Genomic DNA, 72,089 nt, shown 5'->3' with positions numbered 1-72,089 from the left:
ATCACATGATCACACTGACAGAACCACAGGCACATAGACACAGGCAACAGAGCATGCACAATGTCGGCACTAGTACAGTGTGTATCCACCTTTCGCAGCAATGCAGGCTGCTATTCTCCCATGGAGACGATCGTAGAGACGCTGGATGTAGTCCTGTGGAACGGCTTGCCATGCCATTTCCACCTGGCGCCTCAGTTGGACCAGCGTTCGTGCTGGACGTGCAGACCGCGTGAGACGACGCTTCATCCAGTCCCAAACATGCTCAATGGGGGACAGATCCGGAGATCTTGCTGGCCAGGGTAGTTGACTTACACCTTCTAGAGCACGTTGGGTGGCACGGGATACACGCGGACGTGCATTGTCCTATTCAGTGTCCCCTCAACGATCACCAGAGGTGTACGGCCAGTGTAGGAGATCGCTCCCCACACCATGATGCCGGGTGTTGGCCCTGTGTGCCTCGGTCGTATGCAGTCCTGATTGTGGCGCTCACTTGCACGGCGCCAAACACGCATACGACCATCATTGGCACCCAGGCAGAAGCGACTCTCATCGCTGAAGACGACAGGTCTCCTTTCGTCCCTCCATTCATGCCTGTCGCGACACCACTGGAGGCGGGCTGCACGATGTTGGGGCGTGAGCGGAAGACGGCCTAACGGTGTGCGGGACCGTAGCCCAGCTTCATGGAGACGGTTGCGAATGGTCCTCGCCGATACCCCAGGAGCAACAGTGTCCCTAATTTGCTGGGAAGTGGCGGTGCGGTCCCCTACGGCACTGCGTAGGATCCTACGGTCTTGGCGTGCATCCGTGCGTCGCTGCGGTCCAGTCCCAGGTCGACGGGCACGTGCACCTTCCGCCGACCACTGGCGACAACATCGATGTACTGTGGAGACCTCACGCCCCACGTGTTGAGCAATTCACCGGTACGTCCACCCGGCCTCCAGCATGCCCACTATACGCCCTCGCTCAAAGTCCGTCAACTGCACATACGGTTCACGTCCACGCTGTCGCGGCATGCTACTAGAGTTAAAGACTGCGATGGAGCTCCGTATGCCACGGCAAACTGGCTGACACTGACGGCGGCGGTGCACAAATGCTGCGCAACTAGCGCCATTCGACGGCCAACACCGCGGTTCCTGGTGTGTCCGCTGTGCCGTGTGTGTGATCATTGCTTGTACAGCCCTCTCGCAGTGTCCGGAGCAAGTATGGTGGGTCTGACACACCGGTGTCAATGTGTTCTTTTTTCCATTTCCTGGAGTGTATTTTCTGGCTGGGCTGTGTGTGGCGGTCGGTCGGTTGGGGGAGAGCAGCGAGGAAGTCTCCGTTCACGCGCGGTTGGAGTTGTGAGGCGCTTCTTGCGAGAGTTACGATGTTCGTCGCCCACCGATCCTGGATAATAAAGTTGAGTGCTCACTTAGCCTACTATCAAGTCTCAACTACTATCACATCTCTTCGTTTGATCTTGGTTGTCGCTTTCTGGGAGATTCCCGCGAGCAACAACGTGTGTGTGTTGAAGTCGGCTAGAATTGCAGCCACCTTCCTGTGTCGTTTTTAACTTGATCTAATTCATTCCTTCATTAATGAAGTGTACCTGTGGTATCTTCTGCCTTGTGGCCGTTGACGTTCCGATGACCTGCCCTGGTCGTTGATGTAGTTTTCGGCAGTGTATTTTCCTCGGCGTGTTGATGCTGTCCAGCACGGCGTGTAGTTCGACAGCTGAGGGGTTGTTGGTAGCTTTGGGCGCTTATTCTGACTTGGCTGGATTGGGTACCAGTGTCCAGAATGTTGTGCTATTGGCATCTTGTTGTCGTTTTGTTGGACGGGTGGAGCAGAACTGATCTTATTGGTTGGTTCGTCGGCTGCCTTGTCGGTCTGGCTGACTGTCTCACCTAAACGTGCATTAGTGTTACCTTCCTAGGCCGATCCTTGGAACCTTCTCAGTGCCACTCCTTGTGTTTACATAGTGATTTCCCTTTTAGTCATAAGTACTCCGTGTGGACTTCAGCCGAGTTTCAGCTGATTAAAATTACAAGGCTTTTCTTCTGTGGCCTTAAGCCGTAAAAAAATTGTTTCTTGTTTGGTATGTGGCCTTCAGCACAGTTTTAGCCTTTCAAAATTAAAACTGGAAATTCCTTTTGCCTAGGCCTTAAGCTGTAGATTTGTTTCAAGTTGGTATGTGGCCTTCAGCCAAGTTTTCAGCCTTTTCAAATCGAAAGTTGAAAAATTTTGTCTAGAACTTAAGCCGTATGAAATATTTTCCCTTTTGTATGTGGCCTTCAGCCGAGTTTTCCAGCTTAAATTAAAAATTGGAAATTTCTTTGCCTGGGCTTTAAGCCGTGAGATTGTTTGGGTTTCGTATGAGGCCTTCAGCCGAGTTTTATGTGAAGCATTTTAGAATAAAGCCTTTAGCCTATTTTAGTTAAAATTTAGAAGCTCTCTCCTTTAGGCCTTAAGCCATAATATTGTTTTCTGCAACTTGTGTGGCATTAGGCCGAGTTTTAATCTCTCTTAAATTAAAAATTAAAAATCTTGCCTTGCCCTTAAGTCATGAGATTGTTGTTCTTTAGTATGGGGCCTTCAGCCAAGTTTTACGTGAAATGTTTTAAGATAAGGCCTTCAGCATTTTCAAATTAAAAGCCCTTCTTCCTAGGCCTTAAGCGGTTAAATTGCTTTGCTGATATGCGCCCTTGCCGAGTTTTCAGCCTATTTAAACTGTGAAAATCATTGTCTCGGCTTTAAGCTAAGGTTTTCAACCTATTTGTAGTGAAGATAGAAAATTTTTTTCTATAGAAGCGAAACCTGCAGAAGAACTCCTGTACCTCAGTTCCTTGCTCAGGCATTGTGCCTTGGATTTTCGATGTGGCCTTCAGCCGATCAAAATTATATCAAAAGAGGTATTTCGTTTAAACCTTGAGAGTTGTTATTCTTGCTTGTCTGATTGTGTGTTTTAAGAAATAAAGTTTATATGTTGAGTACATAAAAGAAATTATTCAGATAATGAAGGGAGTTGAAAATTTAATAGTCATGGGTGACTGGAATTCGGTAGTCGGGAAAGGGAGAGAAGGAAACGTAGTAGGTGAATATGGACTGGGGCAAAGAAATGAAAGAGGAAGCCGCCTGGTAGAATTTTGCACAGAGCACAACTTAATCATAGGTAACACTTGGTTCAAGAATCATAAAAGAAGGCTGTATACATGAAAGAACCCTGGAGATACTAAAAGGTATCAGATAGACTATATAATGGTAAGACAGAGATTTAGGAGCCAGGTTTTAAATTGTAAGACATTTCCAGGGGCAGATGTGGACTCTGACCACAATCTATTGGTTATGACCTGTAGATTAAAACTGAAGAAACTGCAAAAAGGTGGGAATTTAAGGAGATGGGACCTGGATAAACTGAAAGAACCAGAGGTTGTACAGAGTTTCAGGGAGAGCATAAGGGAGCAATTGACAGCAATGGGGGAAAGAAATACAGTAGAAGAAGATTGGATAGCTTTGAGGGATGAAGTAGTGAAGGCAGCCGAGGATCAAGTAGGTAAAAAGATGAGGGCTAGTAGAAACCCTTGGGTGACAGAAGAAATATTGAATTTAATTGATGAAAGGAGAAAATATAATAATGCAGTAAATGAAGCAGGCAAAAAGCAATACAGACGTCCCAAAAATGAGATCGACAGGAAGTGCAAAATGGCTAAGCAGGGATGGCTAGAGGACAAATGTAAGGATGTAGAGGCTTATCTCACTAGGGGTAAGATAGATACTGCCTACAGAAAAATTAAAGAGACCTTTGGAGATAAGAGAACCACTTGTATGAACATCAAGAGCTCAGATGGAAACCCAGTTCTAGGCAAGGAAGGGAAAGCGGAAAGGAGTATATAGAGGGTCTATACAAGGGCGATGTACTTGAGGACAATATTATGGAATTGGAAGAGGATGTAGATGAAGATGAAATGGGAGATACGATACTGCGTGAAGAGTGACAGAGCACTGAAAGACCTGAGTCGAAACAAGGCCCCCGGAGTAGACAACATTCCATTGGAACTACTGACGGCCTCGGGAGAGCCAGTCCTTACAAAACTCTACCATCTGGTGAGCAAGATGTATGAGACAGGCGAAATACCCTCAGACTTCAAGAAGAATATAATAATTCCAATCCCAAAGAAAGCAGGTGCTGACACATGTGAAAGTTACCGAACAATCAGTTTAATAAATCACGGATGAAAAATACAAACGCGAATTATTTACAGACGAATGGAAAAACTGGTAGAAGCCGACCTCGGGGAAGATCAGTTTGGCTTCCGTAGAAACGTTGGAACACGTGAGGCAATACTGACCCTACGACTTATCTTAGAAGAAAGATTAAGGAATGGCAAACCTACGTTTCTAGCATTTGTAGACTTAGAGAAAGCTTTTGACAATGTTGACTGGAATACTCTCTTTCAGATTCTGAAGGTGGCAGGAGTAAAACACAGGTAGCGAAAAGCTATTTACAATATGTACAGAAACCAGATGGCAGTTATAAGAGTCGAGGGGCATGAAAGGGAAGTAGTGGTTGGGAAGGGAGTGAGACAGGGTTGTAGTCTCTCCCCGATGTTATTCAATCTGTATATTGAGCAAGCAGTAAAGGAAACAAAAGAAAAATTTGGAGTAGGTATTAAAATCCATGGAGAAGAAATAAAAACTTTGAGGTTCGCCGATGACATCGTAATTCTGTCAGAGACAGCAAAGAACTTGGAAGAGCAGTTGAACGGAATGGATAGTGTCTTGAAAGGAGGATATAGGATGGAGATCAACAAAAGCAAAACGAGGATAATGGAATGTAGTCGAATTAAGTTGGGTGATGCTGAAGGAATTAGATTAGGAAATGAAACACTTAAAGGAGTAAAGGAGTTTTGCTGTTTGTGGAGCAAAATAACTGATGATGGTCGAAGTAGAGAGGATATAAAATGTAGACTGGCAATGGCAAGGAAAGCGTTACTGAAAAAGAGAAATTTGTTAACATCGAGTATAGATTTAAGTGTCAGGAAGTCATTTCTTAAAGTATTTGTATGGAGTGTAGCCATGTATGGAAGTGAAACATGGACGATAAATAGTTTCGACAAGAAGAGAATAGAAGCTTTCGAAATGTGGTGTTACAGAAGAATGCTGAAGATTAAATGGGTAGATCACATAACTAATGAGGAAGTATTGAATAGGATTGGGGAGAAGAGAAGTTTGTGGCACAACTTGACCAGAAGAAGGGATCGGTTGGTAGGACATGTTCTGAGGCATCAAGGGATCACCAATTTAGTATTGGAGGGCACCGTGGAGGGTAAAAATCGTAGAAGGAGACCAAGAGCTGAATATAGTAAGCAGATTCAGAACGACGTAGGTTGCAGTAGGTACTGGGATATGAAGAAGCTTGCACAGGATAGAGTAGCTTGGAGAGCTGCATCAAACCAGTCTCAGGACTGAAAACCACAACAACAACAACATGTTGAGTACAACTGACACTAACTTCTTTTGGCCCCTTTCCACAAATATAACCGAATCCGCTCTGTCCCGCTAGCCCAGGTATTTCAACATTGTTTGGTGTGTTTATATTAACGGTTCGTGTTTCGGTGTGAAAACTCAAGTCAAAAATGTTCATTTTTGACGAACTTCAGGGTTTTCTACCCTGGAACAGATTGTAAGTAAGTCCATCACCATTTCAAATGTATAATCTTGGTGCCATATGACGATAACAAGTGCCTGTTTACTATTTGTAGTGATATGAGACAAAAACAGATAGATAGCTTTATCCAGATGGTTCACATGTGACAAGATATCGCTGTTTTCCATCCGATTATGAGGGTATAAACTCTCTAAACGCATCATGGGAGAAAATGAAAACTGACTGACACAGATAAATTGTTTTATTTGTGCTTTTATTCTCAAAACAGTCGCAGTTTCCTTAAAAACCATTGGACGACATAAGATTACGCGGGGTTATATCCAACTATAATATTTCCCATTCCTTTTCCCAAGGATCTGGCTTCCATTTTAACTTGATTTATGAAGTCGGCTAAGGTAACAGGACATCTGAGAAGGTTCCGGTTATAGCAGTTTCCTTGGCCAACATGTTACAATTTCGTTACACCAGACGCCTGCGTGGGCTTTAATCCAAAGTCGACAGATATATTTATTTCTTCGAGAGCGTTCAATTGTTTCGTGAGCCATGTGGATAACACATGTACTGCTGTTATTATCCAATTCCCGTTCGCTATGGCGCTAAGAATGCTTTTAAAGTCAGAAACAATCAAAGTCCTTTCGTCATTCTGGGTTAAGGAGTAATTAACGGCCTTCATGACTGTTAACTACTTCCAGCGTATAAAAGAGCATATATTGTTCAAAGTGATCCGTTCTTGGACATAAAATAGCACACCCTACGGTACCTTCTGACGTTATTCTTTATCCGTGCATGTAAATACGAAGAGCTCCACTCGACTTTTCAGGGAAATACGTGCTCGCTATTACGTTAAGGTTATAGCCAGTCCATGCACTAAATTCCAAGTAAAAATCTGGAGGATGTGGAAAGGTGACAAGGCCCACTTATACATATGAATTCTTCCTGTTGCCGTAATACTTTTACATATATGTCTCAACGACAAAAAACTTCTGAAAATACATCTGGAGTTCGATGTAATATACTGTCATCCAAGAGAGTATGCAGCAGTTCACATTTCTTAATTACTGGATGATTCGTTAGCGTACTCTGTCCAGTGTGTATCTGCTGGCGAACCATTGGCGTCTGGAATGAAGAGCAGCTATAGTGCCTCAACAGAGAGCGCACTGTTACAAGCAGATCTCATCGCCGCAAGACGAGTCCTTGACACATCTGTACCCATACACCGTGCAACCATACTCACCCCGGCCTCTAGGCAAGGCCCTATAAACGGTCAGCAGAACATTGGGCATGCACCTCACCAAACTCTGGTTGAAGATCTGATGACTGGGAGGCAAGCATTTATTATGGACTTGATATGAGAATCCCACTGATTCTGCAATCAGACCATATTCCCAAGAGATTGACTGATAATTTTACTTCGAATGTATAATTCCTTACGTGAAGTTAAGTATGATGCACAAATCGTCTCGAGCAAATAAGTATTGAAGACTTCTAAGAAGAAATTTCAAGGTGTTTTGTAGATAACCAACCTGCAGCATTCGCTATTGCCCCTATTTGCCACTATAAGCTTGTTCTTTGGAGAATCCTCAGCAGAACCAGATGAGTATAAGCATGTGACATCAGCATATGAACCTCTAGAGGAATAATGTCTTCGAGATCACTAGTGCAAATTATGTGTAACAACGACCAAGAATTTCTCCCTGGGGTAAGCCTCATAACAGAACCAGAGGTCCTACAATTTTTTTCTGTTATCTCTCATATACCATTCTCTGCATATGGAAAGCGCTAAGTCCATATATTCAACTGGTAGGAACACCAATTCGCTTCAGCTTTTCTAAAAGGATGGAAAAATTGGACATTATAATAAGTTAATGTCACGTATAAGAACAGTGCCGTTGAGAACTTCTTTTCTTGGAAAGATTATGGAATTTCATCACACAAAATTCTTTATATTGTTCAATGTTGTTTTATCTTTAAGAAAGCCAAATTTGGATCAAGGTAGTAATTAATTAGTTTCCAGCCATCTTTCGAGAGTTTGCCCCACACAAGAGGACAAGGCAATCGGTTTATATGAGGTATGAATTTTGGGTTCTTTGATAGTTTTCAATGCAGGCGTGATAATTGGCGTAGTCCATTCCTCCATAAGTTCCCCTCTTCCCCTCGCGAAACAACTTAGCGCGCGCGTCACTGCCTTCCAATTAGCGTGCTGCATCCGCAGCCCCCTCTCAATTCAATTGTAAGCTAAAGCTAATAAATGTATAATTCACTAATGCCGCCCCGTTAGCGCCCACCAAGCCTGACGGTATCTGACCACTGTGCTCCATTCTTCGTCATCCTGAAGCCCACGGGCCCTTACACCACCCTTGTAAAGCGTAATTGGATTAGGAATGCACATTTGTTTTATTATTCTATAAATAAGAAGATAAAACAAACCAGTTTGTAAAATCTGAACTCTTCCTCAGGACGTGAGAATTTATTATTACGAAAAGCATAAAATTCTGCCAAAGAAATGAGGAAGGCATTATTATCCCTGATGACGGCCAAGCTTTTACTCTTGTTGTTCTGTTTGTGAACACCTTTTCTATGAACGAAAATGTGCAATAGGCAGATCCAGTAGACAACATCGAGATAGTGTTGAGGTGCATATCTTGTCATTTCCCGTGTCTGTGAACGCCTTTTATGTAGGACGAAGTATACGGCAGACAGACTCAACTGGAGTGTTAGAGTGAGATCATCTTTTGGTGCGTTCAGCAACACATTAAATGCTTGTGTTAACACAATGACAAATTATGGAAGATGACAATAATTAGCACTTCTGCATTAATAAGTCATCTCATGCTAATCATAGCCGTGGATGCAAGACTTTTCCAGGCTAAAATATGGTGTTGGAAGAATTACACCACCCTATTTGAAGAATTTTTCTGAACGGTAGAAATTATGGAGTCTAGTCTACCTAATTTGGAAAAGAAGCGAAACACTCTAGGAGGTATTTTTGGATTTCTCAGCTCCACTGCCTTTTTTTTTTTTAAACGTGCTTCTGTTAAAATATAGGCAAAGTTAATTTAAATTAGTTTACTATCTGATTTTAAATACTTGTCATTACGTTACTTGAATCCTATTTTAAGATTAGTAGTTACTATGTGAGAAAGTAACGAAACTATACCATGTTTGTGTGGCTTATTAAAATGAGAATCGGAGACAACTTTGTTCGGTCGCTTTGTTACCGTATTTCTTTAAAATCCATTTGTTGAAATTCATTTACTTACGTTCTTGAGAGTAACGTAACTTCAGTCTAATGACAATTGATAAATTCGTTATTTTTTGTTACTTTCGTAAATTATTGTTTCAAAAGGTTATCATTGAAGATCTTTGTAGTTTCATGTTGTTATACAAAGCAATAATTACCTTCCTGTAATTATAAATTTATTTACGTGTTTTAAGTCGAATGAACAGGCTTACTTTCAATATTCGTTTTGCAGGACCGCTATAAGCAAGTGTAATAATTGATTTTCAGGGGGGAAAATTCTCAAGGTGAGGTAGCGTTGGATACTGACCGTGTGGTGAATGCTGCCACTGTGCTTTAGTGGGAAACATTAATCATCACAACGACAATTACAGATAATACTGAAGTGTCTATTTCGTTTCTGGAAACAACGACCGGCCACTAAACGCAATATCCTTATTAATGGTTCAAATGGCTCTGGGCACTATGGGACCTGAGGTCATCAGTCCCCTAGAACTCAGAACTACTTAAACCTAACTAACCTAAGGACAGCACACACATCCATGCCCGAGGGAGGATTCGAACCTACGACTGTAGCAGCAGAGCGGTTCCGGACTGAAGTGCCTAGAACCAGCTTCTGATTAATATTCAGACATGTAAAAACGCGATTAGAATTAGAAAGAGCACTCAATTTAATCTAGAAGAGCGTTCAAATTGATAATAATATTGTTTTTAGTATCGAGTCCGAGGCTAGACGTTAGGATAAACAGTTAAGGTTCTAGCAAGGTCATTCAGCTTAACAGGGACTACCTCACAATCCCAATTAAAGACAATAATAGAACACTGTGACTGTGAAAGAAATGGCGGGTATAGGGTCCTTATATGGTCAGTACTACAGTCACGTTCAGAAAAAAGACATAACACCTTGAACCGCTAGAAATAGGCCATTCGTATTCACAGGACATGTACATTAGTATGTTCTGCGGAAATGACTAGCATTTGAACCATGTCGACCCGCTGGTTAAAGGTCAACACCGATATCGTGGCGCACCTCCACCTACCGGTAAATTGGGCCTGTGGCTCTCGTTGTTGCTATAAACCAACGGTAACGGATCGGTGTGACTTGAGAAGACGTGTAAGGTGCGCGACCCGTGCTGTCAAACCAGTCAGTTTGAAAGAGGGCGCATTTTTTTCCATCCATCAAGGGAAATTGCTGCTCGTGTGACACAAAGCGTTTCGGCAGTCCAACGGATGTGTGGAAAAAGTGTTCACGGAAGGCTACTGAATACAGATGGGTCAGATCCCACTATCCAGACCAAGCCCCGAGAAGATCGAAATCTGATCCAAATGACCTTGCAGGACAGATCTACGCCTTTGTCTACTCTGGCGCAGCAGTGAAACAGTGTAACACATCGTTCACTATCAGGGGTGACAGTCCGTCGCCGTTTATTGCGGCATTGGTTAGGTGCGCGTCGTCCTCTCGTCCGCCTACCTTTGACGAATGTGCAGAAACATGGTAGACTGCAAGCAGTGGCGCACGGAACGACGTCATCGGCCACAGGAATGGCATCAGATAAGGTTTTCTCACGAATTCAGGTACCGTTTGAATGAAAATGATGGCTGCATTTTTATTCGATGCAGATAGGGGGAGATGCATCACAGTAACCTTATTCGCACAAGGCAAACAGCGCCAACTCCAGGCCTTATGGTGCACGGTGCTATTGGGTGCAACCACAAATCACAGTTGGTACATGACCAGGGCACTGTGACTAGTGTGACCCATGTTAGTGACAGATTGCGACCCATCGCCACATCCCTTCTGTAAAACTCCCCAGACGCTATTTTTCAGCAAGATAATGCACAATCACATAAGGCTGCACGAATACGTGCCTTTTTGTTGTCACAGGATGTCAGTCTTTTGACCTGGCCCGCCAATCACCAGACTCGTCTCCAATCGAAGATGTGTGTGATGTGGTGAAACAACTGTTGCTGCGCTGTGACCCAGTTCCAATCAACTCATACGACCGTTGAAATCAGGTGAATGCAGTATGGATGGCTATACCACAGGACGGAATCCGCGCCTTACACACGTCGATGCCATCACTCAGGGAGAAGTTGTCAGGACCCATGGCGGACCCTGTGTTTACTAGGCAACAGGACACTTGCCCAACCCAGGTGACTGAAATGCTAAGTACATGTCCTGTCCGTGCCCTGTGACTATGAACATCCTGTCTCTAGTCGTTCAACATGTTCTGTTTTTTTTTCTGAACATGAATATAATGTAAATGTACGGAAAACTGCCACGTGCAGTCTATCTTTCCTAGTGCATCGGTCTTGGACCTATTACGGAATGTCCACGGACAAACTAATGGAAAGTATAGGAAAGACGACAGGTTTTATCAGATCGATCACCGATGTTAAAGACACGCAACGCGACAAAGTTTCCTAGATAAGAGGCAAATGGCATTAGAATACATCGACTAAGAAGTCCAATGAACTCCATCGGCTCCCGTCTAGGAAGACCCAATGCTAACTTACGAGATGAGGAGCCATCTATCACTCAACTACTTCCACACGGGGAAGGTGTCACTCACTACTGTGTGGAAAATAATACGGAAACAGCATTTAAACCATTAATATTCGCATAAAATGCAGTTTTTAGATCCTGCTTACCTTTAAAATCGCGTCGTGATGAGGTAAAAGGAGCTGCAGTGCTATGTGAATCATCCTCACTTTCCTGTGTATTTACTTCTGTTGGATGAAGTCCGTTTAACCAGAGAAGGAATGTTACAGTTTCAAAGAGCCATTAACAAAGATTTCACACCGAACTTGTCGACATGCATAGTCAATGGCTGGTAACAAACGTGTATCTCCTTCCACCCAACTTACCTGTTCGATTGCACACTCGGTTATATCGGCGCAAGATCACTGCAGGTTTGTGTCAACGGCTAGATGCTCGCTTCTGCATGCTGGCCGTGTGGCACGCATTGCATGGTGTTATCTTCCGTTGTATAGAAACCACGAATTTCCCTAGTTGAATGGACGTTTAAAGTAGTGTCTTTGCATGAGTGCTGGTTCAACATGTTACACAATAATGGCCACATACGTCACAAACAATTACGTGATCATCTGATTCGAAAAATGATACCAAGGCGTGATGAAAAGTAATGCCTCCGTATTTCTATATGAAAACTCTTAAAGCTTTTTAAATAAAACAAATGTTATTAACATTCTAGAGCTTTATTTTTTATGCCTACATACACATTTCTCCCAACGAAAGACCAGTATGTTGATACCGTCACTGTAGAGTATTCGACTGTTGACTCACCTCTGCCTGTACCCCTTCATCACTATCAATGTGAAGTCGTCGAACGTGTTCTTTAAGTTTGAAAACAGATGAAAATCGCATGGGAATCAATTAGGACTGGAAGGAAGAGTCCTTAGCGTCAGATTGATACAGATGACGCAGTGTTCGTGTGTCGCCCACCGCTGTTCTTAACGATCACACCCCACGTTGTCCCCCCCCCCCCCCATGCAATGACAACACTTAAGAAATAGGGCTGTACTGTACAGAGATCTGTACACACTGTACAGATGAATCAAATGGCATAACGTGAATGATTGGAAGTCAATAAAGAGTAAATCAACAGGAAACGCCCCTCGTTGGTTGGACGAGAGCTGTGCAATTACCATCACCAGCTCACTAAACAGATTTTTAGAGTACGCTGAATCATTGTTTTTACTTATCACTCTAGTGGCCCTTTCCTGTTATTTTAAAATTATACCAATATTTGACCATTTTAGCCCCAAAAAACGATTCCTTAGCTGAGGGTAGAGTGTAAATAGGAGTAGTATGTAACTATGAGGATGTTGCACACTGATCAGTGCTTATTTAAGGAATCTAGTACATATTTTACGTTTTTAACGAAAATACCAACCATAACTAGCTTCACAATTTTATCTATCTTCTTTAAAATCCTTGTAGCTTATTTTCTTTGTTCTCAATGTTAGTTTACTTGAAGTTGATAAACTGCAAATTTCATTTTCTTTCTCTAGCAGGTGTTCTGGTGTTTATGTAGGCTTACAGTGTTACTAACATCAACAAACAAGATATTTTCAAATGCCTAAAAGTGTCTAAAACATCGATGGTCTTGGTGTACCAAAGTTCACGCGTGCAGGTTGTGTTTGCCATGTCTGGACCACACCTCGATCTGAATCACCTTTGCTCGGTCCTTCTCGGAAATGCCTGTAACTGTACGACATTTAATTGACTACTGAGGTGTGGCATTTTTCGGTCGGCATAACTCTCTTCGGTTCGGCACAATCGTGGTATCAGCGTTGTTTACCTTAGCTATTTGTTCGGGGTGTGAAGGACGTTCACAGCTACAGTGGCTGTTTCCACAAAAAGAGCAGTCTAGCTAGCTTTCGTCACAAAACTATAAAATTTAAGTGGCAATGACAGAAGAGAGGGATGAGAATTATCGGTGTATAATACTGTCTCATAAGCGACGGATACTGCAAATTTGCTATAAAGCGATATTATAGTACCACACAGAAAGAATTTAAAGAGTTAGTTGACAATGAAAGAGCAAAAACTTGCAATGAATCTACAGATGGGATTCACTGTTTTGTACATAAATAAGCAGCGTTAAAGAAAGCGCGAGGGCTGAAGAATTCATTATGCCCTTTAAAGAACTACAAGGCTAGTTTCCTTAAAGTTTTAAGGACATTGTCAGTCCTACGTCTATTTCTGGGCTGTTTTCCCTTTCATTTCAAAGCGCCCCTGTGCATGTATAGATGTAACTGACTGGTATGCAAGGTAATTCCCGTTTAATTAAAACTGTCAAGCACATCTATAGTGCTTCCATAAGGTAGAGTTATCAAGTCTCTAAAGCGAGGTTGCAAATTTGCTGCAACATTTTTTTGTGAAAGACCTCTTTTCGATTATGATACTACATAAGTAACGATTTCATGGCAAGTGACTGCAAAAATCTGTGACTTGTCTGCGTTTGCCAATATGCCTATAGTTTGTACCGATTGAAAATCATATAATGTCTTCAGTCCGCCAAAATAATGAAATAATACTGAAAATTTGTTTTGTTTGTGATGTGATATGTGAAATATAAAATTAACTTGCATGCAGCACGACTGCATTGCCATTTAAATATGAGAAGTTCCTAGTTTCCCCCTCTTCTCCTTCACCACGCTCAGACAGCGTGACATTGTGGCGGGAGTAATGTGCCAGCCAGGTCGAGCGCTTTAGTAGACGTGCAAGGGAATGGCTCGCATGCCCTAATTTAAAAGCTCTTCGATCTGCATGATGAACAGTAATAGTCTTAAGATGCTGCTGTGAGAAACAATACTGTGAGAAACATTATTTTGTTTTGCATTACATAAATCCTTCATAAAAACCTTTGCTTCCTTCTACACATGCACTACACTTACGTTCTGTATAAAGTCTTGATAAGCGTTTACAGCAGGTCATTTGCTACTTATCTTACTCCTAATGATTCTAGGTTCTTTAGTAAAATTTTAATGTTGACATTACAAAACGATGTGGATGAACAAAATAAAGTTCTGCTACAAAATGTATTGTTAGTGTAGAAGTAGTTTCCGAAATGCCACTGCAGTGGCAAGAATGACCAGTAGAACAGCGAGGAGAAATGTCCATTTATGTTCAAGGGGAGTTTAATATTTAAAGAGGAAATAAATATTAATATTAATATTAATAAATCTTTAGCGAAAATCAAAATTGGTCAGATACTGCCTAGAAACGACATGGTTACAGCGCTGAAGTATTTCTAAATCGACGAATAAACTAAAACACATGAAAGGATTCGAATTAAACGCTATTTGCGATCATTAGGCAGATCACGCAATGTATACCATTACTGTGTTATCGAATGTATCATCAATTACGTTCACTAAATAACGAGGTAACGCAATAAACGGATCAGCATTCCTGTAGAATTGATACTTCATTGACCTACAAATCCATGCAAATTTGGTATGTTACATGTAACAGATGTCTCCCGTATTTGATCGTCCTATTTATTGATTTTCTTTCTTCTAGATGCACCTGACATACGAGAGTATTTTAATCTTCTCGTAAAACAAAGTATTTAATCGTCGTTATTTGGGAGAGGTACTCGAATACATCTCATATTTCAATGTAACTATCATTGGACACCAGTTTATTATTCTAGGGTCATATGTTCTGAATTTTTAGAGGTTCCCTGTATTTACAGAATTAAAGTTTTCCATTTGCAACGAAAACAGTCCCTGTTTCTGATAGTACTGAAAAATGCATTAAGTTATTTTAACGGTAATAAGAAACCACCACAGCTCTATTGATAAACATTTATTATGTCACGACCAGTTTCGTCCAAAAGAACATCATCAGGATCCAGTGCCAACATTCTTCATAAGAAATTCTTCATATGAAATCCCCACAGAGTTGTCGCAACATCATAATTTAAGAAGTCTCTCTTATGTTATGTTAAAGGCAAATTCTGAACCATGACGATTATGTAAACACACCGTCAGACAAAATCACGATAGCGGTGAATGTGGACAACCTGGCACGCTGTGTACACTATTATTATTGAGGTTTTCTTCTTCTCTTCTTCTTCTTTCTTTGTCTATTAGACACTTGCGTTTTACGACCTCCTGACAGAATTTATTGATTAATGCACTTTTTTTCTCGTCTTCCTAAATACCTTCTGCCCAGTGGGTAATCAGTTATCAAAAAAAGTTTTGCATCACCCCGGTTCCCAGAACTCCTGAAGATAGACGTTAATTGTTGATATCGTACCACAGGCACAGTCCCTTTGACTGTTCAGAGATGTCACTAAACCCGCCCAAACATGTAAATAACCCTGCATGAGTAGCGCCTATTAGACGGAGGGGGTCCGACAGCCGATCAGTTCCAGTCATTCCAGGAGGAAGGTGGTACACGGCTCATGTTGTCTGTAGTTCAACCATGCCTAGACCTCAATACCGCGGTTCTACCGCGTTCTCATAGTTACTTTGTGCCAGGAAGGGCTCTCAACAGGGTAAGTGTCCAGGAGTCTCGTAGAGAGCCAAAGCGATGTTGTTCGGACATGGAGGAAACACAGAGAGACAGGAACTGTCCATGACATGCCTGGCTCAGGCTGCCCAAGAGCTTCTACTGCAGTGGATGACCGCTACCTACGGATTATGGCTCGGAGGAACCCTGAAGTAACGCCACCATGTTGAATAAGCTTTTTGTGCAGCCACAGGACATCGTGTTACGACTCAAATTGTGCGCAATAGGCTCCATGGTGCGCAACTTCACTCCCGAAGTCCACGGCGAGATCCATATTTGCAACCACGACACCATGCAGCGCGGTACAAATGAGCCCAACAACATGCCGAATGGACCGCTCATAAATGGCATCACATTCTCTTCACCGATTACTGCCGCCTATACCGACAATCGTCGGAGACGTGTTTGGACGCAACCCTGTCAGGCTGAACCCCTTAGATACACTGTCCAGGGTGTGCAGCAAGATGGAGGTTCCCTGCTGTTTTCGGGTGGCTTTGTGGGGCTGACGTACGTTGCAGGTGGTCATGGAAGGCGCCGTAACGGCTGTACGATACGTGACCGCTATCTTCCGACCGATAGTGCAACGATATCGGCATGATATTGGTGAGGCACTCGTCTTCGTGGACGACAATTCGCACCCCCAAGCTGCACATCTTGTGAATTACTACCTTCAGGATAACGGCATCGCTCGACTAGAGTAGCCAGCATGTTCTCTGGAGATGAACCCTATCGAACATGCCTGGGATAGATTGGAAAGGGCTGTTTATGGACGACGTGACCCAACAACCACTCTGATTAATCTACGCCGAATCGCAATTGAGGAGTGGGACAACCTGGACCAACAGTGCCTCGATGAACTTGTGGATAGTATGCCACGACGTATACAGGCATGCATCAATGCAAGAGGACGTGCTGCTGGTTACTAAAGGTACCGGTGTGTACAGCAATCTGGATCACCACCTCTGAAGGTCTCGCTGTAGGTGGTACAACAAGCAGTGTGTGGTTTTCATGAGCAATAAAAAGGGCGGAAATTATGTTTATGTTGATGTCTATTCCACTTTTCTGTACATGTCGCGGAACTCTTGGAACTGAGGTGATGCAAAACTTTTTTTGATGTGTGTACTTCAACATTTATTTTGATTTTCTGTCGTCTTCTTGTGGCACTGTCCTTCGAGTTGTTCCCGTAATCGTTAATCTAAACTTTTCACTCCAAGTTCCTCTCTGATGTCAGCACACCTCCGTCAGCCAGATAGTGTGCATCCAGCTACTCTTCTTAGGAGTCACATCTCCAGCCCTTGTATTCTTCATCAATGTCTTTTTGTTACAAACCACGATCCACCTCCATATCTCATGTAGATTCTCTCATCATCTGTAGCATTCGAGTAGAGTTTCCTTTCTTACTGTACTTATGAAGTTCGTAAAGATTGTTCATTTAATGTAATGAAATCTTTGTAATTTTGATTTCTATCACGAGCTGGATAGTATTTTCTAAGAAATTGAAAGAGTTAGTCTATTTCTAGTCATGGACATAACATGAAGAAATGAACGATGGACATACCACTAGAGATGGGATTCCTAAGAAGAGTAGCTGGGTGAACACTATCCGACAGACGGAGGTATGCTGACATCATAGAAGAACTTAAAGTGAAAATTTCAAACGTACAACTTAATGAATACAGGAACAACAGGAAGGACTATATCACAAGAATGTAAGACGGCATAATATCAAAATGAATGTTGAATTATTACCCAGGAGACAGGAAGGTCTTTCGGAAGACGAGAAAATTGTATCGAGCAATAAATTCGAGCAAGAGAACCTAACAGAAAACGTCTAATTCACGAAGAAATCAGATGAAGACGAAGAAGAACAATGTAATAATAATAGGCACACAGCATGCCAAGTTCACTGCACTCGCTGCTCGCAGTGATTTTACCTGGCAGTCTACACTCCTTTAAATCCTTTATTTTTCCTATGAATTTTCTCCTGGTCACTACTTTCGATTTGTTGGAAGATACTAATAGATTATAGATCTTAACTGTTGTGAATAAAATCTAGGCAGTTGTCCGATACGTTTAAAGGGTTTCTATAATCTGTTTCATTTGCTGTACAGTTTCCGAGAGACTCTTATTTAACTGATACCTAAGATCCTGCCCGCTGTTTGTACTAGGGTAAACGAGTCGTGAAGTCACATCGATCTCTCTGTGGTATTTATGGAATTTCTGTCTTTGAGACCGGAGACTGCCAAATAATTATTCTTCACGCCGAAATAATAATTATATACCAGACACTCTTCCAACACGACAATCTCGTCATTGTTACGATTTATCGTCAGCAATAGCATTCTATTCTGTCAGTTCTTGTACAGAATAGTAAAAGCATTTCACCCAGCACAAATGCTATACCTAGCATTACATCTGTGCACTGAAATGGCAGCCACTGCACACTGTTTTAAGTTGTTATTTCCTATTTTCTTCGTGATTATAGATTTACTTGTGCTTAACTAACGACTCTTAATTGCAATTACAGTCAGTTTGTTTTACTACACATACACTATCTGATCAAAAATATCCAGACACCCCCCAAAACATACGTTTTTAATATTACGTGCATTGGGCTGCCATATACTGCCAGGTACTCCATATCAGCAACCTCAGTAGCCGTTAGACATCGTGAGAGAGCAAAATGTGGCGCTCCGCGGAACTCATGGATTTTGAACATGGTCACGTGATTTGGTGTCACTTGCATCATACGTCTGTACGCGAGATTTCCACACTCCTAAACATACCTAGTTCCACTGTTTGCAATGTGATAGTGAAGTGGAAACGTGAAGGGACACGTACAGCACAAAAGCACACAGACAGACTGTTGACTTACAGAGACCGCCGACAGTTGAAGAGGGTCGAAATGTGTAATAGGCAGACATCTATACAGTCCATCACACAGGAATTCCAAACTGCATCAGGATCCACTCTAAGTACTATGACAGTTAGACGGGAGATGAGAAAACTTGGATTTAAGCCACACATCACGCAGATAAATGCCAAACGACGCCTCGCGTGGTAGAAGGAAGGTAAACATTGGATAACTAAACAGTGGAAAAACGTTCTGTGGAGCGACGAATCACGGTACACAATGTGGCGATCCGATAGCAGGGTGTGGGTATGGAGAATGCATGGTGAACCCCATCCGCCAGTGTGTGTAGTGCCTACAGTAAAATTCAGAGTCGGTGGTGTTATGGTGTGGTCGTTTTTTTCATTGAGGGGTTTGTAACCCTTTTTGCTTTCGGAGCCCTATCAGAACACAGGCCTACATTGATGTTTTAAGCCCCTTCTTGCTTCCCACTGTTGAAGAGCAGTTCAGGAATGGCGACTGCATCTTTCAACACGATCGAACACCTAATGTTCATAATGCACAGCCTTTGGCGGAATGGTTCCATGACAATAACACCCCTGTAACGGACTGGCCTGCACAGAGTCCTGACCTGAATCCTATAGAATAACTTTGGGATGTGTCTGAACGCTGACTTCATGCGAGGCCTCACAGACCGACATCAATATCTCTCCTCAGTGCAGCACTCCGTCAAGAATGGGCTGCCATTCCCCAAGAAACCTGACTGAACTTATGTCTGCGGGAGTGGAAGCTGTCATCAAGGATAAGGTGGGCCAACACCATATTGAATTCCAGCATTACCAATGGAGGGTGCCACGAACTTGAAAGTCATTTTCAGCCAGGTTCCCTGATACTTTTGATCACATAGTGTATTATTCGATTGTTCACAAGATATTAAATTTTATGTATACCTACATCAGGATCTCCTACTATATTTTAAATTCGGCTTACTACGGCGGCTTATAGAATACCTTAAGAAAGGTTGATAGATCTCCTGTAAACGCGGCAACCAACTGTCTGTGAGGCGTCGCTTGCTGTCTTTCATGCACTCGACTCATGAAATATCCGGTGTTATACGCCTTTACACTCACACATTGCTGATTGCACGCTTCTACACGCACACGTAAGTGTCAGAAGGTTATACAACTCAAATAAAATAAGAGGTAAGATCTACAGACTATCGTAACTCGTGTACAGCATTTCACAAAGGATGTTACAAGGGTTAGAAATATGTAATTCCATAACATCGGATAGAAAAGTTAGACTAAAATGAGCAAAAGTACGATCTTTTCAGAGCTTTCAAGAACAACTGAGGCGAAATTTTGAAGTTAAGTTGCTAATTCAGTAAAAATCTGTGCTCTGAATATCAAATATTACTAGATTCTTAGCCGGCTGGGTGGCCGAGCGATTCTAGGCGCTACAGTACGGAACCGCACGACCGCTACGGTCGCAGGTTCGAGTCCTGCCTCGGGCATGGATGAGTGTGATGTCCTTAGGTTAGTTAGGTTTAAGTAGTTCTAAGTTCTAGGGGACTGATGACCGTAGCAGTTAAGTCCCATAGTGCTCAGAGCCATTTGAACCAACTAGATTCTTATTTTAGACATTTTTTGAAATTTCTACAATTTTTCATATTTCTTTCAAAAAACGGTTCAAATGGCTCTGAGCGCTATGGTACTCAACTGCTGTGGTCATTAGTCCCCTAGAACTTTGAACTACTTAAACCTAACTAACCTAAGGACATCACACACATCCATGCCCGAGGCAGGATTCGAACCTGCGACCGTAGCAGTCGCACGGTTCCGGACTGCGCGCCTAGAACCGCGAGACCACCGCTGCCGGCATATTTCTTTCAAATAAATATTCTAGATAAAGTACTAGACATTCCGAAGGCACAGTACGGATTTTTAGGAAAGAGCTACGGCTATTCAGATTTAAGTAAAAACTTTGCAAGGGAAATACTCCAGGCGCAGATACCTTTTTCATGATTTTCTCCTAGAATCATGGCGGAAATAGATGTCTTTTAAAATCACTACACATATAATTTTGAAGCTGGTATGAGATATTGTCTCCAACTTCACTGGGAAAGTGATCGTCTATTCCTGAAAAATTTCAGCATAAGGGTAGATAGACTGATTGGATCGCTGTATGTAATTTCATGTGAGTTAAAGAAGCTTTTTGCGAACGCTTGAAGTGGCAAAAGAGAAGCGATTTACCCACACTCAGACTGATTGACCAGCTGAGTGCCGAGTGGAACTGAAGTAGTCTCCTAAATTTCGGATCTCAGAAGTGTTCTCATTCGGTGTGGCCACAAAACTGCAGGATATCAGAGCCAAGAAGGCAGCTTCGCTGTATCAGAGCGTGTGGCCTGTGTTACTAGACACGCTACTTCAGTAAATGCTGCTGTAGTCTGGGATTATAATGGACCTCGTTCTTCGTGAGTGTTTGAAAAGCCGTATTTTAATTGCTCATGCGATCAAGGCCAATAAGATTTGGAGCTACTGTCGTGTTATGAACTTAAATTTTATGTTATCTGGTATTGTCTTCCAGGACTTCAAACATCGCACTATTATTGTATTTTCACTTTCAAGCAACAAAAGGAACTTTACCGACGTAAACTTCAATTTGTTTTAATTTCATAGAGTTGACGTTTATGGGTCATGTGCAAAGAACTTTCAAGAGAAACTTTATCAATTGTTTGGATTTACTTGTGACTTTACTGTTCTTTAAGTTCATGTTTGAGATTGTAGAATATAGCTTACTGTGTCTGTAGTTTTATTGTAATTCTTCTGTGATAGAATCTTTCGAACTTCATATTGTCTATCTCTAGGTAACTGAATTGACAATATTCAACAAGATAACCAGCCAATGGGAATGATAGGTAATTGAAGATAGCACAGCACTCGGATTGCACAATGTTTAGGAAGGATAGGACTGATGTTATGGGAGTTGTCGTGTTCATTGCAGTTAAAAGCCGTTTAAACGCATTTGAGATCGATACTTGGTCGGACTGTGAAATAGTCTGCATAAAGCTGTCAATCAGACAAGGATTGACCATTGTATTAGGATGTTATTATAGATCACCAACATCCGCAAGAAACGTCGCAGAACGTTTCAGATAAAGTCTTGAGTACATAGGAAGTAAATATCCAAATTATCCATTAGTTACAGGTGGAGACTTTAATTTGACATCCATTGACTTGGAAAATTATACGTTTATCACACGGGGCAGAAACAAATATTCGTGTGAGGTTATTCTAGGAGCGCTCTCACCATACAATCTTGAGCAATTGGTTAGAAAACCAACTCAAGATGGGGACATATTAGATATCTTGGCGACAAATAGACCTGATCTTTTTGAGGAAGTTAATCTACATCTACATCTACATGACTACTCTGCAATTCACATTTAAATGCTTGGCAGAGGGTTCATCGAACCACAATCATACTATATCTCTAATAGTCCACTCCCGAACAGCGCGCGGGAAAAACAAATACCTAAACCTTTCTGTTCGAGCTCTGATTTCTCGTATTTTATTTCGATGATCATTCCTACCTATGTAGGTTGGGCTCAACAAAATATTTTCGCATTCGGAAGAGATAGTTGGTGACTGAAATTTCGTTAAAAGGTCTCGCCGCGACGAAAAACGTCTTTGCTGTAATGACTTCCATCCCAACTCGTGTATCATATCTGCCACACTCTCTCCCCTATTACGTGATAATACAAAACGAGCTGCCCTTTTTTGCACCCTTTCGATGTCTTCCGTCAATCCCACCTGGTAAGGATCCCACACCGCGCAGCAGTATTCTATCAGAGGACGAACGAGTGAAGTGTAAGCTGTCTCTTTAGTGGACTTGTTGCATCTTCTAAGTGTCCTGCCAATGAAACGCAACCTTTGGCTCGCCTTCCCCACAATATTATCTATGTGGTCCTTCCAACTGAAGTTGTTAGTAATTTTAGCACCCAGGTACTTAGTTGAATTGACAGCCTTGAGAATTGTACTATTTATCGAGTAATCGAATTCCAACGGATTTCTTTTGGAACTCATGTGGATCATCTCACAGTTTTCGTTATTTAGCGCCAACTGCCACCTGACACGCCATACAGCAATCTTTTCTAAATCGCTTTGCAACTGATACTGGTCTTCGGATGACCTTACTAGACGGTAAATTACAGCATCATCTGCGAACAATCTAAGAGAACTGCTCAGATTGTTACCCAGATCATTTATATAGATCAGGAACAGCAGAGGTCCCAGGACGCTTCCCTGGGGAACACCTGATATCACTTCAGTTTTATTCGATGATTTGCCGTCTATTACTACGAACTGCGACCTTCCTGACAGGAAATCACGAGTCCAATCGCACAACTGAGACGATACCCCATAAGTCCGCAGCTTGATTAATAGTCGCTTGTGAGGAACGGTGTCAAAAGCTTTCCAGAAATCTAGAAATACGGAATCAACTGTCGATAGCGGCCATTACTTCGTGCAAATAAAGAGCTAGCTGCGTTGCACAAGAGCGATGTTTTCTGAAGCCATGCTGATTACGTGTCAATAGATCGTTCCCTTCGAGGTGATTCATAATGTTTGAATACAGTATATGCTCCAAAACCCTACTGCAAACCGACGTCAATGATATAGGTCTGTAGTTAAATGGATTACTCCTACTACCCTTCTTAAACACTGGTGCGACATGCGCAATTTTCCAATCTGCATTTACAGATCTATCGGTGAGCGAGCGGTTGTATATGAGTGCTAAGTAGGGAGCTATAGTATCAGCGTAATCTGAAAGGAACCTAATCGGTATACAATCTGGACCTGAAGACTTGCCCGTATCAAGCGATTTTAGTTGCTTCGCAACCCCTAAGGTATCTACTTCTAAGAAACTCATGCTAGCAGCTGTTCATGTTTCAAATTCTGGAATATTACATTCGTCTTCCCTGGTGAAGGAATTTCGGAAAACTGCGTTCAATAACTCCGCTTTAGCGGCACAGTCGTCGGTAACAGTACCATCGGCACTGCGCAGCGAAGGTATTGACTGCGTCTTGCCGCTTGTGTACTTTACATACGACCAGAATTTCTTCGGACTTTCTACCAAATTTCGAGACAATGTTTCGTTGTGGGACCTATTAAAGGCATCTCGCATCGAAGTCCGTGCCAAATTTCACGCTTCTGTAAATTTTAGCCCATCTACGGGATTTCGAGTTCTTCTGAACTTCGCATGCTTTTTCCGTTGCCTCTGCAACAGCGTTCGGACCTTTTTTGTGTACCACGGGGGACCCGTTCCATCTCTTACCAATTTATGAGGTATGAATATCTCAATTGCTGTTGCTACTATATCTTTGAATTTGAGCCACATCTCGTCTACATTTGCATAGTCAGTTCGGAAGGAATGGAAATTGTCTTTTAGGAAGGCTTCTAGTGACACTTTATCCGCTTTTCTAAATAAAATTATTCTGCTTTTGTTTCTGATGGATTTAGAAAAAACTGTATTGAACCTAGCTACAACGACCTTGTGATCACTAATCCCTGTATCAGTCATGATGCTCTCTATCAGCTCTGGATTGTTTGTGGCTAAGAGGTCAAGTGTGTTTTCTAGAAGGATATATTAGCGACAATAATGCCATCGTGGCTTCTATGTCAGTGGAAGTTGCAAAAAAACCAAAGAAACAGGGTAGAGTTTTTTATTTGGGAAAGCAAATAAAAGTGTCATTAATGAATATCTCCATAGTCAGCTCCAAGCATTCACCTCGGGACACAAAGATATTGTGCTTCTTTGGTCGGAATTTAAAGGTATTCCCCGCCATGTGCTAGAGAAGTATGTGCCTAGCAAAAATATAGGGGAGGAGAAGGATTAACCTTGGTACAACAAACATACACTCCTGGAAATGGAAAAAAGAACACATTGACACCGGTGTGTCAGACCCACCATACTTGCTCCGGACACTGCGAGAGGGCTGTACAAGCAATGATCACACGCACGGCACAGCGGACACACCAGGAACCGCGGTATTGGTCGTCGAATGGCGCTAGCTGCGCAGCATTTGTGCACCGCTGCCGTCAGTGTAAGCCAGTTTGCCGTGGCATACGGAGCTCCATCGCAGTCTTTAACACTGGTAGCATGCCGCGACAGCGTGGACGTGAACCGTATGTGCAGTTGACGGACTTTGAGCGAGGGCGTATAGTGGGCATGCGAGAGGCCGGGTGGACGTACCGCCGAATTGCTCAACACGTGAGGCGTGAGGTCTCCACAGTACATCGATGTTGTCGCCAGTGGTCGGCGGAAGGTGCACGTGCCCGTCGACCTGGGACCGGACCGCAGCGACGCACGGATTCACGCCAAGACCGTAGGATCCTACGCAGTGCCGTAGGGGACCGCACCACCACTTCCCAGCAAATTAGGGACACTGTTGCTCCTGGGGTATCGGCGAGGACCATTCGCAACCGTCTCCATGAAGCTGGGCTACGGTCCCGCACACCGTTAGGCCGTCTTCCGCTCACGCCCCAACATCGTGCAGCCCGCCTCCAGTGGTGTCGCGACAGGCGTGAATGGAGGGACGAATGGAGACGTGTCGTCTTCAGCGATGAGAGTCGCTTCTGCCTTGGTGCCAATGATGGTCGTATGCGTGTTTGGCGCCGTGCAGGTGAGCGCCACAATCAGGACTGCATACGACCGAGGCACACAGGGCCAACACCCGGCATCGTGGTGTGGGGAGCGATCTCCTACACTGGCCGTACACCTCTGGTGATCGTCGAGGGGACACTGAATAGTGCACGGTACATCCAAACCGTCATAGAACCCATCGTTCTACCATTCCTAGACCGGCAAGGGAACTTGCTGTTCCAACAGGACAATGCACGTCCGCATGTATCCTGTGCTACCCAACGTGCTCTTGAAGGTGTAAGTCAACTACCCTGGCCAGCAAGATCTCCGGATCTGTCCCCCATTGAGCATGTTTGGGACTGGATGAAGCGTCGTCTCACGCGTTCTGCACGTCCAGCACGAACGCTGGTCCAACTGAGGCGCCAGGTGGAAATGGCATGGCAAGCCGTTCCACAGGACTACATCCAGCATCTCTACGATCGTCTCCATGGGAGGATAGCAGCCTGCATTGCTGCGAAAGGTGGCTATACACTGTACTAGTGCCGACATTGTGCATGCTCTGTTGCCTGTGTCTATGTGCCTGTGGTTCTGTCAGTGTGATCATGTGATGTATCTGTCCCAAGGAATGTGTCAATAAAGTTTCCCCTTCTGGGGACAATGAATTCACGGTGTTCTTATTTCAATTTCCAGGAGTGTATTAATAAGCTGCTGAGAAAGCAGAGAATTTTGCACAGTCGTTTTAAACGTAGTCACTGCCCCGCTGACATACAGAAATTATGCGAAATGAAAGCAGCAGTCAGAACGACAATGAGAGATTCTTTTAACGAATTTGAAAGCAGTATTTTATCTGCAGATTCTAAAAATAATCCCAAAAAATTTTGGTCGTGCATAAAATATATGAACGCTACAAATAATTCAATACCTTCTCTTGCTGACAGTATGGGTAATTTAACTGATGATGATAAACAAAAGGCCAAAATTCTAAACCTAGCTTTCAAAAACTCGTTTACGCTAGAGGACTGCAGCACCATTCCCCGTTTCAATTATCGAACAAACGCAAGGATGGCTGACTTAGTGTTTAGTGTATCTTGGATTGTAAAACAGTTAGGTTTCTTAGATGTCAGGAAGGCATCTGGCCCAGACGGTATCCCCATAAGATTGTATGTTGACTGTGCTACAAATATAGCACCATTCTTATCCATCATCTATCAGAGATAATTGGAACAGCGGAAAGTTCCACGGGACTGGAAGAAGGCCCAGGTCATAGCAAGCAATAAAAAGGTTTAGAAAATCCAATGCACATAATTACCGGCCAATTTCACTGACATCGATTTGTTGTAGAATCGTGGAACATATTTTGTGTTTAGACATAATGGTCTTTCTAGACTCTCAGAAGCTCATCAGCAGAGACCAGCACGGTTTTAGGAAACAGCGGTCATGCGAAACACAGTTGGCCCTCTTTGTGAATAAAATACAACAGGCTCTAGATACCGGCTCCCAGGTTGATGCCATATTTCTCGACTTTCGAAAGGCGTTCGACTCAGTTCCGCACTGTCGCGTGCTCCAAAAATAGCGCGCTTACGGTCTTTCCGATGACATATGCGGTTGAATAGAAAGTTTTCTAACAGGCAGGGAGCAGTATGTCGTACTGAACTTGGTGACTTCAACAGAAACAAGCGTTACTTCAGGTTTGCCCAGGGCAGCGTAATAAGTCCGCTGCTTTTTACGATTTACATGAACGATCTGGTTGATGGTATTGACAGCGGCCTTAGACTGTTTGCTGATGATGCTGTAGTCTACAGGACAGTAGTATCACACGAAAGTTATGAACTGATCAATGAGGATTTGCAGAAAATGAATGCGTGATGTAATGACTGGCAGTTATCTCTCAATATTAGTAAGTGTAACCTACTGCGTATAACAAAGCGAAAATCCCCATTAATGCACGAGTACAAAACAAGTGCCCAGTCTTTGGAAGCGGTGACTATTCCAAATGATCTGAAATGGAATGATCAGATTACACAAGTAACGGGTAAGGTGAACTCTAGATTGCGGTTTATTGGTAGAATCCTGAAGCGATGCAGTCCTTCAACAAAGGAAACAGCTTACAATACCTTAGTTCGTCCAGTCTTAGAGTATTGCTCGTCTATGGGACCCTTACCAGTTGCGTCTGATTCAAGAGATTGAGAAGGTCCAAACAAGAGCGGCAAGATTCCTGACATACATTTAGCCGTAGCGAGGGTGTTGTAAACCTCATAGAAAGTTTGAAGTGGGACACACTTGCAGATAGACGGCGCGCTAAACGGAAGGGACTGCTCACCAAATTCCGAAGTCCGATTTTCACCGAGGATGTAGGGTATATATTATTCTCACCAACTTTCAAATCGCGCAATAATAACCATTCAGAGATAAGGGAAATTAGAGCTCTTACTGAGGCGTTGAGACAGTCGTTTTTCCCTCCCCCGAACCGCGAGTGGAACAGAGGGGTGGAAATATGACTTTGGTGCGAATTGTGTCCTCCGCCACACAACACTTGGTGGCTAGCGGAGTATATATGCAGATGTAGATGTACATTAGCTACCCTTGGAGTATGAGTAGTAACTAAGAGATACCTAATAAGGTAAGAGAAAATTATCTCACAAGCTGGGTGTTTATAAAATAACACAATACGAGATTACGAGATGTGGCAGTCGGTATGTCAACTTACTGCGCTCACTCATTCCGAAGTTAATAACTTTGCAGATTACAAGAATGATTAAAATAAGGAAGCAGGTCGATATGATTTTTTAAGTGAAATTTGTGAAAACCACATCGTGATCTGAACTTAGGATCATGAGATATTTTAATTTTGATTGAGCATAATAACCAGTATTGACAGTAGCTGGCAGAGACCACGTAAAGTCATTGTCACACAGTAGGGAGAAGGCGCGCTCAAAAAACACGAGGCATCATGGCGGGAGTTCCGATTGCAGAGTCAGGAAGCCCCGAGGGCTAGTGTAACAATACCAGCAAGTGCAAAAATATAAACACAGCATCGTCTGCAGCGGCAGATACTGTGCGACGACCAGACGGAATAATCCAAAGCAGTGCAGCACAGAAACGGAAAATAGTCGATCATGAAACTACGTTTCGTCGGAGTTAGGAGGTAGGGGAAATTACTTCGCATACCATTCTGAGATTGTCTCCACTAGAGCAATCGAGATACAAAATTATATTATGAGAACAATTAATATTTCTAATGTGGATTGTATTGCTACCGACGGCGGGTTTAGGTCATTTTGTGTGTTAAGAATATTGTGTTACCTATTACCAGCAGATACAAAACCATCCTGGCTGTGTGGGGTTGTGTGACACAGAGTATAATCGTACGCCACACTATGTAACAGTGTTGTGGTTGCTTAGAATTATAAATTCCTTCTTCGAGTAACTGTTAAGCTGATTGGAAGTAGTTGTGGTCGTGAGAGCTCTGTGACTTCTGATAAACGCATTTGTATCTCTGCTTAATTGCTGTAACGAATGTACACCAACCAAATCGGGGAAATGGGCGACAACAATATGTTAAGATGTCGAAATCACTTGTAGATGGAAACATGTCTGAAGACAGTGACGGGGTTGTTTGCTATTTGAGCAAAAAAGTAGCTGCGGAAACCATGCGTACTGTGGCTGGTATTCAGGTATTCATACACATGTAGCACGGTGTCACGGAAGCATGTGATCATTCGCCTACATGATTTTTCACGCCAAAAACCCAGCTCTCTGCGTCATCTACTCAGCTGATGTGGATTTGCTGTGACTCAAATATTTGGATTCTGTGCGTTTAAATATACATCGAGCTGAAACCCATGTCCCATCAGACTATCCAGCGTCACACATGCCATAAGCCACTGACAGAAAGCTACAAGTTTTCTGTTCTGTTCCAGTAACAACTCATCAAAACCATAAATTCGGTATGCATTCATCTTTTAACACATGTGCAGTGCCGTCTGAGCACTACCAACAGAGGGACCAGGCTGATTAGAAAGGCGTCACACAGATTTATTTAGACTCAAAGAATATCAGATTGCCTGTTGGTGAAAGTTTCTAGTGTTACCAGTTTTGGTCAATCACTTGTAGATGCATCAGCCATATTTCCTGCCTTCAGGGATTTATCATACAGGCGCTTAATGGTGGTCTTGTTTGTTGCTTCTGTACCATACTTTACTATAAAGGCATTCTGAGCTTCGGAATAACTCACACATATAAAGTTCTGACTGATGATGAGGACTCTCTGTTGTAATTTGTAACCTATTTCTCCTTCAATTAAACAAGAATCATTACTGCAACAGAAACGAACATCGTCTTGTATGATTTTGCCATTTTTGAATACTCTAGTCAGCTGTTGTTACACCCACCACATCAAAACTGCTTCAACATGAAGATTCTCTGTCATTAGAGTAAGCATAATTTCAAGGTTAACGTTGTTCGCACAAGTGGTCACCAAAATAGGAACACAATGTGCTCTCATGTGTAGACTGCGGCAAGGCACACACCGCCAGCTATCGCAGCTGAGAATGTTTGAAGCACGCTGCCGCAAGAAACAGAGGCAGACCGCCAGCAACAGCAACTATGTTTCCCGCAAACATTCACTCGGGGTGAGTTTTAAGATCGCCACTAAGACCCAGATTTGCAAAGTAGAAGAATCGGATGACATAGTACATCCTGGAGGACCGCCGGTTCCCAAGAATATGAAGAGGGAGATCAGCCGCAGAACGCCGTAACGTAGCAGGACGTGTCAGCGGGCGTGGATCAAACACTGCACGCTCAGACCAGCGCGCCAACAGCTCTCGCTAAAACAACACAACAAACGACGCAAATAGATCTGGTTCCAGCTCCCAGGAAAACGCTACCAGTGAGAGCAAGGTGCAATATGCGGAGGTCCATCCCCAAAAGCCACGATTTAGCAATAACGTCTCTTTCCAGAACGAAGTCTCACTCACTACTCAAGAACTCATCAGAGAAATCCCACAGCAATTTTTATCTGCACTAACGGCAGCCGTCTAGGCCATCTTCAACGGACAATGAATGCGTCAACATAGTCTGTAGTCACCGAGGCATTGCCGTGTGAGTGACGAATGCCAGTGGTCTCTACACGCAAGATGGTGAATTCCGTCACGTCCTCTGCGATAAGGCTGTCGACGTCTGCTCAGTGTGAGAGACGCATCTCAAGTTTAGTCTCAATTTACGTGCGCCAAACTGTATCTCTTCCGTAATTACAGACCCACAGCCATCGGCTGCTTGTATATGTTTACACAACCCTCACACATTATCCTGTATAGTAATAGTCACTAAATGCATGGAGGCCGTGACGTCGAGACCTCTCATCATGGACGTATCAATTTCGGTTCGCCTGTCGTCACCCCCCCCCCCCCCCCCCCCGTCCCCAAAGTGAGGCCTGGTAGAGACGGAATACATCGTTCGTTGCTTTTGTTCTCTGGCAGAGTCTTTGTGGGGTACGATTTCAGCTCCAGGCATCAAGCATGACACTCCCGCCAAATGAGCAATTGTGGCAGGCGGCTTCTCCGTGCTGCAGAACAGGTAGTCTCCATTGTCGCTGGTCCTGCCGAGTGAACGAGGTACCCTAGTAATGGACGAACGCGTTCTTGATGTGGTGCTGGTGAAAGACGCACCTACATTGTCACAGCTCCATTGTCTAACCATTTACCTGTCATTCTCAACTTGGTCCTTGATGGGACGCAAGTTCAGCGGCGAGGTACGCCACCACAATAATAGCTACCATTTCCGAAACTTGTGGAAATTTAGGCAATTACGTACAAAAAATATGTTAATGCTCAAAAATATTATATACTTATACAGTGTTGTATCACTAACGCCTGTTGGATCATTATGGATTAGTTACCAAACTAATATTCAGATTCGGCAACAAAACCACAGAACTGTGGATACTTTGATGTTGGTACTATGGTTACAACAACCACGTATGTAACGTAGTAAATTTTTCAACATTACTTATTTATTTCATGCTAAAGCAAATACAATGTGGAGAAGTAACATCAAAAATGTGTTCAACCCATTTCCACATTACGCAACGTTCTTACAATCATTATGTATCTTCAAAATCGACTACACAATACAAAACTTCGATGTCATCGACGAATTGATCGTCTCCAATTAGAGAATGATGAAATTGCTAGGTATATCTGGGTGTAAGGGCACACAGGTTTCAAACCCTTAACTTCACGTCAAAATACGGCTTTCCCTTGAGGAAACAGTGGTTCAAAGCGTCCTCAAAAGTTGAGGATACGTCTCCCCGCTGTTTCATCTGTAGGTCCACAGTGACAGAGGCATCATCGTTCTGGTCTTCTTTAATGCACTTTTTGTATGGATCAATGGATCTCCCTTTTTCAACATTATTTCGCGTATTTGCATCCATTTAAATTTGTTTCCTGTAGTGTCAACCTTACGGTTCACATTGCCGATCTCAATTTCAGAACGTCCAACGAAGTTGCTGGTCTCCATTCAAGTTACAAAAATAGTATATCTTATCCTACAAGTTCTCATAATATTTAGATAGTCACATGGTAGGTAAATGCGTTGTTGAATTTTAAAAGCTCTTTCAGCACCACTGAGATCGGCATCATTTGGTAGAAATGTGTGTCCAGGAATTAGGATCTTTTGAGAAACTGAATTGGACAATTCTCCTCAGTAGCCGTCAACGTCAAGGTTATTTTGACTTTTCGGTTTTGGCTACTGCATGAACCTACACAGAAAATTTGGTCAGTATCCTTTTCCTTCAAATCGTTTTCAATATACTTTCTGGGCACATCGACCTCGGTACTTTCAAAACTACCAAAACAAAATCCTTTCCCAGCTGTACCAGAATCAATTACAGAGCTTTACACTCACAACTGTCTTTTACAGAACGTAATGCTGGTTCTGACTCTCGGCAACGGCAGAGTCTTGCCAAGGTCATTTCGAATCCTTCATCCTCTTTGCGTATCTTGCTTCATCTTTCTTTGATCATCTCTTGCTACCATTAAGTGGCCTTTATGTTCTAAACGCAATGCTCCTTTTTGAGTAGGATTATTCTCTGACTTCATTTTTGAATTAAGCAAATCGCAACGGCTACAAGTTTCTTCTTACAGTGCTTTTCTGTTTATGCTGAAGTACTTGTAGACTATAGCTTTATACCTCAACATGCTCACTTAATTGTTAACTTCCAGTTTGTACTGTTCATAAGTGAACCCCACTGTTATGTGGCTTATAAAAAATATCCTTATCATTTACAGTACGACAATAATGCGATATGTATGTAGGAATTTTATTATTTTGTTTACCGCTTCCTAAACCCTCTCATAATCTTATTATGACCACGTTTCATCCTCTTGTGTCAGAAATATTATAAGAGGTAACCTTTTCTAATGCTATGTTTACTTGTTTTGACGAGAAGTACTAAATGTCTGCACAATTGGTATCCCGACGAACCTCAACACGAACAGCTGTGTATACCCATGAGAATTTCTTCCTTTCAGATAGTTGATTTCTTTTCCGTTTATTTGGAACATGTTTTACCATCGAATTTGGTAACAAAGTGTTAGCACCGTGCTGTAGTCCACTAAACTTCCTAAATTCTTTACGCCGTGTTTCCTCAGTCACAACATAGGACACTTTTTTTCACATATTTGCAGACTAAGAAACTAAATTCCTTTGGCGGCTTCCTCGCCTATCATTGTAGTAACATTCGTTTTTTTCCTTTTAAATTGCATTATTTTCTCATTTTGTTTTGGTTACTCTATTCTTTGACCCTTCCTTGGCCGTTTCTGGTATATGCATATCTTCAGCTCGAGCCATATTTCCATAATGTAGGACAAATAGGTATATTAACTCAATAACCTTATTTTTTAAAATTGTACTGCGAATGATTTTAAAGTATATAAAACCTAACTTCATTAATCAAGTGAATGGTAAAGTAGGCTTATACAATAGATCTATGCATTCAGATATCTTTAACACAAATATTAATGAGAATATAATTTATTTGCAGTTATTATAAGGCATATCTATTAATTAAACAACCTGTAACTCACAATGTACAGCACAAATTGCTAACGGAATCGTACATGCATGTCTTACACTGAAATAAAATATGTTAGAATAGTTTAACGCTCATTACTTCCCTCATTATGAAATTCTTGTTTCGATTACTCTATATCATCTAACGGTCTAAAATAAAGTAGAACTAAATATGTACAATTTAATATTTACAATAAGTAGAAAAAAAACAAAATTGTAATAAATGTAGAATTTACCCAAGTACTTATATCAGCAGCCGGTCTTACCTGTGCAGAACCATACATCACAGTACTGTGTTTTACAACTGCGCTCCATGTCTTAAATAGGTATATGTTTGAGGTAGACGGGAGAGGGGCGGAAGGGGAAATGGAGTGAGGCTGGAAACAGAGAGGGGTGGCTGGGATATTATGAGTTTAATAAGAGAGGTTTTGATAAAATTATAGAACGTATAATTATGTAAAGATTCTCGTTGAAATATTAAGAGTGTAGAATAATTAGTATGTAAAATGTAAACAGCATAAATTAGTAAAATTAGGAAATTGAGCTGGCAAAGAAGGCAAAGAAGGGGACGAGGGTGGGGGGAAGGATGGATAATGGCAGGGATTCTATGTGTTTAACAAGAGAGGGTCTTATACTAAAATAGTAAAAAGTCAGTAATGTAAGAAACCTTCATAAGATACCAGAATGGATGCGTAAAACGGTAAAAGGGGGATAAAACAGCAGATTATAAAAGTGGAAATAAAGTAACGAAAGCTGAAATAGTATCTGAAGATATTCAAAGTGTGAAACTTTGAAAGCACGAAGTCATAAATTCTTGTTCTGAAAGTATAAAATTACTTTTTCTATTTGTTTCCTTAATGTATTGAAATTATAGGCCTTGAACAAGGTATGCATGAATAGTGAAAGACATAAAGACCGTAAACTTACGGATTTGAAATTCTGTTGAGGGCCTACAAGTGCATGAAGTGTCATTAACTATTATGAATTTTTTTAAGTTGAACATATAAAACCGCAAAAATATAAACAAATTATTACAGTGAAACTATGTGCAGCAAATAAAGTTATAGTGAAAAGGTGTGACGGTTATGGCTAACTGCATTTGCTTGTGGTTTGTGGAGCTGTATGACGCACAGTTTTGCCTTATGTGCAGAAGCTATTCTACATGCCGGCCTGCTGCTAGGACGGTTTGTGAGCCGATGCGCCGCCGCTCTCTTCTCGGTGAGTGGAATTATTGATCGCACGTGCGCTACGATGGGACAGACGGTTGGAAGAGGGTTTCAAAGTATGTAAGAAATGCACTGTTCATAAAATAGTTCTGATAATGTAATATGTTGCTTAATGCTTGAATTTCTTGCTAGGCCCATTTTTAAAGTTGTCTGAGGTTTTACAACACTAGAAAGAACAAAACCGTGTGTTGTTACGGTCAGTGATGTCAACTGAATGACTTGGATCACTATTGTAAAACAGATGGCGCTTCGTTCATTTCCGCTAAATTGGAAATTTGGTAGCACATTGGAGATGTTGCTCGAAATTTTTTGTCAAACTAGAATGGTCTTGTGATTCTTGAGTTTCTCCCGGCGTATTTGATAATCAAAATATCCGCGGGTGTACTGCCGGTCTATAGTGTCCAGCGGGCACAATATTTCGGCGATCAAACATGTCGCCATCATCAGGTGAACTGACGGACTGAGCTCCTGTGAACGCGCCGGCACGGAGATCCGTACGCTATGGCTGCTCAGAGGGAACTGGGTTCGGTCGCGGCGGCGGCCGATTTAAATACCCTCCGCCCGCGGCGCGCTCTCTCCGCCGTCCACGCCCCGCGCCACGGTAGCGCGGTGGAACAGATTGCGACGGCGTCTGAGATGACGTCGGTGTGATGGCTCTGTCCGCCGTGGTCGTCACAACTATGCGTTTGCTCGATTTACTCTTGATTAACCCAATCGCTGGTTCCCAAGCCTTGCTAAGATTATAGCCACAGTCACGGTTTATGAGGTCGTCATTGGTGCGAATTTCGATGACCTCTCTAACAACGCTGTCCCAGTATCTCGACGTCTGTACCAGAATCCTCGTGCGGTCATACTCCATAGCGTGAATTCCGACAAACAATGTTCAGCGACCGCCGACTTGCTCGGATACATCAGTCGAGTGTGCCTCTGGTGTTCACGGCATCGATCCTCGACGGTACGCATCGTCTGACCAATATACGACTTGCCACATTGACACGGAATCTGGTACACGCAGGCCTTCCTCAAACCGAGGTCATCTTTGGCGCTCCCCACCAGTGCACGAGTTTTATTCGGAGTACAAAACACTGTTCCGACCCGGTATTTGTACAGAATGCGGGCGATTTTCCCCGAGAGTGCGCCTGTGTATGGAATAAATGCAGTGCCTACCTCCTCCCTCGTGACTTCATCCATCTCAACAGGTTGTGATGCAGTGGTTGGGCGGAGAGCACGTTGGATCTGCCACTCTGAGTACCCATTTTTTTTAAATACAGTTCTCAGATGTTCCAATTCCTGGGGTAGACTCTCTGTGTCAGAGATAGTGCGCGCCCTATGTACAAGAGTTTTAAGTACCCCATTCCTCTGTGAAGGGTGGTGGCAGCTGTCTGCATGCAAATACAGATCAGTGTGTGTTGTCTTTCGATACACCCCATGACCTAGGGTGCCGTCAGCGCTTCTGCTGACCAAGACGTCAAGGAAATGTAATTTACCCTCCGTTTCAGTCTCCATAGTGAATTTGATGTTGGGGTGTATGGAGTTTAGATGTGTAAGGAAGTCAAGGAGTTTATTCATACCATGTGGCCAGATGACGAACGTTTCGTCCACGTAACGGAAAAAGCAAGTATGTTTCCATTCGGATGACGACAGGGCTTCCTCCTCGAAGTTCTCCATGTACAAATTCGCTACCACCGGTGAGAGTGGGCTACCCATGGCGACTCCTTCCGTTTGTTCGTAGTATTCTCCATTAAAAAGAAAATACGTGAAAGTCAAGACATGCCTAAAAAGTTCAGCGGTATTCTCGTCAAACCTCTGACCAATCAACTCTAGCGACTCTCGCAGGGGTACCCTCGTAAACAAGGAAACGATGTCAAAACTCACCATGATATCTGACTCATCCAACCTGAAGCTATCAAGGCGTTTTACAAAATCCACGGAATTACGGATGTGATGAGGGCATTTACCCACATAAGGACTTAATATTCCTGTCAAGTATTTGGCCAACAAATATGTAGGTGCCCTGATGTTTCTGACAATTGGGCGTAATGGTACCCCCTCTTTGTGAACCTTCGGGAGTCCATATAGTCTAGGCGGTACCGGACCTTGGGGTAACAATTTCTTAGCGTCACCCTCCGGTAAATCTGCGTCCTTGAGAAGAACCCTCGTCTTGTTCTCCACCTTCTTTGTAGGGTCAACGCTGATCTTCCGGTAGGAATCGTCATTTAGCAGGCTCTGCATCTTATCAGTGTAGTCCTTATGGGAGACAACAACTGTAGCATTGCCTTTGTCAGCCGGTAAGACAACAATTTCAGAGCGTTCCCTCAGATCACGAATGGCCGCCCTCTCTTTACTGCTGATATTTGACTTCATCGGTTTGGATTTCGTCAACGCACGACAGGTTTCGCGACGTATTTCCTAAGCTGATTCTGGCGGAAGTCGAGCTGCAACCTGTTCAACAGCACTAACAATTTCTGCGACCGGAGTGAACTTGGGGGTGGGAGCGAAGTTGAGACCTTTCTGCAAAACCGAGACCGCATCATCACTCAACACCATGCCACTCAAATTGATGACAGTCTTGCACGGAACCTGCAGAGATGGTTTGTCAAGGAGACGTGAGAACTTAGCTGTTTGACGTCCCGTAGCCTTCTTATGGGCGGAATCAGCTGACACCCAGGTGACACCATCAATCCAATCCCAGGAAAAAGAAGTGAACTTAGTAGCCAGTTGCAAATGTAATTTGAGTAAGTCCTGTGAGATAAACTCAAGGCTCTGGCGGGTGAATTGCACTCTCTCACGTACCAATGCGATTCTGGCTCGTTTCTTGATTCTCTTAGCTGCTGCAGAATCGATGCGATGCATAACCTTAGCAAAATTTGGAACAACATTCTCGGAACATCTCTTTAGAAAGGCAAGAGTACTTAGCAAACGACATCTACAGTGGTGCAACTTTTCAAATTTCTTCATGCTGCGATATATCTCCTCCCCGTAAAGGTGTATGATGTGATTCTTGAGTTCACCTGATGATGGCGACATGTTTGAAAGCCGAAATATTGTGCCCGTTGGACACTATAGACCGGCAGTACACCCGTAGATATTTTGATTATCAAATACGCCGGGAGAAATTACTCAGCCCATCCAGGTCGACCAAGCCACGGTCAGTGAGAAAGCCAATGCTGTGGCCAGTGTGAGGCGAACTTCAGTCCTGTCCAATCCCAGGTACCTAGTGCTTCTCCAAATCGTCGAAGAAGGCCTGCCAGTGTTCCTGGATGCCATCCACGACAGGGGAGATGTTCTCATCGACGCAGTGGCCGCAGAAGGGCTTACCACTCTCACCTACTCACTCTTGTGCTAGATGCCAGTAGCCGCCACAGATAACCTCAAGGCTGTTTCCAACCTGATTCTCCGCACAGAGGTGTGGAAACATACAGATGTCTTTGCTGGCCACGAGACGTGCGAAGACCCGGTAAGGCCGATAAGTTTGCTCCCCGCTCTGAGCAAAGTCTTTGAGCGACGATGCGCGTCCGCCTTCTACAGTACGTAGTCGGAACACCTGCTGTCTGAGGAACGGCTTGAATTCCAGAAAGGAGGAGTGGCGACGTCTCGTGGAGGAGGCACTCAAGGGGTCGTGTCCTGGATCTTGCGGCACGGTTGTGTTGCCTACCACGAAAGAGTTGTGCTTGGTGGTGTGTTGCGCAGGAGACACGAGAAGGCAGTTCGTACACACACATGAGTGCCGCAAGCACCACTGGGGCCAAGGTGGAGCAGTGATGGATGGAGTGGCTGTCAGATGGTGCATGGTGAAGAACACCAAGCCGTCTCTGAGATGGTATGCCAAGGAGCTGTCTACGACACCTCATTAACGGTCAGCATGAGGCATGGCCGCCTTGTGGACATGAATAATCTGGTGAAATGTTTGGTGACTTTTCCAGGGACCAGAGGACAGCGATTCCAGTGGAGACGGAGAGAGGCGCTTCTGCGTTTCAAGAGCAGCACTGCATACGTGCTTTAGTAGTCAACGCCTGCATCTTGTTGGTTAAGTGGTTCAGTGTAATGTACACTGCAGAGTACAAGCAAAGCATTAAGGGCGTGACCGAATCATCACGATTTTACTAAACAGACGAGAAACTACACATAATCGCTTAAAGTTTCTGTTGAGGAAATTATTATTAAATGTCATCTCAGGTACTTAAGGTTGCCAGACTCTGAATGAGCTAATTTGGTCTTAATTAATTCTGATATGTACTATGAATTTAAAAGCAAAGTTGTTAAATGTGCTTTTTATTCAAAATTCTTAGATGAAAAAGACGCAAACTAATTCTAATGCCATGTAGTGGCAGCTATCTTTAAACTATTCTGCGCCGCGCTGGATTAGCCGAGCGGTCTAGGACCCTGCAGTAATGGACTATGAGACTGGTCCCGGCGGAGGTTCGAGTCCTCCCTCGGGCATCTCTCTGTGTGTGTGTGTGTGTGTGTGTGTGTGTGTGTGTGTGTGTGTGTTTGTCCTTAGGATAATTTAGATTAAGTAATGTCTACGCTTAGGGACTGATGACCTTAGCAGTTAAGTCCCATAAGATTTCACACACATTTGAACATTTTTTGAAACTTTTCTGCGTAATTAATTCTTCAAATTTGTTAACTGGATTGTTAACTTTCAGTTAGCAAAATTACCGCCAGAAAACGAAAAATCATAGATACTTGCCGATTAAATGAACCGCACTGTTAACATTGTACTCTGAAATACTATAGTCTCCGAAAGCATTATTACAGTTCCTAATGCATAGACGGAAGCGTGATTGTGGCTGCGCATCGAAGCGGTGACGGACGAGTATTTTCCAGAGCTCAGTCACGTCCTGATAAATTAATACATGCCAAGCAACATGACACTTCCCAGTCCCATTGTTCCAGTGGACGACGCCGCAGATGAACAGCATTTAGGCTCCTGGAAATGAGCACCGTATAAGAAGCATACAGGAGATGTGCACTCGGTCTGTCCTCGGCTCGTCCGTGGTGTTCAGGATACACAGGAGGGGACCGAGTACGGAACCCTGACGTATTGCTGATCGGATGAAACCGTTCGCCGTGGTTACCTCTGGTCTGAGGTGGAAGCTTCTCCTTTCCAGGTACGTTCTGCTAAAATGGACATGGCAAACCCTACGACCAGGAGTTTGTGAAGCAGCCTCTCATGCTATACAGAACCAAAAGCCTTAGAAACAGTAGGATAACAGCTCCGTTTGTAGCGCCTGATTTAGATAAAGTGGGATTCGGGTAGGTGTTGAGCAGCATGGCCTCAGTTTCACAACTAATTTACTGAACAAAAAAAAAAAAAATCTTTTCTCAAGAGGACAGTTAAACAGAACGTATGTTGTGCAGTCCAAAATAGTTCCACAAAGTAGGGCTTAAACAGTAAATGAACAACTGAAATGTATTCAGCACACTAAATCAGAATTCAGTGAAAGTGAAACTTCCCCTTTGAATGTAAATAATGATTGTGCTGGTAAAACTTCTACTTTACTTGCTTTTCAAACTCCATTGTGAAAATGAACTTCCAGAGACTGTTTTCTCTATATTTATTCTGATCATTTCTAAACTGACACAATATTTTAGCGCAACGCAAGCTGACTTTCAATAATACCTACATGAATCACCACATGGCCAACGGCCTTGCCTCTGTGGTAACACCGGTTCCAGTCAGATCACCGAAGTCCGCCTCGGCGAGCGAAGACCTCAATCAAAGAGCCATGAAGTAACGCCTTCGCCTTAACAGAGCTAAAACAGAGGACATCGCCATCTTAGTAGCGCAGATGCCGTCCAGGAAACAGTTTCGTCCTGCAGATGCACAGCCAAGTGCCCGATGGCACCTATCGGCAAGCAAAACAGTACGTGCACCTTAAAGGGAAAAGCAAAAGGTAGATTCGATCTGCTTCATCCAATTCTCAGTCCACGTACAACACTGCCACCATCTCGCTGGGAAACATTGTCACCTCACTCTGCCACGCACGCTCTTCGAAGATGCCACACTGGTGGCGGGTAACGTCCTTGAGAGATACAGCCAGGCGGGTAGACAGTTTTATACACGGTCAGCGTAGTCCACAGACTCATTCCTCAGACACATTTAAGCACGCGGCCGAAGGGGAGGGGAAGCTGCAGTGTTAAACTCCAATACGCAAGGAAATACGACAGTTATAGCTTAATCTTAAGTATAACCAAACAATAAGACCCCTAATCAGCTACAAAGAGTTTAGAGATATAACTTTTGAGTCTAAACTGCACCGACATTCGGAGAATCATTTACTACACCATCTGTGGTATTGAGTTAATGCCCCACCTCCACGTCGCTGGGTTCGTAAGTTAACGTTATACATGTTACTTTCTTAAACTACGGATGAATTGCTGTAAAACATTATTTCATTTTACTATGCTCTCTTGTTCCGATGGTGTTTGTTGCCACTTTGTTTCATATGACCTATTCGATATGTAGCTTTTTTTCTTCAAATTTTTCAAATAACCACTTCCAAATGATGTAACTCTTCAGGCTTTCCCGACGATCTAATGACATCTTGGGTTGTCGGGTGTTCTGCCGGATATCAGCGTCGTACTTGCACGATATTTCGGTCACGTAGCTCGTAACCTTCATCAGGTGCGACCTGAGACTGCTCCTCGAGTGGACCTGGTCCAGTATTTATGCCTATCGCCTTCCCCCTCCACCAACGGCTGCAGGAGTTTCCTCTGTGGCCCGCGCCCATTCCCTGCTGCTCCGTTTTCCGTCCGCTGCGGTTCTAGGTGTTCCCTCTATACCACAAGTTCCTGAAGAAGACCAAGATGAAGCAAAGAAGGAGGCATATCTGCCCTATGCTGGCTCTATTTCTGCCAGAATCAGTAGGATCCTCCGCAAACACAACATCAAGTGTGTTTTCTGTCCATCCAACAAGATTGGGGGACTGCTGGGGAGTGTCAAAGACGACCTGGGGTTACGAAAACCAGGGATTTACAATATACCTTGTCAATGTGGCATGTCGTACATTGGCCAGACGACAAGAACTGTGGAGATCAGGTGCAAAGAACATCAGAGACACACTAGATTAAGACAGGTGACTAAGTCAGCCATTGCTGAACACTGCCTAGAACTAGATGATATCATGAAGTATGAGGATACCAAGATTCTAGCACAAACACCCAGATTTTTAACTGTAACCATAGTGGTTTGGTGCCTTATTACACGTTCTTATGCGTCTTTTCAACATAACGAAAACAAAGTGTTGTTGTAGGAAGCGATGTTTCCATCGATATCAGCATACATCTGAATCACAGGAACATCATAAGAACACACCGACTAGTGCTTTGAAGAGGAAACTTGGTAACCATAAGGATTCCTTTACTGACAAAGAAGATCATGTAAATAGTGTAAACTATGTTTTACTTGCTGTGTGTGTGTTGAGACAAGCTCTACAAGATGCTGCCTCATGAAAGGTTTTTGGTAGGCAAATTAGCATCTGCGAAGACACGTCTGCAAGGACTAGACTTGATAACAAACTTGTTATTCAGTGCAAAGTTATCAGGCTCTGTACATAATTTTGGACTCCTCAGAATTGCATGAATGACTTGTTTGAGGGGAATGTTAGATTCTTGTATGGAATGAGGTGCATAGGTGAGGGATTGACTAGAGCCCAAGTATTATGTGCGACGCTAAACTTGCCAAACCCACCAACCAGAAAAATTAAATGCACCGAAGTAATGGTGAATGTGTCAGACCTGTTGCTGTTGGGTCTATGACAGCTACTGCTAAAGAAGCAGAAGAATTAAATAACACAACAGACTTATCTGTGGCAGTTGATGGTACATGGCAGAAGAGAGGCCACAAAGGTAAAATTTTAGACATCGAAGTGCTAACTAAACATTTCCATCAGTGTAAATCATGTGACAATGGAGCAAGTGAAAGTCATAAATCAAATTTTGCCACGTCCAAAAATAGATGGGAATACGCCTTTGAAAACTGAAGCAGACAAAAGGAAAAGAGAAGTTATCAAATGGAAAGACTCTAAATGATAATGGAAGACTTACAAGCGAAAACGTTGATGAACTCCACAATACTATGGAATGGTAATAGAAAACGATACACATGACCTACAAGGGATGAAAATAACAGTGTGGGCTACATTATTCCACAAATTATCCGCTGATGATACACCTATACATGGTCTTTGCCTAACTGATGCTCGTTTATGGTGCATGTGCCGCAAAGCTCAGGCAGTGGGCGCAGAAGAACAATTTAGGCACAAAAACAGCATACCATCGGTAGTGATGGAAGCTATTAAACCAATATAGAGAGTTAACTCATCCTGACCTTCTTTCCAAATGTCTCCATGGTCGAACATAAAACAGGAATTAGTCTTTAAATAATGTCACTTGGAGCCACATACCAAAAAATTTCTTTGTAGGAATGAAAACTCTATGCTTGTGTGTTTGTTGCACTGTGACAACATTTAATGATGGCAATAAGAGAAGAACTAGGATAGTAAAGCAACATGGTATCACACCAGGAGCCAACACGCCGCAAGCCTTCCAGTGAATGGATGGACTTAGGATCATGAAAGCCCTGCATGCAGTAGAGGAAATGACTAAATAAACAAGAGGTAGGAAAAGAAATAAGCTTTTAGGTTTGCAGGATGATCAGCAACAGGATCCAGATAATGCTCATTATAGGCCTGATTGTTTCTAGGCTCTGGCTTGCCTCCATATGAGAGTTAATATCAAATGAAAAGTTTATATTTGATATATTGAAAACGACATTTTTATAATATTTGACCCACTGTCTCAGGAACTACTACAGATACATATAACTAATTTTACACTATGTTACTTCTTAGTATACTGCTGCTGGTGCTGCTGAAGCACAAAAACATTTCTACATATAATGATTTTTTACTTATATAAGCAAAAGTGAATTAAAAAAATTATCATAAATTTTAAACGATAATTATTTGTCTGTATTTTATGATTCTGGTTCAGTAATTGGAAAAGGAGTGAAACTATGCTCCCCAAAAAGTTCAGGTCTCTATCTGTCGAAGGTTCTGAGATAATGGGTCATCAATATTGCAAATTTAACACTGTAGGTACAGAATGTACGTACTCACCTTAATAAAATTAAGAAGAAGACAGTACTGACAATTATATATGGATTAACATTACTTGGAACTTCAACGGACTTAATCCTATTTGCTGCTTGAATGAAATTTAAGTCACTATTAGCAGTCACTACACTTTCTTGGATATCCATAAGTAAATAATTTTCCTTGGGGAAAGTGGACAGGGAATGGTTTGCATACGTTACTATGTGTGATTCATTATAGTAAATTGGTAACATTGTTGTTAATGAAAGTTTCCTAGCTACATGACAAGCAGACCACATGATAAATCACTCTGGTTAGCATTTAAAATTAACCCATTACCATTTAATTTGAGTGTGAGAGGTAGTTCACTCGTACGAAACATAAATTATAAGAATTAACAGTGTAGATCGTAGTAGGTGTTGTATTTAACTATCTTCAATTAGTAGTAGAAGCAGTAAGAATTTTTGGGGATGCAATGGTACACTGCATAAACAGTCATCTGAACTACATTCTAGAGCTGTTCTTAAAGTGAGAGCACCAATTATAGCGTTTGACAGACTGTCAGTAATTGTTAAAAACAGTGTGTTTAAATATAAGGGAGCACTTACAGCGTGAAATCCTTGAATACTCTCATCGCAGATGGTTACTTTCATCTCACCACAAATTATGTTAATATGTGTTATGAGTTTCTTTACACACTGCTCAATAATAACTATATGGTTGGTGTATGTCTCTCTGTAAATTCCTTAACACAATTATTTCATTAGAGCAATTAGGTGCATTATTACTAAATTGTTGTTAAATAGCTAACATTTTGTCTTTAACGTCTCCGTTGGTTAAAATAACAGACATAGTACAAAGGATACTTCCTCCAAAATCAAAGTAGACACATTTGTTTCTAATCAAAGTTTTGTGTAGAAAAAGGTTAAAAAAAACAGTTACTGTGGTGTGTGGCTGCTTAGACACAGTGTAGCATAGTTTAAAACCTATGATTTGGTCATCTGTTTTGTTCCACAACTATATCAAACATGCTAATTGCCAGTTAATTGGCCTATTACATAAATGTTCTCGCATTTACCTTTGACAAAATTGGTTTATATAAGATACGTGTGTTGACGACTCAAAGCCTACTGTACGTCAAATGGCGGCTTTATCTTTCAGAAAGTTAATCTCTTATTCGTAATTAGCAAATGTGGGCTCTACGTGCATTTTAGCGATCCTGCAATTGTTATATTAATACGTTCTCATTTGCTAAACTGTCTCGTTATCTTTGAATGAATGAATTAAATCAATATGCTCCTTAAAAGAATTGAATTGTTCTTGAATCTAATTCCGATTGTATTCAAGTACAAGTTCATCATTATTTGTTGAAATGCCACGTCTGGTCATGGTTCAGACAGGTCACTTGTTGTCTGTGGTACTGTTGCTATAACATTAATGGAATACATTGTTATATCAAAAACTAGAACTACATGAAATATGATTAAATAACTCTAAGCATCAGATTTAAACAGTGAGTATTATACAGATTCGTATCTTGTCGTAACCTGTGGAACAGATTTATGTACTCTTGCACACCTTACCTAATAACTGCAGTCTGCATTTGCACGGCAAATTCACACATGCACATGATTGAGATACAATCACATCCTTTGCACTCACTCACACTGCACATGTCTACAATGATTGTGGGGTTGTCTGGGATTCAATCTCTCTGTATATGGCGACGATTCGGCTTCCAAGTCTGGACATCGACTTCGCACTGCTCGTCTCCTAGGTTTAGGAACAGTTGGTTGGCACCTCGTTCTGTCCTCGATGTCCTCTCGCAATGCTACAGGAAGTCTACTCTGAAATGACTTTACAAGATTGACATGAACGACAATCGAACGAAAAGCACTTGGAGCTCAATAGTGACTGGTGACAACACCTACAAGCTCGGATACGAGCATTAATAAAATGTCTTAAATTTTTTGACCTGGCTCTTCTTCAACTATACTTTGCTGAGCTAGGCAACTACTTCTCGATACTGTGATGCGACTGTTTGGCGATCGTGTAGTTCCGCCTGCTGCAGGAAAGATTGATGATTTTACTACTTCACTCCCTTCCATGCCTCCTCATCTTGGGCGCTAATTCCTTTACGCCTTCACTACTAATGCCAGTGGTCGATTGGGTTAAGTCCAAGGGTGAACACATTCTTTCTTCCAAATACAATTTCATACGGACGTAGGTGAGTTGACTTGTACATTTTTGGCGTTGTAAGCACTCACGATGTATGAAACACACGCAAACCAGTTATCATACTTGCTGCTTACGTAGTGGTTAACCATCTTAATTACTGTTCTGTGGTTTCACTCAGCACATCCATTTCCTTCAGGATGTGCCAGCGTAGTTTGCCGTTGTGCTATTTGCATTTGCTTACAGGTCTGTTTAAGAAATTCACTCATGAAGTTCGTTCTTTGGTCACTGATTATGCTTAATGATGATCTAAAGTTAACAATCCACTCTTTTATAAAATATTTAGCTAAGATCTCGACATTCTGATTAGGTACTGGTATCATGAGAAGACATCTGGAGAAACAATCTAACACATTTAAAATGTATTTATTCTTATCTTCAGTCCTAGGCAACGATCTACCAACATCCAAGCCTACTCTTTCAAATGATTCACTGGGCTATGACAATTCCTGTAACCATGCCTTAGTTTTTCCCAAATTATTCCGTCTGTTACAGGAATCACACAGTGAAACACAAACTTCAGCTTTCCTACTTGGCCACCAACATAAATACCTTAGCTATTTTAATGTTTGTTGCGTTTGTGGTGCAGTGCCAGATAATAAAGAATCATATTGTTCCATCATGATTTGTTTCTTACGGTTTTCATAATAACTAGGCGATTTCCTTTGCTAGCGTTTTAGTACAGCACTCAAACTATTTCAACAAAACGTTGATCAAATGCAACAATTTGAGAGACTTTACAGGTCTCATACAAATATGATTTTATGTACTTGGACTGAAGCAGCGAGTGAAAAGATGGGTAAGCAGGAGATCGGAGTTCGATTACTGGCTTTGGTTCAAATTTTGACTCACCGCTTCAGTCTATATACATAAAAATATAGATCATTTTTCCATATTTTAGGCTGTGGATCCTCCTCTTGAGCAGCTTTTAACGCTTTCTTCTGACTTATTGTAACGCTAACACGAACATTTCGTTTCATAACGTCAGCATTTATATGTAGTTTACCAGCCAGTGAATAACTTTAAACTGGAGTTCAGTCTCAAGGCCACCATTGTCAATCTGAAACTTGGAACCTCTAATTTCAATAACTATTTAAAGCTAAACCACTGAAAATTCTTTTAACATCAAGAGACATCTCTTATGTCTTATACCAAAACCCAATGCACAAGCCTTTTCACCTGAGAGGTGTTGTGATCAAGGTAGGTACATAAATTCAGTTATACGTTACCCTATATTTGAGCACACTAACACATCCAATAAGCTGATCCTTCACTGTACATCGTTACAGTATTCCGTTACAGTGATTGCGCAACATGGTGGCAACTGCATGTTAGTAGGTGGATTTGCAGACAGAATTGCTGGACTCTGGCCCTTCTTAGTGACGATGATGAATACCAGTTCCAGAATCGTTCCAGCTTTTTATCCATCCATCCATCCGAGGCAATGGAAAGTAGCAAAAAAAAACCTCTCTCAGAACCAGCACAATATGCAACTTTTACATGGCAGTTCACAGTTTGGCAGCTCCTCCCCGACTGACTCTTGGCTCCACCTTTCCTACCTATGCCAACCACAATTTGCGCACGCTACACAGTTCCGTTCCCGAGGTGAACCACAACAACTTTTACATAGAGGATAACTGAGAACCCTAAGTGAGGATCAGCAGTTTACATAACAGCAAACAAACATTTTAAATAAAACTAAACATTTGCACATATTGATATTTCTACCAAACTTATTCACACAGAAATTACAGTTATATACCGTAAGTTTTGTTCCCTCCAAATGGGACAAAGCATTTGAATGACAGATACACTACATTGCATAGAATCAAATTAAGACATCAAAGTTCTTACAAAGAAAGGAGTATAAAATTTTATATTATCGATTCAAACAAACACATTTACAGAAGCTCAACGATGTAACATTAAACCAAAGCAAAAGGCAAAATAAATCCGTACAGCATTAGAGCCATGGTGTTACACCCAGGACCCCGTAATCCAGAGGCAGCACCGCTTGCCGCTAGACCACGAGCTGCGGACTTCTGCTATCAGCTCTCTTTGACAGAATGGTATTCTGAAGGGTTTCTGAGTGTTGCATTTCCACTACAATACGATGCTGAACCAAATAAGTATAAGGTAAATTTGAACGCTCGAACAAAACAGGTTCTAAAATCTTCTGCTCTTCAGTTGTCAAATGTTTTATCTCCCATCAAATCTTGTTCTTTAGTTCATCATTAATTTCGATTCCTTGTTGCAACTTTTCGATACCACGACAAAAATCTCTATTTGTAACTACCACATTTGAAACTTCATTTGTAATCTGTATGACATCACGTTTACTTATTCTCGACACTTCAGCAACCATCGATCCCACCACTATAACGTCTTCGTTGCTCATATTTGTTATTGTTATTGGGACTCTGGCTGCATTCTGTCTCACCACTGAAGCCACGCCTACACTTCTGGCGACATAGCAATGTATTTTGTCCAGTAACTCACGTTTACCTGACTGCTCGGTCAACAACAGAGCCCCCTCTTTACATCACGTTGACTTGACGTTGACATAGATTGTTTTTCCTGCTTCCTGGGGAATTTGCTGAGGCTGATCAATATCTGCATCCACACAGGCGGTTTTAAATGATGCGTCGGTCCAGTGGCCTGGTCCCACGACTTCAGTGTTGCTGCTCCTTTTATATGAAGAGTGATTTTTTAGGCTGTAGTTACTACTTCCTAATCTCAAATTTCTTTCTGCGACAAGTATCTGTGTCTCGTTAGTGGATAAGAAATCAAATCCGAGTACAGCGTCGTAAGGCGTTTCATTGTTTTAAACTACTTGTACCATCGCTGTGAATTTTTGTTGGCCTAAACATAAGTCTAGATCAACCTCTCCATGTTTACGTAACTTCCCGCCGTTTAACCCGCTCATCCTTAACAGCGGTACATAACATTTCCATTTTGTCACTGTAACACCAAGTTAGTGAGGTCTGTGCTCCTGTGTCAAGTAGCCTCGTGATTGCCGTCCACAATATGCAGCACCCATCACAACGTCATTGTCAGTCTAATTTTGATTGGAGCTAACGGGAATCACTGTCTCAGGCAAGGAAGCAGACGGCACAGTACTCGTTTAATGATCTGCCATGTTGCCTGTTACTTCCAATAGTTTTTATACTGCGGCAATCCTTCGATACATGACCTTGTATCCCGCAATAGTAGCAAATTGGGTTCTCCTTACAGTCCTTACGCTTATGACCAGACTTCTTCCATCCTAAATATTTTACACTTGCTTAAATACGCGGCGTCATTCGGCCGTTTTAATGCTTCTGTTGTCCACTGAAAGGTCTTACATTCCGCCAGTCTGACTATAAGCTTACTATATGCTTTCGAACAGCTGAATGCGATTAACACTCTCCTGTTCCACCAGCTTGCAAGTTTGAGCGTTAATGTTTCGAATTCTGTCACCAAACTGCTCAATAGATCCGGCCGGTCGCATCCGCAGACTATGAATTCACTCTCTGTAGATACTGATAGCATTTCTGAACAACTGTCACTTTTAATTAATTGTAATCTTCTGATATAACAAAAGTAGACTCTGAGCTAATGAAATCTTATGAGGCTCCACAAATTCTGAATTCAGCAACTGCTAACGTATCTAAATCAATTCACGAACTCAACAAAGCAACTCCCTCAAGTTTCCGAAAGAATGCTTTGACTTCTTCCTCGAGTTTCCCGCCAAGCCTGGTTGTTGTTGTGGTCTTCAGTCCTGAGACTGGTTTGATGCAACTCTCCATGCTACTCTATCCTGTGCGAGCTTCTTCATCTCACAGTACCTACTGCAACCTACATCCTTCTGAATCTGTTTAGTGTATTTATCTCTTGGTCTCCCTCTACGATTTTTACCCTCCATGCTGCCCTCCAACACTAAATTGGTGATTCCTTGATGCCTCAGAACACGTCCTACCAACCGATCCCTTCTTCTAGTCAAGTTGTGCCACAAACTCCTCTTCTCCCCAATCCTACTCAGTACCTCCTCATTAATTATGTGATATACCCATCTAATTTTCAGCATTCTTCTGTAGCACCACATTTCGAAAGCTTCTATTCGCTTCTTGTCCAAACTAGTTATCGTCCATGTTTCACTTCCATACATGGCTATACTTCATACAAATACTTTCAGAAACGACTTCCTGACACTTAAAACTATACACGATGTTAAAAAATTTCTCTTCTTCAGAAACTCTTTCCTTGCCACTGCCAGTCTATATTATCATCAATTATTTTGCTCCCCAAATAGCAAAACTCCTTTACTACTTTAAGTGTCTCATTTCCTAATCTAATTCCTTCAGCATCACCCGACTTGATTCGACTACATTCCATTATCCTCGTCTTGCCTTTGTTGATGTTCATTTTACACCCTCCTTTCAACACACTATCCATTCCGTTCAGCTGCTGTTCTAAGTCCTTTGCTGTCTCTAACAGAATTACAATGTCATCGGCGAACCTCAAAGTTTTTATTTCTTCTCCGTGGATTTTAATACCTGCTCCGAATTCTTCTTTTGTTTCCTTTACTGCTTGCTCAATATACAGATTGAATAGCATCGGGGAGAGGCCACAACCCTGTGTCACTCCCTTCCCAACCACTGCTTCCCTTTCACGTCCCTCGACTCTTATAACTGCCATCTGGTTTCTGTACAAATTGTAAATAGCCTTTCGCTCCCTGTTTTTACCCCTGCAACCTTCAGAATTTGAAAGAGAGTATTCCAGTCAACATTGTGAAAAGCGTTCTCTAAGTCTGCAAATGCTAGAAACGTAGGTTTGCGCTTCCTTAATCTAGCTTCTAAGGTAAGTCGTAGGGTCAGTATTGCCTCACGTGTTCCAACATTTCTACGGAATCCAAACTGATGTTCCCCGAGGTCGGCTTCTACCAGTTTTTCCATTCGTCTGTAAATAATTCGCGTTTGTATTTTTCATCCGTGATTTATTAAACTGATTGTTCGGTAACTTTCACATGTGTCAGCACGTGCTTTCTTTGGGATTGGAATTATTATATTCTTCTTGAAGTCTGAAGGTATTTCGCCTGTCTGTTAAGCTTGGTACCGATGGCAATAATGAAAAATTCTCTATTGGGCCTGCACCGTATGACCTATATTTGATAAATCACGTGGAAGGCTGCGCTCACGCCTGTCTGTTTTACACTGCTGAATTGTTTATAACGGTTTGGAGGTCGTTCGTGTTACTCGGATTAGATTACTTCATTGTGATTAACGTACGCCAATAAAATCCCTCTATCACAGAAAATATCTTACAAAGCTGTCACTGCCTTTCGTATGTAATCAAATTCGAGTGGACTAACCGGAATTCCAGCCAGCCCCCCCCCCCCCCCCCCCCCCCGGTTAGCCCTGTGGTCTAACGCACTGCTTTCCTGGCGGGAAGGCGTGCCGGTCCCCGGCACGAATCCGCCCGGTGGATTAGTGTCGAGGTCCGGTGTGACTACCAGCCTGTTGATGGTTTTTAAGGCACTTTTCCATCTCACTCGTCGAATGCGGGCTGGTCCCCCTTACTCTGCCTTAGTTACACCATGTTGGCGATTGCTGCGCAGACACTGTCTCCACGTACGCGAACACAATAATTACTCTCCCACGTAAACATTTGGGGTCACACTCGTCTGGTGTGAGAAGTTCCAGCGGGAGTCCACTGGGGACCGAACCGCACAATAACTCTGGGTTCGGTGTGGGACGGCGATGGGGTGAGTGGACTGCTGTAGCCTGTTGTGGGGTTGTGAAACACTGATGGCTACAGCGGGGGCGTGGACTCTGCATCGTTTCCAGGGCCTCCAATTCAATACAACCGGAATTCCAGCATTGGATGACCCTGTGCTGCTGCAGATTCGCCGTGGAAAGAAGGCAGGAATTTTAGGAATTCTCGAAAGTTCACACATCGCTCGACCTTCCTAGGACTGTGGATTTCCGTAACTGATCTCTACGCTGACACCACGTCTATAAGGCGATTTATGGACTTGTATCCTCGGCTGAGGACCTCCCGTGTTATTTTTCTGCATCGCGTACGCACTGGGTCCGCGATGTACAGAAATACGCGAACACCGAGTTATTTACCTTCACCATTTTATTTCCATAAGAACAATTATAGTAATGAGCTCACTACGCAAACCCGTCATATCTGTGTTTGATCTCCTAGTACCAACCAATGGACCTATCTTGAGTTCATGATGAGCCGAAAAGACATATATTCCGCGTCGGATTGACACAGAAGTTTGACAGTATTCCACGATAGCGCCAGCTCGCGCTCTTGTACTCAAGAGATGGCTTCGTCCAATCCTGTAACTCTTACGGTTACATTTGCAATCTTGTCTATTAACCCAACAGTTCACTTATCTCCAGATTTTACAACATCAAATAACAGACCAGAATTTCAAGTAACTCTGTTATTTGTTTCCAAGTAATTACAAAGGTTGCGGAGCCTGAACTGTCGTGTTGAACATGTTGGACAAAAAACTACTATTATGTATTGGGAACAAGAGGTGGTGCCCTAGTGACTTCATTCAGCCGCGTATCATTGTCTGTCGCTAAATTATGTCATTTTCCGTTCTCTAGTTGAATGGTGATAGTGCTGCCCATACCGCACTGCAAATGTCATCCAAAGCAATAATACCACAAGATGCTCGGTAAAAGCATATGAACAAAACTCCTCATTTTCGCCTAAATACGAGTATTTTTATCTCCCTGATAATCGATTGAGGACAGTGGGACAGCAGCCAGACATAAAGTACTTGAATAATGATAATTGAAACCAACAACTGTATAGTCATTCATCGTCGTTTATTCAAAACATACTACCAGTTTCGACGCCGAAAAGCCTAATCTTCAGACCCAAAGTGTAAACTGCCATCAACATCAAACCACAATGAAAAAGACCAACGGATTGTTCAAATGGAAACAGTACAGCTGATAAAATGTGTTACGCCAGCACGTGCAACCAACAAAGTCATCTGACCATTGGTGGGCCTATTGCTGAAAGTTACGGAATCCAGCTTATTTTGGCCCCGTTCCACTCACTTTGTTGGATAAACATGCTCGCGTAATATGCTTAATCAGTTGTGCTATTTCCATTTGAAGACTCCGTTGGTCTCCGTCATTATCGTTCGCACGTTGATGGCATATTACGCTTGTGACCTGATAATGACGCTTTTCGGCGTAAAAACTGGTAGCATGTTTTAAATAAGCGACGTCGGATTACAATACAGTTATTGGTTTCAATTATCAGAATGCAAGTACTACATTTTTTATGCTTATCATACTTCGTGCATCATTGACTAATATGAATCTGAGCCTGCTTGTAAATCTTTACAGTTCCATCAGTTTACATAGCACGTGTACCACAACACAGGACTTAGCAAAGGTCCCATATTATGATGATGATTTTCGTAAGTTTCTTTCCTATCGTAAGTTCTCAATTCGTACTTGATACTTTACGTTTCTAACACTTTTTTCTGCTGCATCACATGTTAGTTGTTACTAGTTCCTTCTGTCAGCTTTCCCTTAATGTACATATCAAGCCGGCCGGTGTGGCCGAGCTGTTCTAGGCGCTTCGGTCTGGAACAGCGCGACCGCTACGGTCGCAGATTCGAATCCTGCCTCGAGCATGGATGTGTGTGATGTCCTTAGGTTAGTTAGGTTTACGTAGTTCTAAGTTCTTCTATACTGGCAAATGCTTGTAATGAAATTCGTTTCTGGCTTTTGTATTTCGTTCAACTGCTATAAAACAGCATTAGCTACAGTGAGACACACAGCGCTTTACTTTCATTTGTGTTAATCGTTTGCTGTTTCTCGGCGTGCAGGAAGCAATGTTAACGTGTAACTTGCTTGCAGTACTAGCTCACTTGAATGAAGAAGGATGGTATCAGTCACACTGAGGGAACTTTACTAGCGTCTACTTGATATGACAAGAATACAACGCTAAAACTAAATTAAGATGGCTACAACAGAATTAGAAACTTCAGTCATCTTGAATGTGAGTTCCGCGTTTAGAGCACTCCGCCCATTCACTCTGAACTTGTAACTGAAACAACATACACTCCTGGAAATTGAAATAAGAACACCGTGAATTCATTGTCCCACGAAGGGGAAACTTTATTGACACATTCCTGGGGTCAGATACATCACATGATCACACTGACAGAACCACAGGCACATAGACACAGGCAACAGAGCATGCACAATGTCGGCACTAGTACAGTGTATATCCACCTTTCGCAGCAATGCAGGCTGCTATTCTCCCATGGAGACGATCGTAGAGATGCTGGATGTAGTCCTGTGGAACGGCTTGCCATGCCATTTCCACCTGGCGCCTCAGTTGGACCAGCGTTCGTGCTGGACGTGCAGACCGCGCGAGACGGCGCTTCATCCAGTCCCAAACATGCTCAATGGGGGACAGATCCGGAGATCTTGCTGGCCAGGGTAGTTGACTTACACCTTCCAGAGCACGTTGGGTGGCACGGGATACATGTGGACGTGCATTGTCCTGTTGGAACAGCAAGTTCCCTTGCCGGTCTAGGAATGGTAGAATGATGGGTTCGATGACGGTTTGGATGTACCGTGCACTATTCAGTGCCCCTCGACGATCACCAGAGGTGTACGGCCAGTGTAGGAGATCGCTCCCCACACCATGATGCCGGGTGTTGGCCCTGTGTGCCTCGGTCGTATGCAGTCCTGATTGTGGCGCTCACCTGCACGGCGCCAAACACGCATACGACCATCATTGGCACCAAGGCAGAAGCGACTCTCATCGCTGAAGACGAGACGTCTCCATTCGTCCCTCCATTCACGCCTGTCGCGTCACCACTGGAGGCGGGCTGCACGATGTTGGGGCGTGAGCGGAAGACGGCCTAACGGTGTGCGGGACCGTAGCCCAGCTTCATGGAGACGGTTGCGAATGGTCCTCGCCGATACTCCAGGAGCAACAGTGTCCCTAATTTGCTGGGAAGTGGCGGTGCGGTCCCCTACGGCACTGTGTAGGATCCTACGGTCTTGGCGTGCATCCGTGCGTCTCTGCGGTCCGGTCCCAGGTCGACGGGCACGTGCACCTTCCGCCGACCACTGGCGACAACATCGATGTACTATGGAGACCTCACGCCCCACGTGTTGAGCAATTCGGCGGTACGTCCACCCGGCCTCCCGCATGCCCACTATACGCCCTCGCTCAAAGTCCGTCAACTGCACATACGGTTCACGTCCACGCTGTCGCGGCATGCTACCAGTGTTAAAGACTGCGATGGAACTCCGTATGCCACGGCAAACTGGCTGACACTGACGGCGGCGGTGCACAAATGCTGCGCAGCTAGCGCCATTCGACGACCAATACCGCGGTTCCTGGTGTGTCCGCTGTGCCGTGCGTGTGATAATTGCTTGTACAGCCCTCTCGCAGTGTCCGGAGCAAGTATGGTGGGTCTGACACACCGGTGTCAATGTGTTCTTTTTTCCATTTCCAGGAGTGTATCTTAGTTTGATCAGTGGAAACGAATACTTGTTACTATGTTTGTAGTAGCTATCGGAAGCTGACGTTGGTTTTCCAAACTTTGCCGTTCATTTCACTTACTTTAATGAAAATTAGATTATTTTATGGACGAGACGCTTGTCAGAGCCGTAGTTGCTCTCAGTAACGTGAACATCAAAGACCCCTCATCTGGACTAGGACCATATCCGGCTCTAATCCGATATTCCGATTAACGGACGGCGACTGGCACACAGCCAACGTGCTCCGCGGTTTCCACGCGCTTACACACCATTTAGGTTTCAGACAATCGCCCCGGGCCCTTGTTGCCAGCCGGCCGTCCAAACCCTGCGGGACAGGTGCCTCTTCATTCCATCCTGTCGCAAGCACATCCGGCTGTTAGGTACGGGTACGTATTGGTTATAGTGATTTGTAAGCTTTAGTTACAAAGAGTGACCTTGAGCTCGCAATTAGTTCCCTCGAACTGTTAACAGTGTGTGGGCTCTTCAGCCGTTCCAGAGCGTAAACTATCAACGTGACATAGTTTTTTGCCCCATCTACATCTACATCTACATCTGCATACAAATTCCGCAATACGGTGCGTTGCGGAGGGTACCTCGTACCACAACTAGCATCTTCTCTCCCTGTTCCATACCCAAACAGAATGAGGGAAAAATGTCTGCCTATATGCCTCTGAACGAGCACTAATCTCTCTTATTTTATCTCTGTGGTCTTTCCGCGAAATGTAAGTTGCCGGCTATAAAATTGTACTGCAGTCAGCCTCAAATACTGGTTCTCTAAATTTCCTCAGTAGCGATTCACAAAAAGAACGCCTCCTTTCCTCTAGAGACTCCGAGTTCCACAAGCGTGATGATCAAACCTACCAGTAACAAATCTAACAGCCCGCCTATGAATTGCTTCTACGTCCTCCCTCAATCCGACCTGATAAGGATCCCAAACGCTCTGGCAGTACTCAAGAACAGGTCATATTAGTGTTTTATAAGCTGTCTCCTTTACAGTTGAACCACATCTTCCTAAAATTCTACCAATGAATCGAAGACGACTATCCGCCTTCCCCACAACTGCCATTACATGCTTGTCCCACTTCATATCGCTCTACAATGTTGTTGTTGTTGTTGTTGTTGTTATGGTCTTCAGTCCTGAGACTGGTTTGAGGCAGCTCTCCACGCTACTCTATCCTGTGCAAGCACCTTCATCAACCAGTACTTACTGCAACGTACATCCTTCTGAATCTGCTTAGTGTATTCAGCTCTTGGTGTCCCTCTATGATTTTCACCCTCCACGCTGCCCTCCAATTCTAAATTTGTGATTCCTTGATGCCTCAGAGCATGTCCTACCAACCACTCCCTTCTTCTTGTGAAGTTGTGCCACAAACTCCTCTTCTCCCCAATTCTATTCAATACCTCCTCATTAGTTATGTGATCTACCCATCTAATCTACAGCATTCTTCTGTAGCACCACATGTCGAAAGCTTCTATTCTCTTCTTGTCCAAACTATTTGTCGTTCACGTTTCACTTCCATACATGGCTATACTCCATACAAATACTTTCAGAAATGACTACCTGACACTTAAATCTATACTCGATGTTAACAAATTTCTCTTCTTCCGAAACGCTTTCATTGCCATTGCCAGTCTACATTTTATATCCTCTCTATTTCGACCATCATCAGTTATTTTACTTCCCAAATAGCAAAACTCCTTTACTCCTTTAAGTGTCTCATTTCCTAATCCAATTCCCTCAGCATCACCCGACTTAATCAGACTACATTCCATTACCCTCGTTTTGCTTTTGTTGATGTTCAACTTATATCCTCCTTTCAAGACACTGTCCATTCCGTTCAACTGCTCTTCCAAATCCTTTGCTGTCTCTGACAGAATTACAATGTCATCGGCGAACCTCAAAGTTTTTATTTCTTCTCCATAGATTTTAATACCTACTCCGATATTTTCTTTTGTTTCCTTTACTGCTTGTTCATTATACAGATTGAATAACATCGGGGAGAGGCTACAACCCTGTCTTACTCCCTTCCCGACCCCTGCTTCCCTTTCATGCCGCTTGACTCTTATAACTGCCATCTGGTTTCTGTACAAATTGTAAATAGCCTTTCGCTCCCTGTATTTTACCCCTGCCACCTTCAGAATTTGAAAGTGAGTATTCCAGTCAACGTTGTCAAAAGCTTTCTCTAAGTCTACAAATGCTAGAAACGTAGGTTTGCGCTTCCTTAATCTTTCTTCTAAGAAAAGTCGTAAGGTCAGTTTTTCCTCACGTGTTCCAATGTTTCTATGGAATCCAAACTGATCTTCCCCAAGGTCGGCTTCTACTAGTTTTTCCATTCGTCTGTAAAGAATTCGGGTTAGTATTTTGCAGCTGTGGCTTATTAAACTAATAGTTCGGTATTTTCACATCTGTCAACGCCTGCTTTCTTTGGGATTGGAACTATTATATTCTTCTTGAAATCTGAGGGTATTTCGCCTGTCTCATACATCTGGCTCACCAGATGGTAGAGTTTTGTCGCCGGCCGCGGTGGTCTACCGGTTCTCGTCGCTCAGTCCTGAACCGCGCGACTGTTGCGGTCGCAGGTTCGATTTCTGCCTCGGGCATGGATGTTTGTGAAGTCCTTAGGTTAGTTAGGTTTAAGCAGTTCTAAGTTCTAGGGTACTTATGACCACAGATCTTGAGTCCCATAGTGCTCAGAGCCATTTGAACCATTTAGGCTTTTGTCAGGACTGGCTCTCCCAAGGCCGTCAGTAGTTCTAATGGAATGTTGTCTACTCCCGGGGCCTTGTTTCGACTCAGGTCTTTCAGTGCTCTGTCAAACTTCACGCAGTATTGTATCTCCCATTTCGTCTTCATCTACATTCTCTTCCACTTCCAGAATATTGTCCTCAACTACGTCGCCCTTGTATAGACCCTCTATATACTCTTCCACCTTTCTGCTTTCCTTCTTTGCTTAGAATGTTACTCCCAAATATTTAATCTACGTGACTGCGTCAAGCGCTACACTTCTAATGGAGCATTCAAACATTACGGGGTTCTTTTTCCTATTCACCTGCATTAATTTACATTTATCTATATTTATATTTATCTATATTTATATTTAATTTATACACTTCTCTCCATGATTGCGAAACCTAATTGGGAGTAATACAACCCGAACATCAAGCAAGTTTAATCGTTTCAGCGCAAGGGCAATATAGAGCTTCATCTTAATGGTACTGTTCGTTAACCTGTAAGTAAGAAAAGTAATGAATGGAATGACAATTATTTGGAAGGTGGTTACAACTGCAGGGTCAACAGATAAAGCTGAGACCTGCAGGATATGTGGTCCTTTTACTGACAATGAAGTAGAACTTCATCGTCATTTGAACGAAATGCGCAGCATACTTTGTTCACAATAAGAGTTGAGGTAATCCACGTAAGACTATGATTATGTTAAGGAGTAACAAACTGAAACGTCCCCTTAGAACAATTATACACGACTGTGCTTAATCTGACACACAATATTTTTTAGCGCAACGCAATCTGACTTTCAAAAATCCCTACAAAAGAATGGCCCTGACCAACATTAACCTATACCTTTCACAAATCACTTACCTCACAAAAATCTATGTTACTCGAACTACTGCAACACAGCGAGCGCCACTACTGCCAGCTAAATAAAAGATTCAAACTACGGAAGGCACTAACTACTGATAGGTATAGTTAGCAAATGAAAGATTTTAATAGAGAACAAACAGTGTATTTACCTTAGTAGTCAAAATATATATGGTAGTTCATGACATCCAGTCTTACAAATTACAAAACTCCACCATCTCTCTCCCCACGTCCACCACTGCTGGCGGCTCACCTCCAACTGCGCAACGCTACGCACTGTTAGCATCCAGCTGCCGCTGCCCAACACTACAATGGCAGACAACAATGCAGACTAAACACAGACTGCACATGGCACAGCCAGTGATTTTTTCATACCGAGCGCTATGTGGCGTTACCAACAAGAAAACCTAAACAGCCTACTTACATAGCCCCCATGCTCCCCACAAAAAATGTTTACAAATTGTTTTGGGCAGTGGCCAATAATGATTTGATAAAATTTTTCATAATTACTATAACAAAGATATCAAATACACACACTTATTGATACAATGTTGGTCAGAAGCTAAAATTTTCTCACAGTCCATAAAGACAGTCCTGATCGTTCATCACAGTAAAATTTCAGTGTTTTTTTTTTAAGTCTAAGCAATAAAAGAAATTGCACATGGAAGTAGTGGATTTCTAAGCAGTCTTGAAGAAGTAGTGTTGTCCTTCCAACGAAAGACAGTGCTGACTCTTGACATGCAGACAGGTAATGGGCCACAACAGAGCAAACCCACAGCAGAGTCAGTCGAAGTTTTGAAGAATATTGGTAGGTAGGTCATCACAGAGTAGACCCCTTGTAGTCCTGGTAGAGATTACGGTATTGGTGGGCCACCAGAGGTGCAGACCGATTGCAGTCCTTGTAGAAATAATGGTACCGGTGGGTCGTCAAAGGTGTAGACCCACTGTAGTCCTTGTAGAGATGGGCAGCAGCCATCTGTTTGACTGTGCAGGCGCACAATCACCATTGAAGAGTCTTGCGGATAACATAGCAAGTCCATAACCCACCACTTGTCCACTCACAAAGTTTTTGGAATTGTCCTTAGAACCAGCAATGCTGTTAACCAGTCCCTTGCTGAGTTATTAACGCATGTGCAAACACTATCAGTCCCTACTTCTCACATATTGTCCATATACTACGACCAACAGAAACGTGTGCAGTGAAATGTAATTTACAGGTTACTTAATTTGATGAACTGGTGTCAATTACAATTTTATAACATAAGAATGCAATAACAAAGGTACGAAATACATCTTTAAAGAACATAACACTACAGATAACATTTGCAGTAGTACAGGCTTTACAAAAGAATCGAAATAGCAAATACATCAGTGTTACGAAAATTACGACAAAAGTACATACATAAAAAATCAGAATAACTTTTGAAACATCAACTTCACACATGAGCATTAGAACAAAACAGAATAAATAATGTGTCAACATCTTTACAAAGTAAATAACATGTTATTAATGCAAATTATATTTGAGGATAACAGTATTCCTCATCATAGTGAATGTAGCTTAGTATTAGAAAAATTCTGCAACATAAGTCTTATCAGATAAACATATAAAGACAGGAAGAACATAAATACACAAGGGTACACAAACACATAGTGGGATAACACAAGGAAAGGGCAGGGTTTGTTTTACTGCAGTATTTTGCAAACAAAACTTTCTTTACTTCTAGGAGATCTCCCTTCGTTCTTCATTATTTCCAAAAAGTTCTGTCTATACCTGCTTTCTGTACTTTTCTCATCCTCTTTCAAAAATAGTTTTTCTCCACTATACACTACTTATTTTTGGCCAAATCATTTTCATATAGCTTCTCAATGCTTCTCTTCCAATTCATCATAGTTAGTTTCTTATATAGTCTACCCCCTCTTAAGCTAACTTAAAATCTACTGAGCTTAGATGCTAAACTAAGGGACGACGCAATGCAGCAGCACAAAACGATTAACACAAACAGCAATGAATAAAAAATGCAAGTAAGCATAGCAAGCAGCAGTAAATGTAATAACTTATACGTAAACATGACAAACCCACAAGCAGAAAAAATAGTACACTAAAGACAACAATGCAGATAAGGGAAAGTTATAATCACATCTTAATGACTATGTAATTAAAGTGGTGCACCACAGCTTATTCTATTAAATAAATTACCAAGTACTTGAAAAGAAAATTATGTATGCAGTTCCTGTTACTAGTCACTTCTTATTGTTCTTTCCTTTCCAAGTGCTCCTTTTTTTTAAGAATGTGGATCATAAAATTATTATTTAACAGATCTGTTGACAGAAAGTTTTCACATTAGCAAAAGCATTTACTTTTATTTTATAAAATCAATGATGCAACACAGCTGGAAAACAGATATCAAATGAAATAAGCAACTATGGACAAAGCATAAAAATATCATTCAATAGTCATGTGACATTTCATAAGTTAGTAGAATTCTCTCAACTCTCGTAGAAAGACGTTTGTTATAATCAGGTGTCAGACGTAAGTATCTTTCTCAGTAATGAGCGTGTCGTATTTGCGGTGCTTTCTACAAAGGAATGTCAATAGAGAGGATAATGGCCTTTTTTTTTACCTGTGCCTCTGAAAGGCACACACTAATGGCTTTCTTTTGTCAGGTGGTTGTCGCGCAGCTGGGTGCCCACGACGCATTACGTGCAGGTGGTCACTTAACTGTCTTAACGAAATATTTACGACACCAGTTTCCGCTACAGTGGCAGTCTCATGTAAAAAATTTCACAGGTCTAGAATTTGCGTTACACATCTGTAGAAACAAAATTCTATTAATATAACAGTGTCCAAAAATTTTTGGCGGCCTTGTGATACATTCACGCGTATACACAGATTTCATAACTCTTAAAGTACGATTCTTGGTTTCCAACATCCTTTTTCACAAACCAGAGTCCCTAACCACTACTCATTATTCCTTACCTTATTACACATATGTATATTCGTCGACACTTCTTCAATATGTCATCATAACAGATACGTAGCATAACCAAATAACTCATATAGCATCAGCTTACACATACCTCAGCAGCATAATACACATCTTGGTCGTAAAAATAACATCATAACACCTCAGTCAATTCTCAAAATCGTCGTAGCTTCCTCCAACAATTTCAAAACCTAAAAAAAATTCTCTGCTCATGTCAAAAGTGTCATCTACCTCAAACGTACTTTAAAAATCATGATCCCATACCAAATGCGTCATTCAAAGCTCTCATAGTATCACAATGGTTCTGGAAAAATATGAACAGTTCACAAAGTACAGAAAAGGATACAATTTCGTAAGTGTGAAGTTATCCAACTGTGTAATTACGTAAACATGTGTCACTATAGTAGTAAAAAGATGTTTGTTTCTCTATCAAATAATCAGATCGCTGTGTAATTTATGTGTTAGAGAAATATGGTACCGATGTGTAAAGTTGTATAAGCAAATACCATATTAGCTAAGGCTCCTTGTGCTTGCCAAACATATGGTACACAAAGTAAGCATGTACCCCCCTGAGGATTAATGTAATTATATCCTGAGGTGTTACAGATTACAGCAATGGAATGAAATGTATCACGGAAAACTTTCTTTGTAATTCAAATATGTTGAAAAATAAATAGTTTAATGCGTGTCCTGTAGCGCTAAATGTGCGTCTTGCTGTAAGACTATCTCTGTGGAAGTGTCGTAGTTATTGTCCTCCGAAAGCTACGTTCTGCAGAAGTCAATGTACTTACCTCATGATAAATAAAAGTGAAATTCTTTGCGTATAGATATCGTATTACTACGCTTATTGCTGTGATGAAGTAAGTACTGTACTGTAACGTATTGTTGTGCTACAGAAAAGGCTGTCTCATTGTAGCTATACCACAAACGTTACTACTAAAACATGTATTCCTTTCCAGAAGAATTCAGAAAAACTGTGCAGATATAAAACAGATACACAGCAAAAGTACAATGTAAATCATGTCACATATTACTAGCGTCTTGATATAATCGTGTAGCTATCAAAGAAACCAAATGCTAAGTCATCTTTAATCTCACAGAAAGAACTTTAAATCCAGAATTTATTTTCAAGTAAACCAAAATGTTGCATTAAAATCTCATTAGCAGTACTGCTAACTGTTCTAAGTATGTCAGCCTTATAGTCGTTACGTAATCGTGAAACTAACAAGCAAGAATGTACACACGAAATAACACAGTGATGTCTGTTCACTATAACAATGCAACCCTAATTTCTGTTTAAAAATGTTCCCTAGGTTCTAGACTGGATAGTTAACTTCAAAACATTGTTGCATGTTAACAGTTTCTCAGTGTGACAGATTGTACTAGTAGCGTGAAGTGAAAATTTTTATAGCAAAGACTAAGTTAAAAAGCAGATTATCTTTCAATAAACGGTTTTATGTGTGAAATGTGGTGCAAGCCGTTACTCTTCCTAGGACGCAGACTGTCAACTGAAAAGCAATTATCATGTGGTTACGTCGGTAAGGAACACTGGAATTTTGCTCAAGGTTAGCTTATGTTATTTTTCTCTGAGCCAGCCGGCGCACGCGGCTGCCTGCGGTGCGAGTCATTGTCTGTTTCTTTGTTGGCGCGCGTCGTTAATGGGATTAGGAGACCTAACTTCTACAAATTCACTTTGCTGAAAGGGCCCTGCTCTGTTTGAATCCCGCCAGTTCTGATGCAATTCAGGTCTGTCGTTACGATCATATCGTCTGTTGTCATGTCGGTAATTTCTGTAATTAATTTGTTGTCGCTCACGTGGTGGAGAATTTATCCCTGAATCGTAACTGCGCGCTGGACCGTTGCGTCTGAAGTTATTCTGTCTCCCGTGATAATAATAATAGTTCTGGTTGCCATATTGTCTGTTTCTATGATTGTCTCTGTCATGTTCATTACTACGCAAATACGATCTTTCTCTGTAACTATTATTCTGCCAGTGGTTGTCATACGGGTGGTGTCTGTTTTGGTCACGATTTGTGTTGTGAGAATAGCTTTGTCGTGTCCAGTTATTATTTCTTTCATCACGGAATTGCGACGGATGTGACCTGTAATTGTTGTGTTCCTGTTTTCGCGTTCCGCGATTGTCAGTGTCAATTTCTAATTCTTGTAAGAGTCCCTGAAAAGCTTCAATGTCGTCTTTACAACGGCCTGCCAAAATAATATGCCGTAAATGTTCAGGCAATTTGATTAAGCAAATGCGGATGAGTTCTGACGGGCTGTATGGGTTTGACAGGTACTGATTCTTGTGCAACATGTCTTCAAAATATTTCACAAGACTGGAAAATTCAGATTGTTCGAAATGTTTCATCATCATGATGCCATGTTTTACTCGGTCTTGTGTGGCTTGGGACCAATATGCTGAGAGAAAGGCATGGTAAAATTCTCCTTCACTGTGGCAATCGTGAATGACCGATCGCATTCTTACAGCTGGTTCATTCTCTAAGTAGCCACACATAAATTCTAATCTGTGCTCTAGTGACCAGTTGGGAGGAAAACAATGAGAGAATTGATGGAGCCACGCTTGTGGATGAATGTCGTTGCCAGAATTCTTAAATGTTTTGAATTTACGTGTAGTAATGAACAGCTTATAGTCAAAATCATCGTCTCGGCGGGTAGCATATCGGTCATTGTTACGTCGTGTCGGCGGTTCCATCTCAGAATTCGGTGTACCTTGCCAATTTCTTTCATAATTTCCGAAGTGCCCTGTGTTATTATTTTGTGGCTGTTCCGTATTTCTATGTCCCTCTTCCCGTATTGGAGCGCGAGTGTCCTCTGAAATACGTAATTGTTGTATTACCTGTGTCAGCTGATCTTGTACTTCCCGGATTTCTCTTTGGTGTTGCGTACTAATTTGATTCAGACTTTGTTTGAATTTGCTAATTTGTTCGCACTCTTCTGTGTCATTAAAGACTACCGGTTTTGTGTCATTCAAATTATCATCTACCTTCGTAGATAAATTAGTGAACTGATCCGAAAGTTCGGCTACTTTCTCCGATAGTGAACACATTTCCTCAGTGTGTTTTTCTGAACCAAGTTTCAGAGTGTCCATTTGTGTTGAAATCGAATCTACTGTGTCCTTTAAGTTTCCCTGAGTTCTTGCAAGTTGCGTAACCGAATCGGTGGATGCAACTGAGTCCATTTTAGCTTGCAAGGTGTCGTGATTTTCATGAACAATAGTTTGCAGTTCTTTTATGGCTGCTTCGTGATTCTGTAATGCATTTTCATGCCGCGAAAAAATAGGTTGGAAATGCTCACAAATTTGTGTTTTTACGTCATTACAGACTTTTTGACATTTCGATTCAGTGTTATGTAACTCATTAGTAAAACATGCCACAACTGTTTTACTGTACAACAATGAAAGACTGCAACTACAAAGGAAATTTTATGATTACGCGCTAGCAATAAACAAAAGCTACACTAATTACACAAACTACAAGAAAAAAAATCAGAAGATTCCAGTGAGGTATCCTTGGCTAAGGGTCGACATATGAAACGTCCCCTTAGAACAATTATACACGACTGTGCTTAATCTGACACACAATATTTTTTAGCGCAACGCAATCTGACTTTCAAAAATCCCTACAAAAGAATGGCCCTGACCAACATTAAACTATACCTTTCACAAATCACTTACCTCACAAAAATCTTCGTTACTCGAACTACTGCAACACAGCGAGCGCCACTACTGCCAGCTAAATAAAAGATTCAAACTACGGAAGGCACTAACTACTGATAGGTATAGTTAGCAAATGAAAGATTTTAATAGAGAACAAACAGTGTATTTACCTTAATAGTCAAAATATATATGGTAGTTCATGACATCCAGTCTTACAAATTACAAAACTCCGCCATCTCTCTCCCCACGTCCACCACTGCTGGCGGCTCACCTCCAACTGCACAACGCTACGTGCTGTTAGCATCCAGCTGCCGCTGCCCAACACTACAATGGCAGACAACAATGCAGACTAAACACAGACTGCACACGGCACAGCCAGTGATTTTTTCATACCGAGCGCTATGTGGCGTTACCAACAAGAAAACCTAAACAGCCTACTTACAAAACATAACGTAAAAATTGAGGTAAACACAATTCTAAAGAAGTGGAAGGCTTCTCCTATGCAGGAAGTAAAACTACAGAAAATTGCCGAGATAATGAAGATATCAAATACAGACACAACCGCAGGAAACAGTTCCTGAAAGGGTCTTTATGTCGTCCATGTTGGACTGATTCTTAAGGAAACTGTGACCGTTTTGACAATACAAGCTGAAATAAAACAATTTTTCTCTGTCACTCACTTTTTATTTTCTACCACGACTCGTTCCGAGAATTTATACACTCATCTTCAAGTGGAAAACAGCGGTATCTCGTTAGATGTGAACCAGCTACATGTAAATAGTGGTTTGTTTTGGTTCATTTTGAATCTGTTTCATTGTACAGAACACTAGGTGGTCATAAATGAACATTTTTGACTTCAAGAAGTTGAAAGAATCAGCCAACCCGCTGCAAAATTAAGGTTGAATCAGTCCTTCCGACAATCATTCCTTTTTCAATTTCTTCACATTTTACATGCAGCCCTTGTGTTTGCTTCCTTGTACTTCCTATTTATTTCATCCCTCAGCGACCTGTATTTCTGTATTCTTGAATTTCGTTTCTAATTCATTCTTTCATCGATCGACCTTAGTATCCTTCTGTTACCCATGGTTTCTTTGCAGATACCTTCTTTTTCCCTATGTTTTTCTTCCCAAATTCTGTGATGGCCCTTTTTAGGGATGTCCATTAACCTTCAACTGTACTGCCTACTGAACTATTCCTTATTGCTTTATCTATAGGTTTAGAGAACTTCAAGTGTGTCTCGTCATTCCTTAGTACTTCCGTGTCCCACTTATTTGCGTATTGATTCTCCTGACTAATCTCTTGAACTTCAGCTTTCTCTTAAGCACTACTGCATTTTGATCTGAGTCTATCTCTGCTCCTGGGTATGCCTTACAATCCAGTATCTGATTTCGGAATCTCTGCCTGACCATGATGTAGTCTAACTGAAATCTTGCAGTACCACCCGGCTTGTAACACCATAGCTTACACACTACATACCTGTTGTTGATTCATTTAGCTTTCTGTTTTGTTCAACATCCCATCGTTGAACTTTGTATTGTGCTCGTGCCGGAAGAGGCTTTTCGTGCCGCTTTCCAATGCCTCGGATGGACGGATAAAGAGCTGGAACTATTCTGGAATTGGTACCTATTATCGCCACCAAGAAATGACAGAGCCCAGCATTTCCGCCTGCAAATCCACCCACCGACATGCACTCGCCACCCCGTTGCACAATCACTGAAAAGGAGCCAAGGTGTTGTAAATATGTAAAGTGAAGGATCAGCTCATTGGATGTTTTAGTGTGCTCAAATATAAGGTAACGTATAACTGAATTTATGTATACCTTGATTTTTTCATTATCACAACACGTCTCAGGTTCCTCTCCGTTTGGACTATAATTACCAAGTGCCCTTGTTGTGAAAAAAATGAAAGCCTCAAAGCCAAACAGTTAATTAAATAATGTTGTTTGATATTTGGTAACAAGGGAGTATTCAGACTTACTGTGAATTTGGTAAAATTGTGGGAGGTAATAAATGTAGCTTTGTGAAAGCCTCCCAGTGATAGAAACAGTCTAATTTAAAGTTTTGTGGACTTTGAAAGTTACCTATTTAATCATTGACTTGAAAGTAGAAGACTGTGGTAATAAAGACGGGCATTAAACCATCTCGAGGTTAGTCCCAAAAGTAAATATTACTAAAGTTTGGCGTGAAATGTTCTTCTTAATAAAGACAATTTGCTGTCACTTTTAAAAATTTAAATTTCTTAAAACCGAGACTTATAAAGTTTTGCTTCGTTAATGATCATAGTGCTGCCAATTGTAAATTTTAAAAGGTAAGTCCGTTTCTTACAAATTTGTCAATATTGTGTTTCACTGCAGTAAAAGTCGTGAATTGCATTTGTGGAAAGTTATATAGTCAGGTTTGCTAGGTGTTTGTCTCTCTTGTCTATTGAAGTGCATATTAATAGTGTAACAGGATCCACAGTTTGTCTATTGTGCTCATGTTAGGTAACAAGTAATAGAAAGACCACTATCTATGAAAACAGTAACTTCTTTATTCAAAAGACATTGAGGAGTAATTTTTTAGTGCCCTCCATTTAATTTTCATTCTAAGTAGAAAGGTGTTTAGTAGTGAGAGACTTAATCTATGTACAATAACTAATTTTGCTGTGAACCATATCCATATTTCATGTCAGATAGGAAAGTGTTTGAAAACTGATACTAAATCTATGTCCAATTCATAATTTTATAGTAAATATTAATAGTAATATCATTGAAACTATTCACTTAGATTGAGCCCTGAAGAAAATTGTGTGCCATAACCTGTTGTATTTACGCAAATAGCTTTGTTCTTCTATAACTGTTAGCACTTTTTGTTAACGTGAACATATGCAGACGCCAGAGTTCATTGTACTCTCGTGTTAGAAAGTATCGGCTGTGTTTGCCCATTGAAGTTACTTATTTTCAGTTTCTTGAACAAGAATGTTACTCATTCTTATGCCTAATTAGGCTGGCGACCGTTTTTATTATCATTTTGAGACTGTGGATAGGTAAATTATTGTTTGTTACTGTTTAAATATTTACGTAATTCTGACTTTCACTTCCGATAAGCCACCTCCGTTAGGTACATCACGGTCAACATAACAAATTCCTTTCAGAGGGTAACACTGCTCTGCTTCTTTATACTGTAATTTCTTTAATACAAATAATTTCATTATACGAACTGCCTCCATCATTGAGGTTATAGCATAACAGTAGCGTACGGTAGTGTTATACGCGGCTTTTCCGTGACAGTACTATTTGTTCTGTTGGGGCATAGTACGTAATAAACCAAATTTGGCATTTGGTTGTACAAGCTACGTAAATCCAGTTGTAGTGCTATAGGCCTTTTCCAGGTATACCTTCTCCTCTTGTGATTCTTGAATAGAGCATTCACTATTACCAGCTGATATTTATTACAGAACTCAGCTGGTGGTACTCCTCCCTCATTCCTTGTCCAAAGCGCATATTCTCCTGTAACCTTTTCTTCTACATCTTCCCCTACAGCTGCTTCCAGTCCTCCATGACTATTAGATTTTCCTCTTCCTTTACGTAATGTATTCCCTTTTCAGTATCCTCACACACTTTCTCCATCTCTTCATTTTCTATTTGCGACGTCGGCGTGTATACTTGAACTATCGTTGTCGATGTTGGTGTGCTGTCGATTGTGATAAGAACAACCCTGAATTGTTCAAAATAATACTACCTTCCTATTCATAACGAATCCTATTCCTGTTATACCATTTTCTGCTGCTGTTGATATCACCCTATACTCATGTGACCAGAAATCCTTGTCTTGTAGATAGAGCCTTTGCATTTCCCTTTTCAGGTTTTCTATCTTCCAGACCATGTTCAAGATTCTGACATTCCACACCGCGACTCGTAGAACGTTACCCTTTCGTTGGTTATTCAATCTTTTTCTCATGGTTACCTCCCCTTTGGCAGACCCCTTCCGGAAACCGAATGGGAGACTATTCCGGAATCTTTTGCCAACGGAGAGATGTTTATGACCCATGTCCATTGACAAAAGATTCCGGAAAACAGGCCACATGTCCTGTGGATATACGTTGTGTGTCCTTAATGCAGTGTTTTTCATTGCCTTCTGCATCCTCATGTACTTGATCATTGCTGGTTCTTCCACCTTTAGAGGCAGTTTCCCCAAGGATAAGCCAGTGCCCTGAACATCTGTCCGCTTCTCTGCCCTCTTTGACAAGGCCGTTGACAGAATGAGGATACCTTTTTAAGCCGGAATTCTTCGCCGCCAATGCTGAATCAAAATTTAAGTTTTGTAGGGAGCACATTGTGCTTATGTGGGAGCGATCTAGATGGTTGTAAAGCAAACTGGTAGCCAAGATCGCAGGAATTCTTTTTATTCCATGATTACCGGTTTCAGCGAAACTAAAGCCGCCATCATCAGATCTTAGGACACATTGTCTGCCTCGATGTTGTAACCTGTATGTGTCCTGAGATCCGATGATGGAGGCTACAGTTTCGCCAAAACCGGTAAACGTGAAATAAAAAGAATTCCTGCGATCTTGGTTACCAGTTTATTGTTTTACAATATGTAAGTGGTGGTGGGTTTGGTACACGGAACTGAGGTCGTTTTAGCACTGTATTGAATACCCATTTCTCTTATGTATCGTATTTGCCTGTGGGCGTTGGCAACCCCTCAGGCACTGAAGTATCACGGGTTTGCATATGTACAAGGCGTTGCTTCCCCAGACTGCATCGATCATAACAAGGACGACAGAGGTCCTCCGTGCCACGGACCTATTTCCTCTTCCGTGTCACGTCTTCGGAACTGCATCTGCACGAATATCCGGCTAGATAGGCGGTGCAAGCCAACGCTTCGGCGGGTCGCTCCACCAGAGCTGTGGGCCAATTCATGCGACGGCTCTTATCAGCCCATCAGTCACAGCCTGGCCGAAAGCCACTGCAATGGGACCTACGACTTTCCAGTGATATCCCTGGACGTACCTGTCAGTGTCCGTATGGGATTATCAGTGGCGTAAGTTTATTAACTGTGTGTTCGTGTCGGAGAAATTGTATTATGTTTTTATTGACAAGAGTTTTCCTTTGTTATTAAACTCTCTATTGTGATTGTAATAAACTGTTGTTCTTCTTTACCTGTGTCTTATTATTTCGTATCAGGCATCTCCACTTTGGAGCAATATTCAAATGCACAGTTACCCGAAAAACCAGCGACAAGCAAAGGCAACACTGGTGTCTGGTATTGGCAATGTAACATTAGGTGAGACTCACTCTTTTCTCCATTAATATACTGAACTGCTTGGTCAGCTATTATCTACTTGTATCTGGGCCATATGATTGACAAACGCTGGATTTCCTCCAGAGTAATCACCTACTCACCCTGTACAGGGCATTGCAAAGCCTATGCCCTAGGAGGCAAGTGACACGATTAGAAAAGAGATAGAGTACTCAAACATCAGTTATGTCTCTAATCGCATCACGTTCACTCACATTTAGGTCTTGTTTGCTCTCTGATATCCCTAATCTAGTGGACGGATAAATTACATTTGTTGCAAATTACCACTGCTGAGTGGGCTCAAGGAACACTGTACCCAATTCATTTACGCAATGAACACCTAACCTCTTACAATCCCCTGTCAGTCACCTGACAGTTGCCAAGAAGAATGCTCAAAAAAATTTCCGCTCTCATCGACGTGAGAGTAACTCTCATAACTGAGGGCCAGTCCCGCGGTACTAATTGTGAACAATAAGGTGACACATGACATTTCCTTGCCTTTTCACTCACCCTGTAACGAGTTGCAGACATTGTTGTTACACTGATACTTGCCCGCTGTTCACCGTTATTATGCGATGGTGTCCAACGACGAATTGCAGTGTGCCAGAGTTCCACCTGTCCCTGGGCAGCTCCCTCGCTCCCCCCCCCCCCCCCTGCCCACAGCATCTTCAGACACCAAACTGTAACAGAGTTGCAGCGTTACATGGGGTCGACCCCGCTGAAGTGTGGCGTAGCAGGAGAAAGCTTATCAGGGTGGCCGTTCCCAACTCATCTCCCTGACCATGTAGATTCTCTACTATATAGATGAATTCAGTAACTGTCACGTTGCATTCATATATTGTACATCTATTAACACTGGTTGTGGTAGAACAATGTTCCATTTAAAAGCCCAGCAGGCTGGACTGGCGTCGAACATATAGGCCTTGTTGGCAGTGCGCTATCAGGATCCCCAACACAACTGTAAATATTT

The sequence above is a fragment of the Schistocerca gregaria genome, chromosome 7 (genome assembly GCF_023897955.1).
Source record: "Schistocerca gregaria isolate iqSchGreg1 chromosome 7, iqSchGreg1.2, whole genome shotgun sequence".
NCBI lineage: Eukaryota > Metazoa > Arthropoda > Insecta > Orthoptera > Acrididae > Schistocerca > Schistocerca gregaria.
This window is presented reverse-complemented; position numbering follows the sequence as displayed.